Raw genomic sequence first — 72,089 nt, 5'->3', positions numbered from 1 at the left:
TTAGCTCCATTACTACAAGTGCTCTTATGATTGTTTCGAATAAAGAGTCATTTTTTATAGATTATGTGTCCTAATTTCTATTTATGAAATATATTAAAAATACTATAAAATTTTATTAGAAAAAACTTACAAAACATTGATTGATAGATTTTAATTGTCTCATAAATAAATATTTGAATTATTTTTTTGTGATTGGTAATACATTAGTTTGTAATTTCAATATAGTAAATTTTATAGTACTCTAACTTTTAGATAATTTAGAACATATAGTTTAAGATGATGAATTTAATTTAAATGATTGATTAACTCTCAAAAAAATTTAAATGATTGATTAATTATCCTTAATTTGGAAAAATTAATTAATTATTCAAGAATCTATAAATCATGCATCTCCACATTATTTGACCATAAAATGGCTAAGATTTCAATTCAAAAACCTTATTAGAAAAGCATTAAAATTGGGGAAAAATTAATCATGTATAAAGTGCACATTGCTGGCCAATTTTGGCATAGTAAATGACTAAGGCTGTGTTTGATTCTATGTAAAATGTTTTTCAAGTGTAAAATATTTTCAGGTGAAAATATTTTTCAAAAAAGAAAATATTTTCAAGTGTTTGGTGGTATTTTAAAAAATACTTCGAAAAATATTTTTTAGTGTTTGGTTGTGTTCTTGAAAATACTATAGAAAACACATTTTCTACTTGTTGCTCACATTTTCTCACATTTTCTCAGCTCTCAAACAAATATATAATATCATTTCTCAGTTCACAAACACAAAAGAAACAAAACCCCAAAAAAAAAAAAAAAAATTCATCAAATCTGGTGTGATCTTTGCTTGATCGGCGCGGTGCTGCGATTGACGAAACCGGTGCAATCTTTGCTTGATCGGTGCAGTGCAATCGGCACTGTGCTGCGATCGACGAGACCGGTGCGATCTGGTGTATCAGCGCGGTGCTGCGATTAGTGAGACCGGTGCGATCTTTGCTTGATCAACGTGGTGCGATTGGCGCTGTGTTGCGATTGACGAGACCGGTGCGATCTGGTGCAATTGGCGCAGTGCTACAATCGACGAGACCAGTGAGACTGATGCGATCTGGTGCAATCGGCGCGGTCTCTCCTTGTTGTTTCTCTCTCTCTCTCTCTCTCTCTCTCTCTCTCTACGCATCTGAGTCCGAAAATGGTTTGAAGTGAAAATAGAAACGTAAAATAATTTCTGGGTCAAAGCCTTTATTTTTACAGTCAAATGAAATGCATTTCTGGAAATTCTAATTTTCCATGCGCAACCAAACACACAGTTTTACGGAAAATGATTTCTTGAAATGGTTTGAAGCCAAAACAAACAGATCCTAAAATGTTAGAATTTGGAATAGGCTGTTTCTATCATATCTCATTTTAAATTGTCTTTCAAATGACGTTGATTTCAACTTAACCCATTTTTTGAGTAGAGAGTAATTGCCAAAACATTGACACATGTTCAAACGTGCAAAATTCATCTATTTAATTCAATTTTAAAATTATTATTCAATCAAAAGTTTTTTAGATAAAAATCCAAATTTATAAACTTGGAGAGTCCTATACTCTTTCAAAGCTTTTATCAAAGGCCCTCCCCTCCATCTGTAAATGGAGAGGGGATTCACAATTCAAAGCACTACATTTCTCTAAAATAATTATTAGTTCAAACTTGACTTATAATGGTAATAAAATTAAATGAACGATATTAAACTTTTAGTAATACTTGGCTCATTTATAACTTTAGATAAAATTATTTATAAAAATTTCTCTTGCCCATATTTTGGTCCAATGGGCAGTTTTGTTCAATTGAACAGGACTGATTTCCCTCTCTAGTTTTCCTAACTTAGTAGCTCAGGCGTTAGACATATATGGTGACATGCCCTCTCTCCTTTTGCAATCCTGTCTTTGTTTCAATAAAATGGTTATTCAGCAAAAAAAAAATATATATATATATATATATTATTATAAAAAAAATCTTAATATTCATAATTACACCAACACTTTTTGCCTACCACCTTAACCACACATCCAAACATATATATAGTTGAGTTCAAGTTATACCTAGTATGATTTGAAGTGATATTACACTACTTAATAACTTATTATTAGATGCAAATTTCGACAAATTTTCCGTTGAATTACATTATATTCATATACTCTATATGCTTGTAAAATTTCACGATGATGAAAAATCAATAGTCATGTTATCAATCAATTGTTTAAATTCAAGTTTTTGTCGTTTAAAATAATTCATAAAAGATGAGTTTATAGATCACATGGTAAATAATATTTGATTGACATGAAAATTGATCTGCATATTAAGCACATATAGAACATGTAATTCAATGGTGGGATTCTTAAAATATGAATTTAATAACAAATTATTAAGTGGTGTAACATTACTTAGAGTTAAAAACCAGGATGACAACAAATCTCACCTTAGCCCCACGAGAAGGCTAGTACCCTTAGGCTAGCTGCAAAAGGGAATTCCTATGTTCTGCCCATTAGGGTTCGAACATGGGACACACCAAAACCACTAGACCACCCTTCTCGAGGGTCAAACATATATTTTGATATTCATATATAAACAACAAACATAAATATTTATGCTCACACCAACCGAAATATATCTATATCTACATCAACAAATAAATTTACCTGATAAAACAAACCCTAAACATTATTAATTCAATTACACTATTAGAGAAAATCAAAACCCCCCAAAAATTTCTTGACTTCGTTGAAAATTGCTGATTAACACTAATTCGATATGCATACAGTGGATTGAATGCTACCCTTTTTGTCTTTTCCTTCCCTTCGAATGACCAATATCGCATAGCTACCCCTAAATATTGAAATCCCCTATATTTCTTCAACCAAAATCATATAGGTGATGTGTTTGACAATGACCCATTTCACAATGTGTGTTTTCATATTTTTCCCATCATCATCATTATCATCCTCATCCTAATCCATTTCACAACGTGTGTTTTTGTATTTGTCCCATCATCATCATTATCATCCTCATCCTAATCCATTTCTTCTTCTTCTTCTTCTCCTCCTCCTTCTTCTTGAGTCTACAACCACCAACCAACTTGGTTGTAGACTCATAAATAATAATAATAATAATAATAATGAGGATGAGGAGGAGAATGAAGATGATAATAATGATGATGGGACAAATACAAAAACATACATGTGTGTTTGGCAATAAGATTAGTTGTAGACTAATGCTATAATTTCACTCAATATTTTTTTATTAAATGTGAATTTTGACAAATTCACTATTGAATTACATTTTCTTATTCTCTCTTCTATATTTGCCAAATTTCAAGAAGATCAAAAATCATAACTATATCATCAATCAAATGTTTAAATTTCAAGTTTTTGTAAGTTTATGGATCAAATAGTAAATAACATCTGATTGACATGAATTTTGACATGTGTTTTAAGAATATAAAGAACATGCAATTCAACGATTAAATTTTCAAAATATGTAATTATGTTAATTTTTTTTAATAAGAGTTGTAGCCTTAGGGCCGGTTTTGTTGGAGAGATGGAAAAATGGGAGAATAGAAAATGGTAAGAGGATAGAAAAGTGAAAGGATATAAAAGATTAATTTTTCCTCATGAATGATTGGTTAGAGGGATAGAAAAGTCTTTTGCTATAGAAAATGTAGTTTATGTAAATCTACTCTTATACTCTTATTACATAATATGTAAGAAATAATTTATATTATACTAATTAAATAATAAAAAATAATTACTTATTATTTATTAAAATTATTAAAATAAAATTTTATAAAAATTTACACATCATACATGTTATATTATATTATTTTTACTAGTTATTTTATATATATATATATATGTGGGACCCGGCCCAAAATAATGGGCTAAGTAAACTACGGGCCCGTCCGAGAAGAATCCTGTCCGAGGAGAAGTCATAGCCCAAACATTGTTTAAGCCCAGTTGCGGTAAAAGAAACCTGTCTGAGGAGTAACTCCTCCTCGGACATTACGAAGTCCGGATCAAAAGCTCGCCCCAACCATTGCAGCTCACCCTCCAAGCATATAAAAAAGAATAAAACCCAAAATATCTCATGGAAAGCTGCCACCACCACATTAAATGTATCACAACCACTCTCTTGGCCGCATTAATGAGAAAAAGACCCCTGAACAGTGCTACCTTGGCCATTGCAACTCACAGAGGAGTGATAAAAGTGTTTGATAGGACAGGTGCTCAAGTGAGGACCTAGATGATCAACAAGTGTAAGGTTCAGATAAGAATGAGAGGCCTATATAATGTAGTGGAGTCCCTCAAAGAGGAGGACGAAAATTGTATTATCTGTACCCAGGAAATAGAATCTTCTGTTAGATATCCATTCTTGTGTTTTTGTTTCTGCAATAACATTGTCCATGCATCAGACCGACTAAGTTCACTGAGGCTAAGTTCTTTGACCCATCCTCTACAAAGATTTATTGTGTGTTGCGCCTTGGGCCAAGGCCTCATCAGTAGGATTTGGACCAGGAAAATCGTGCAACTACAATATATATATAAAATTAAGAAAAAAAATCTAAGAGAGAAAAAGACAAAAAAAAGGGGAAAAAAACCAACAAAATAGGAAGATTTGGCTAGAGAGAGTTGTGGAATATTGGAACATAGTTGAGAGAGAGAAAAAAAGAAAAAGAAAGAAGATGCATGGTGGGGCACTATGATGTAGTTGCTGTTTAAAGAGGGGTAGAAGGGTAAAAGTATGGTTGAAGCAACATTTTATAGAATCAACTCAGTTTTCTTCCCAATTTGGAGAAAAACATTTTGGTGGGCTCGGGTGTCCCTAAGCACCACCAATTTTTTTCCATAAATCCACACAGTGAGTGCCGCCAAGGGTGCCGCCAAAATTTAATGATGGCGCGCTCTGGACGCTGAAACGTCAGGAGCGTGTCTTGAGCAGGTAAAAAGATATGTAGGAGGTCAGGAATACAGAATAGGACCATAAACAAGATGGGTTGAGGACGTCAAAATCATCCTTTCCTCTCGAGGAGTCGAAAAACAAGATTTTGAAGGGCTATTGTGGGGGCCAGTTAATCAGAAGGTACTGTTAAGGCTGTACTAACTGGGCCTATGGCCCAATCTGAGGACATTAGCTAATCTGAGGATGTCCAGATAAGATTATAAGGGGGAAGGGAATAAAGAGAAAAGTAGAGATAATATGAGATAAGCCCAATGAATGTCCGAGGAGAAAAGCCATCTCGGCAACAAGGGTCCGAGGTCAGTAAGAGTGTCGTATTATCACAAACTTTCTTCGAAGTTACATCACAACTGAGAGTTGGACGTTGGACAAGGGGTAAGAAAGGAGAAGGGCAACAAATATCTTCAAAAAGCTGCTATCTCCGCATTAAATGCCTCTCAACTAACTCTCTGGCCGCATTAATGTAGAGGTGATGCCTGAACAGTGGTCAAACAGCCTTATAGCTACTAGTTGATAGTTCTAGGAGGTGTTAGATGGGAGAGGAAGGAGTTCCCAGAGTCTAACATACACGTGTATGGTAGTGATAGTACCAAGATTGTAGTATATAGCATGGGAAGATGTACTAAAAAAGGGGATGGGAGAAGAAATCAAACACTTTTTACAATAAGATTGTGAACTCTTGTAACTTTGTTAATCAACAAGACAATATAATATAAGCTTCTTAGGCCACTCCGAGGACAGATTTTCTCATCTTACTTGAATTTAATAGCCTTAAATTAGCAAATTTTATCGTTTTTCTTCTGGAGTAGATCTAGTTCTTTCGTCCACACTCTACAAATTTATTGTTTGGGTTTCTTGGGCTAAAACCCAATCCTATATTGGGTCCAATCCAATTTCAGTCATTACATAACATTATAATTTTTTTAAGTAAACGAGATCTAATGGCCCCTTTAATTGAATTAAGTGAACGACATTATCATTGTTTACATCTAAAAGTTCTTTAACAATTGGTTACTACAATAAACACAATTTACTATTTTTAGTTTGTCAAATGCTCTAAATGCTAAAACCTTTTTCAATTAGTTCAGAAAATGAATAACCCAATTTTTAGTTAAAAATCTTGTAAAAATTATATCACTAAAATTCTAATTCCAATGAAAATACCAAACATATATTATATTATTGTTATTAATGGAATAACTAATGTGTTGATTTTCTCAAACCTCAAAAAAAGAGTGTCATTCCTTCTTCCAAACCTTAAGGAAGGTTTATATAATTTACCCTACAATTTTCTTTCATATGAGGACTAACATATAATATTATTGGACTAGCATCATTTTTATTTAGGCATTTGTTGACATCCCTTTTATTATGCACTAATTAATCACAACAAATAATATAAAAAATTATATTTAAATATTGTAAAATATTGTGTTGACACTCTTTATGTTTTTTTTTTTTGGTGGAAAAAATACAAATAACATCCTTTAAGTTTGGTCAATTGTCATTTTGATCATATAAATTTCATTTATGTTATTTTGTAAGTTCGCATTTGCTTCTAGCATTACTTCCATCCATAAGTCCTGTTAACTATTAAAAAAATAATTTTATAAAAAAATTAAATCTCTTTTTTTTAAATTGAAATAAATGCAAATTACTCCCCTTAAGTTTGGTTAATTGTCATTTTGTTCTTGTAATTTCATTTTTTTCTCATTTTGGTCCTATAAGTTTACATATGCTATCATCGTTAGTCCTTTATGATAACTTTTTAATGGAATGGAGAAAGGACTAACAGTGACTATAAATATGATCTTAAAGGATCAAAATGAAAAAAAAAAAAAATTTCATGACCATAATGACAATTGATCAAACTTAAGGAATTCACATTTCTGCCATTTTTTAGGGAATATACAACACCAGGAATTGTAGGTATGATGTATGAAAGCCATGATGAGAACAAATCTGAGCAATGCTATATATACAAACAATTTTATAACATTTTTTATAATAATTGAATTGACAAATTTTTATAGATTTTTATTTGGGCGCAACACTAACGTCATTTTTTTAATATACCACTTACAATCTGTGATATCTACAGATGTGAAAAGTTATCTTTTTGTGTGTGTGTCTCTAAAGAATTTCTAGGATGAACCTAAGCAATTATTGACAAAACAGGAAGAAGTAATATAATGATATGTCTCATTTAACATAATGGCTTGATGAGTAATACTATAATTACAAACTATTTTATAATATTTTTACAAATTGTTGTTGTGGCCAATTTTTTACTAATTGTCATCTAGAATCACTAATAACATCATTTTTTTATTTACCAATAATCACTCACCATATTACCAATTTGTAAAAAAATTTATACCTCTAGTAGTTTTCTATTGATTGCGTAATATCCCAATTGCACATGTAGAAACTAGGAAGTAATATAATATTAAGTGATCTTTGACTAAAGCTTAAAAGGTACTTTGTTGCCACGTACACTTTGTGAGCCCGTGACTCTTGTTTGTTATTTCTTCTATTTTTGGGAAGCAAGCCAGAGTTCTTTGTTAATGTAAATGTACAAGACATGCTTTGAGGAAATCAGTTTAAGAATATGATATTTTTCGTGGGTTTTAGTTAGTTAAGTTAATAAAGCTTATGATAGTTGAATAAGAGACCTGAAATTTAATTTCCACTTACACAAAAAATCGATTGGTGTCTTGGTCTGATGATAAAAAACTATCATTTGGAGCAGATGTTATAGGTTAAAACTCTCTCAAAAATGAAAAGAAAAAGAAAATGATATTTTTCACCTTATTGACATAGTTTCTTGTAATTGCCACATAATCAAAGTGGTATCCTGATCAAATGCTCTAATTACAACAAATTTTATCACTAATTGTGAAAAGTATTGTGTGCATAGTATTAGCCTCGTTCTTTTACCTCAAAAGTACAAGAGTTTAATAAGTCTAAAAACACAACTTGTTAATAATGTTTAACAAGACTTATCAATATATATATATTGGTCGCTAACCTGTGCGATACAGGAAAGCTATTGAGTATGACTTATTATTTTATATGAATGTTTTACAAATATAACTTCTGTAACCTCTTTGGTCACATATTAAGATTCCAATCTTAAAAATTCGATATGAAACATTAAATTACTAACTTTCTTTTTGTTTTAACATTAACATTTTCTTAGAAAATATCAATCAAACAAAAAATTAAAAATAAAAATTAGTATTCAATAATCCAATAAATGTTGCGATGTAAGTTTTTTTTTTTTTTTTTTTTTTTAATACCAAGTATTTTTACATACACACAGGAAGAGAGGAAGAGGTCTTAAAGCAATTACAGTGGTGTATATTTAAAATGGCTTAACTCTTGGATATACATCATAATAGTCATATATCCAAAGTCATATATATTACTTATATATGACTATTATTAAGCCAAATGATATAGTTTAATGAATTTTATTTATTAAAATATTTCAAAAAAGAAAATCATAATAAAGTGATCAGAATGGTTATTGAGGAAAAAATAATTCACATTTTGGGTTTTCTTGTAAATAAACAAATATATTGGTATATTTATAATTTTATAAATCATGAAACATCTCCACTCCCAAGTCTAGCAACCTACCCACATGATACCACATTCTAATGCTTTTGCCTTTTTATATTTCCAAGTCTCATTTAGTCATCTCACTATACCAGTTTGAAAACTCTACAGACTTACAATGTATAGATGCAAGCCTTCAAGAACCAAGAGGAATGCTTCTTCGTCCATCCCAACCCATGGCTGAATTCTTTCTTCTACTTGTTTTTTCCTCACAAATCATTTAGTAGCAAATCTAAAGTTTTATGTTTGATCATTGATGTGAGGGAGAATAAACACGGAACAAAATTAAGAACATTGATTTGAAAACATGGAGTGTTTCGCTACTGCCACTACGACATCAAGGTAGAGTTGAGGAAGAAGGAGATGATAGAGTTTGTGGAGCAAAGGAGTTGGACTTTCTTTTTAAAACAAATTGGAGGAAGCTGATGTAGAGAATCGCGTTTGAAGGAAAAGAAGGGTAGAGAAGAGAGAGTAGAGAAGATTTTCAGAATTGAGGAAAAAATTTCGAGTTTTAGCTTTTTTTTTTTTTTTTTTTTTTTTTTTTTTTTTTTTTAAACTGAAATTTTTGGGTTAGAAATAGTTTTTTTTATGTGGGTATGGTGGGTATGGTAGGTTTTGATCCTTGGAGATCTCTGTTGGTTTGTGGGTTTGGTGGGTTTTGATTGAGAAATTTGTGGGCATGGTGTCTTTGCCATGGGCTTGAGGAAGGAGATCTGCCTTGGGTCTAAACATTGGTGGAGTTGGTAGAGGAGGAGCATTGGGTTAGGGGAGCTGGTAAAAGGAGCTTAAGGTCTGCATTTTGGAGAAAGAGAAGGCAGAGTGTATATCGGGGTTGGGTTTATGTTTTTTTTTTTACCCGTGCGATGTACGGGAAAGCTATTAATAACTTCCCTAATATGAGAAAAAAAAATCAATATCATGGTATAAATTATATATCAAACCAATAAAATCTATCACATACAATGAGATATCATGATAACCAAGAGCTTGAGATCATATTTAGAAAATATATAACTGATATAAGTACACTCCAATACAATTAATTACACAAATATAGTTAATTCCATACTCATTCAATCAAATATCTTTCATAAATTACATTAATTGTTCTTGATGTCCAAGATGTATCTAAATTCTAACATTGCTAGTAAACAAAGATGCTAGACCTCAATGGGATTGAAAAGGCAACATAATGCCAATTTACCCAATTTCTGAAATCATTATTTCTGCTACTATCACAGAGAGAGAGAGAGAGAGAGAGAGAGAGAGAGAGAGAGAGGTGGATGTTGTGTTGCATCTCTTAAGAAGAATCTACCCTGTACATTTTTTTTGTTTTTTTGATATGTAATCGACAAATAACAAATAGATGTACCACATTTAGAGTATGCACATTTGGGAGATTAAAAGTAAAGGAAAATAAGAAAATGAACCCACCTAAAGTTTATTGCTCTCCCTCTTGATGTTGACTTTTCCAACATCTTCCAAAATCAAATTTATGTACTCCTTAAAGCCCTGTAAGGCATAAAAATTAACATTTGACCAAATTTATATGTATTCACTTAAAATTGTGAAAGATGCTAAAAATTAGGTTGATATCAATCTTTTAACCAAAATTCAACATTTTAATGATTGCACAGCAATCAGCAATTTTGTCATTGTTACTTGCAACATATATCTTTTTATTTGTGAAAAATATGGTGCAATTTTGGCCATAAAATTTTACTCAAAAGCCAAGATTAGACAACCTCCATCCTACATTACTCTAAGAAATCTATAGAATTACCCTAAAATAAAAAAGAACATGCCATAGCCGCATGGATAGGAGGTAGAACAAAAAAAAAAAAGTATATGTTCACAAAGATTTCAAAGTTCTCAAGATGTAAATTTGACAATATCACCCCTAAAATTGCGTAATATACATAACATATAGCAAAAATACTCATCATAAATGTGATTAAAAAACTCAAGCATTAAATTACAACCCTTTGCATAATATATGTATATATATATATATATATATATATATTTAAAAAGAAAAGAAAAGAAAAGACTATCCTTAACATTTTATCTTCAAAGCATTATAACAAGGAATGCTACAAAAATTTGGAATGATTTACCTATTTATAGCTTAACCATACTTGCTACCCCATATAATTCAAATCAAGACGTTTGAATTTCCCCCTCATCACTCAAACAGATTATCAACTAAAATTTTAAGAATAGCATTATATGCAAAACCCAGAAAAGCCTAACATTTTAAAGGACGAAATCAATAATTAAAAGTCTCTAAAAAAACATTACCACTATCATGCAATATCCAATATAGCCACTTGTAATAAGCACTATGAGAAGCAAATATACAACAAAATACCATTAAATAGAATAAAACATCATCAAGAATATACCTTCTTTTCTTTTTAAAACTGCACCATCTAGCATTGGTGTGGACGCAAGAACTTCTTACACAAATGCAAACGCAAATGCAAGTTATAAGTTGAAGGAGACAAAAAGGTTAATAACTATGTAGGTTGTCAAACATGATCACTTGAAAGCATTAGAATATATGTTTTAAGGGTAACAATTCCTTAAATTCAATTTGTTCAAGGAACCTACAGAATCAAGACAAGTCCTACAAATTATAAAGAAAATAAAAATAAAATACATTGCGATAGCAAATTATGTCCGCCTCAAGCAATGTGTTCGAAGTTTGAATCTTGAAATCAGTAAATATCTACCACATCAGTAGCATTAATCATATATAAAAATATGGAATGATATTCTTATCAAATGAGATAATATCTCCATGATGGACTTCGGCTTTGACCCTATTCTTCCTCAACCTCTCCCAATTGAGATATGACATTTTCCCTACAGTAAAAAATATAGGTTATATAAACAGAAGTTAAGGAGAGACAAAAGCATTAAGAGAACAGAATAAGCAACCTTGTATTATTGAGGAAGACCAAAATATCTTGCAATGAAAAGGAAGCATACCTGTACCAAAACCACTACAATGGTGGAAGTTATGACTTTTGTGTGTACCAGTAAACTACAACATCTTGCTACAAAGAGTTTAAATTGTCTGTTAGGTGGATATTCTTCCTAGTAATATCAGGCTTTACAATTTTGTCACATTTTGTCAACAAAATTCACATATATTTATATATAGAGATATATATCACTTATCAAACAACAGCTTTTGAGTGTGACTTTTTCCAAAAAAAAGGAATTGATATATAGGGGAAAAAAATTTAGAACCCAAATGGCATTGATTTAAATAGAAAAAAAAAATTTCCCAAAATCAAAGCTAATCAACAAAAATTTGTAAAACCAAATCAAACACAAAGTCAATAATTTATCTAAGACTTTTTAATCTAGCCAAAGAATTAGACAAAGATGTAACACATCCTCAGAAGCATAGACAATTGAGAGAGAAATCATCACTTTAGAATCAAGTTCAATCCTAAACAATGAAAAGAACATAAGACCTAAGATTAAGATGTAAAACCCATTTTCTTTTTCCCTTAGTCCCAATATCAACAAATCTATATTAATCATTAAAACATTAACTAATGCAAAGTTAATCAAAATTAAATAACCCGATAAAATATTTTTACAAAAAAACTAAAGGAAGATGTAATACCTGAAGGTCAGACGTCATTTCCAAACTTTTCAAGGGCTTCATACTCCTTCATCTCCACCTCTACCTCTACCTCTTCTTTTTCCACCACTTCTACACCTTCTAAAACACCAAAATAACCAAACCTCCTAAATGAAGTTGTTTAATGCAATCCTTTTTTAAATTAAGTCATTAAAATAACAACAAATGACTAACAACAAGATCCTTTTGAAAACAAATTCCAAATAGTTCAAGGCTACCAAAATTTGAGACTTTCAAGTTTCTTCTAGATTAGATAACTCTAAGTTGGGCTAAGTATGCTAAACCCGTGCAACGTACAGGAACTTACCTATTTATAATAGATTAAAATAATTTTATAAAATTTTAAATTGATTATGAAATTATACTATTGCGTGAATTGCTCTATCTTTTTGAGTTACAATTTGATGAATAATCCATTGCTTGAACATGCAACGGGTTGCAAAAAATCTAGCTAACAAATTTTGATATTGTAAAAAAATAACTAAAAAATTATAATGTTAAAACTTCTGAAAGGAAAAAGAAAATCAGAAAATTCACTAGCACTGCCTAGAAATTATTGAAACAAAACAAAATATATATGACTACCAAATAGAGAAATATGAGAGAAAGATAAGTTACCTTCAAGAGAATAATCCATAGTTATAACAGTTGAAATTTGCCAAATAGTTTTAGATATTGCAAAACATTGAACCTAAAAATTCAGATGGTCAAACTTTTAAAAGACAATAAAATTAAAAATCTAAAGATTCAGAACCTACAAATTATAAAAACAAAACAAAAAAAATAGTCATTATTATGAGACAATTTTAGTAAGGATGGAAAGGTTTTTTAAGTTTTTTTTTTTTTTAATCCAATTCTTCCTAATTGATGAAAAATTTGGTTCAAACATTGTCGAACACTTTGAAGGTGCAAATAATATAGGCTTCCAACGTAATCTTTAATAAATAAACAAAGAACCATGACACCATAAGAGAAAACATAAGATAACATATAGTGCATAGACCTTACTCCATAGTTGTGAAAAAATATCCACACAAAAGGAATTGAAAACTTGTACAACAAATGCAATAAGCTACTTCTGATGTGAGACAACCTAATGTACGTCTCCATAATGTAAAGCTTAAGGTTATAATCTAAAATAACATAGAATATAGCATCTTTGAACCACACAAAAAGTTAGCAAACTTACTGCAATACTTGTAGTTATACTATATAATGTAAAGTACTACTCCATTGCCAATGAAAGTCATGTAAAATCTCATGGGGCCACTACAAAAAAGATTGCTATTAGCAATGGCTAGAGTTCGTCACAACAACACAAAAAGCCGTCACAGATTAGTAGTGTCGATGGCAAAAGGCCGTCGACTTCCGTCGGTAATACTCATTTTCGACCGACAAGGCCGTCGCTAACACTCATTTTCGACCATAAAAAGCCGTCGTAAGAACCTGTTATTTTCCGTCAAAAATACTTCTTCATATGAGGAAGTTGGACGACCAAATACATTTTGTGATGAGCTAAGGTCGTTGTTAATGTATTTTTTCAACGACTAAAAGTCATCATAAATACTTGATTTGTCATAAAAAATACAACTTCATTCTAAGAAGTTGGACGACCAAATATGTTTTGCGACGAACTAAGGCCATCGTTAATGTATTTTTTCGATGACTAAAAGTCATCATAAATACTTGATTTGCCGTCAAAAATACTATTTCAAATGATGAAGTTGAATGACCAAATACATTTTGCGACGAACTATAGCCATCGTTAATGTATTTTTTTCAACGACTAAAAGCCATTGTAAATACTTAGCTTTTTGTCAAAAATACAAAATCTTAGTGACCATTTACTTTTTATCAACGAACTTTGACCATTATTAAAAATTAGTTACCACGTCACTAATACATTATTTGTAACAAAATAGCTTTGTCGAAAAAAAAAAAAAAAAAAAGCCATTTATAGTACTTTAATTGCAACAAAACAATTATGTCGAAAAAGAAACACATGAATTACTTGAAAGTAAATAAATAATATATAAATTAAAAACATACATCTCATAAAAAATTCTCCATTCAAATAACAAGTACAAATCGATAATTGTTCAAAACTAATAAGTGAATAATGCAATAAAAATGAAAATATCAAAAGGTCTACGAAATAGCGTGATGTTCAATTATACATGAAAGCTATATTAATCATATCTTTCATGAAACTTGAAAGCATAAGTATTGGAAGATCAGTCATCGTCTTAGTCAGTTCCCTCAATCTGAGAGTCACCTTCCTCCTTAAAGTCATCTTTTGTCATTATTCACACTATGATTTCCTCCCTAACATTGTTCTGCAATATTTCAAATTAAACTAAATAAATATACAAAAATTATAACTAAGCAAAATTTTATATTTACAGTAAATAATAAAGAATTAACTAAAATATATTCATTTAAAAACATTAACACAATCACCACGATAAATGACAAAACATCAAAAATAAATCCTTACTACCTGCACAAACATTGCATTTATCATAAATCCTTACTACTGATAAAAACCTTGTAGTTCTCTTGTGAATAAGAACTTACAAGGATACATCTGCCACAAATAATCACATTAATAGTACATCCCCATCACTCTTAACAATATATCCATCACCACAAGTCACATAAAATTATATATGCACCAAGAATAGCAATTAATTGAAAACTATAATGAGCAAATTTGTCACTTATTTCAAAAACCTCAATAAAATAGAAAAAAAAATTAATGTTGATTATACTGAAAAAAAAGAAAAAAAAGAAAAGAAAAAAGAAGAAGGTGTAGTAGGTGCTTGCATATAATTAAGACTAATCAATAGATTGGATGGGGCCACCAATACACGTAAACATTACACTATTTACTAGTACCAAACTGTCAAGAACTTTGGCTACAATATGAGATTATATATTATGAAAGAGAGATATATCTAAGCCAATCCCAAAATTTAAATGAAGGAAATAAACCAACAAATCCATTTATACTACAAAAAAGATTGCTATTTGCGATGAAACTTTTTTGACGACTACAAAAAGCTGTTGGAAAAACTAGCTTTTTCGATGGCAAGTCTCTTTCGTCGACAATTACTCGTCGAATATTAAAACATTTGTGACGGCAAAATGAGTTCGTCAAAAATGCCTATTATTTTTGTCGAAAATATGATTTATTTTGGAGGGAAATGTTCCCGCCTTACCTTTTACGACGGCATAAAAACTATTCATTGCTAATAAAGTATTATTTACGACAACTGAATAAAAACCATCAGAATTACTAACACTTGTGACGACTTTTGTGCATCAAAAATACAAAAAATATTTTTTTTATGGTGCTATTATTTGCGACAAACATTCTTCCATCGTAAATATGAAAGAGGGTATTATTTACAATGACTGAAGAAAAATAGTCGGAACTATTAACACTTGTGACGGCTTTTGTGCGTCAAAAATACAAAAAATATATATCTTTATGGTGTTATTATTTGCAACAAACATTCTTCTATCGTAAATATAAAAGAGGGTATTATTTACAACGACTGAGAAGAAAAAAAAAAAACCCGTCAGAACTATTAACACTTGTGATGGCTTTTGTGTATCAAAAATACAAAATATATATCTTTTATGGTGTTATTATTTGTGACAAACATTCTTCCATCATAAATATAAAAGAGGGTATTAGCGATAGCCATGAAGCCATAAAAAATGGTAAAATATTTTGGAGGAAAAATTCCCTCCTTTCTTTTCACATTTGTGATGACATTTATCCATTGCAATTATTTTTAAAATTTTTCTAATTGGGTTTGCATTTGCGATGATCATGCTGATTGTCGCAAATAGTTAATTTTCTTGAAAAGAAAGAATGTATTAGTGGTGGAATTGGATCCCTCCCAATAAATAATTGTGGGGACCGGCCCAAAATAATAGGCTGGCTGGGCCCTAGGCCCGTCCGAGGAGACATCGTGGCCCAAACAATCCTTATTTAGGCCCACTGGGGCAAAGAGAACATGTTCGAGGAGTAATTTCTCCTCAGACACTGCAAAATCCGGATCAAAGGCGCGTCCAAGCCACTACAGTCCATCTTCCAAATACGTAAAAAGGAAGGAAATCCGAGATATCTCAGCAAAGGCTGCCACCACCACATTAAATGCATTACAACTACTCTCCTAGCCGTATTAATGAAGAGAAGACCCTTGAACAGTACTACCTTGGCTACCGCAACTCACAAAGAATTGATAGGGGTGTCTGATGGGACAGGTGCTCAAGTAGGGGTTTGGATGATCAACAAGTGTAAAGCCCAAATGATATGAGAGGGCCTATATAATATGTAAGAAGTCCCCCAAGAGAGGGGACGGAGAAAAAGGAGGAGAGAATACTGTAGAGAAATCTTACTGCATTAATCTGTGTCCATTAATCAAGTTTTAGGCCGTATCATTTGTGAGGGACCTCTCTTTACGGTGGCATTTTTCGTTCTTATTTCTGTATTCCCTTAACCCATGCAACAAACCGTTTAAGCTAACTGAAACTAAGTTCTTTAGCCTATCCTCTACAAAAAATTCATTATGTGGGACTTCTTGGGCCAAGACTTGACCAACAAGGCTTCAGGGAATACTGCAACAAGTTTGGCATCACAAACCGATATTTCACTCCTGCCTACCCCCAAGGAAATGGGCAAGTCGAGGCCGTGAACAAAGTCATAGTGAGCGGTCTGAAAAAGAGATTGGATGATGCAAAGGGGAGATGGGTGGAAAAGCTCCTGCATGTTTTATGGACCTATCGAATGATGCCGCGACGGTCAACGGGCGAAACTCCCTTTTCAATGACTTATGGGGCCGAAGCCGTACTCCCAATCGAGAACAACTTCCCCATATTGAGGTCTAGCACTTTTACCCCAGAAAACAATGATGAGTTACTGGGGAGAAGTCTAGACTTAGCTGAGGAAAAAAGGGAAAAAACGATGATCCATATGGCCTATTATCATTAGAAGCTAAGGCAAGGATATGATGCTAATGTAAAGCTGCGACCTTTAAGTCCAGGCGACCTCTTGATGAGAAAGATTCTCGGCAGTGCTAAGAACCCTTCCTGGGGCAAGCTAGGACCCAACTGGGAAGGACCGTATCGCATCACATCTGTGGCCGGAATAGGTGCTTATTACCTAGAAGACTTAGATGAAAAAACTGTATCTCGCTCGTGGAATGAAAATAATCTAAGAAAATATTATTATTAATGAAAACAGCTCTGCCTATGTTTTGTTCCATGACCATCGCATACCCATTGGTCCATTTCCATCTATACAAGTTTTAAACTGAACCTAAATTCTGCATGGCTCCTCGGACCACAGACTTAGGGGAAATTAATAATTTGAGGCATCTATCCAAGTTTTAAACAGAACCTAAGTCCTGCATGGCTCTTCGAACCACAGACTTAGGGAAAATTAATAACTTGAGGCATCTATCCAAGTTTTAAATAGAACCTGAGTCCTGCATGGCTCTTGGGACCACAGACTTAGGGGAAATTAATAACTTATGGCATCTATCCAAGTTTTAAATAGAACCTAAGTCCTGCATGGCTCCTCGGACCACAGACTTAGGGGAAATTAATAACTTGAGGCATCTATCCAAGTTTTAAACAGAACCTAAGTCCTGCATGGCTCTTCGGACCACAGACTTAGGGGAAATTAATAACTTGAGACATCTATCCAAGTTTTAAACAGAACCTAAGTCCTGCATGACTCCTTGGACCACAGATTTAGGGGGAATTAATAACTTATGGCGTCTATACAAGTTTTAAACAGAACCTAAGTCCTGCATGGCTCCTCAGACCACAGACTTAGTGGAAATTTATAACTTGAGACATCTATCCAAGTTTTAAACAGAACCTAAGTTCTGCATGACTCTTCGGACCATAGACTTAGGGGAAATTAATAACTTGAGGCATCTATCCAAGTTTTAAACAGAACCTAAGTCCTGCATGGCTCTTCGAACCACAGACTTAGGGAAAATTAATAACTTGACGCATCTATCTAAGTTTTAAACAGAACCTAAGTCTTGCATGGCTCTTCAGACCACAGACTTAGGGAAAATTAATAACTTGAGGCATCTATCCAAGTTTTAAACAGAACCTAAGTCTTGCATGGCTTCTCGGACCACAGATTTAGGAGAAATTAATAACTTATGGCGTCTATACAAGTTTTAAATAGAACCTAAGTCCTGCATGGCTCCTCGGACCACAGACTTAGTGGAAATTAATAACTTGAGGCATCTATCCAAGTTTTAAACAGAACCTAAGTTCTGCACGGCTCTTCGGACCACGACTTAGGGGAAATTAATAACTTGAGGCATCTATCCAAGTTTTAAACAGAACCTAAGTCCTGCATGGCTCTTCGGACCACAGACTTAGGGAAAATTAATAACTTGAGGCATCTATCTAAGTTTTAAACAGAACCTAAGTCATGCATGGCTCATCGGACCACAGACTTAGGGGAAATTAATAACTTGAGGCATCTATCTAAGTTTTAAACAGAACCTAAGTCCTACATGGCTCCTCGGACCACAGACTTAGGGGAAATTAATAACTTGAGGCATCTATACAAGTTTTAAACATAACTAAAGTCCAGCATGGCTCCTAGGATCACAGACTTACGGGAAATTAACAACTTAGAACTCTTGTGCGATTTTAAGGTACGTGCGTAGTTTAGTATAATGGCATCTATCGTTCTAAGTTCGCCGCACAACATTGCCTTTTCTCATTCGTTTATATTTGTTTATATTGTTGCAAACATTAAATAGAGGATCTGTATTAGCTTTGAACAAAATAATGGAATTATATCAACATCAATCATAAGTACCAAAAGAGAATGGAAAAAAAGAAGAAGAACATTCTATATTAATAAGCCAAGGTCAATACAAAGAGAGGTCTTTACAAAAGAACAAAAAATAAGACAACTCCCGTCCTAAAAAAAAAAAAAATGAAATGAAATACAGTAATTAAAAACCCTACAAGCTAAGCCTCAGCAGGAGGATTCTCTTTCTGCTTTAGTTGAGGAGGAGGAACCACTTTGGCTTGGGAATCTGCCCCAAGACCCTCGGAGACGGACTCCTTGGTAGGATCCTTGGCATTATCAAGCAAAGAGATGGCATCAGGAATAACCAGGGCCTGCTCGGAAGCTTCAGGGGCGCCTTCAGGGATCTCTCGGATCTCAGGAGCTAAGAAGACCTTCTCGGGCAACCTCAATGCCGAGTCTGTAGGAACCCCTGCAGCATCAAGGGCATGAGCCCATGAGATGCTGCAGTAATCCCTGCATACCTCTGGAAGCTCCTCAGAGAGCCTAGCTTTAGTCTCCTCAGCCCCAAGCTAATAAGAGGCCTTCTTTTCAGCCTCGGCTGCTTCCCGAACTAGCTGAACCTCTTCTCTAGCTAGCCGGACCTGCTTTTTCGCTTTCTGTAATGTCGCCTTGAGATCCAACATTGTTTGCCTTTCAGTGGCAAGGCTGGTCTCAGTCACGAACAATTTCTGGCGCTCGTCCTTGGCTTGGGTTTCAGCTTTCTTCAGGCCAGCCTCGGTGCTCCGGCGGTTTTTCTCCGACTCTTTGAACTTCTCCGAGAGTTCAAAATTCTCCTACTTGAGGGACCCTACAGATATCTCAACCTCGGCACGAGATTGAGCCTCAGCTTCAGCTAAGTTGCGGTTGTTGCGGCAGTACTCCTCGGCCACAAACATCTGCTGAGTGATCTGCCCACAAAACAACAAGACAATGTGTTAGAATGCAACAAAGTCTAATGATTTAATGGAAGGATAGAAGAGTCACTTACCATTGCAAGGTTCTTCTTGAGGGATAGAAAGAGATCAGGCTGGGAGAATCGCCTGTAGGCCTCTATGTCCCGAGGAAGGAGCACTGGTTACTCCAGGGCCTCAGCTATGTATCCTGCTCGGCCCCTGTTGTATTCTCGGACCGAGGCAGTATAGGGAATAGCGACCCCGTCTACCTCCAGCTTCGGGCTTCAAGTGCGTGGACTAACACGCACTTCGACCCGGTTCTCTTCCTTCCGGCTTTCTACGGAGGAAGCACGTTTATTCTTCTGCCCTCGGGTGGTTTTTTGCTGCTTGACCGGGCGGGGGACCACCTCGCCTTCCTCAGGGGTGTCAACCGGCCTTTTCTTCATTAGGTCCGGGTTAACCTTAAGGCCGAGATCAGACGGGAGCTGAGGAGCGACCGGAGGAAGAACGGGGGTCTGCGACTGAGCTGGTGCCTTGGATGATTGACCCTTGCCTCGGGTGGCCATCAACTCTCTAAGGTTTTTTCCTTTGCCGGAGGCCATATTATCTACCTCTTCAGAGTCGTCCGACCACTGAATTTCGGTCCTGCTCTTCCTCGGGATCAGAAAGCTCAATCAGAAGAGCTTTGGGAATATCTTCTTCGAAGTAGAACTCGTCTATCTTCTCTTCTAGAGAAAGACGAGATGATTCAGCTTCTTCTTCAGGTTGTGTGGCAACCTCGAAATTATCTGGTGGAGGATTTTGAACGCGGGGCAAAATAACTGGCTTGAGATCGTGGTGCGCTAAAAATTTGGGCTTGGACATGTCAATCCTAGCTAGCCTCGGATTACTAGCTCTTATGGTATGGCCAATGTCTTGAAAGGCGCGTGACAAGGGTTGATAGCCCAGAACCAGATGAGCCGCGCGTAGTTGCCCGTCCTTGTTCACGTAGATTTCTGACCTCAAGAGATAGTTCAAGGCCTGAACGTTTACGTGGCTCAGCCGAGGAGCAACGTGAGCTTTATCTGCAAGATAGCCGAGGACTAGATTAGGGTTAAGATGGAAGATTTTTAATTCTTAAGCGAGAAAGAGCGAATCTAAAGAACTAAACCCCCTCCCTAAAGGATCGGCCCTAAAGGTACCGCACCTAGAATTCCTGCCCGAGTTGGACAATGGAAACCATCATTCCATTCTCCTGAGGCAATGAGGAAATCATCCTTCATCGTTTTATTGGATACAGGGAGGCAGGAGATTAGCCTAACGACCTCGGACCGATATTTAAGGTAATACCCTCCCTTCCCGACGTAGTGGCACTCGTACAGATGAACCACATCATGCCAGGTAAGGCCTAGACCCATCCGCTCGTTCAGGACATCTATGCAGCCTAATACCCTGAACATGTTCAGAGCGCACTGATACGGTGTTAGCCTATGGTGGAACAAGTAGTCCCGGGTAATCCTACGCATGGGGAGTGTCATTCCTCCTTCTATAAAGGCAATCATAGGAATAACGACTTCACCCACATCTCTATTTGTCAATACTCCTTCTGGGGGGCAGTATTGCAAAACCACCCCCTGTAGGATGTGATATTTCGCCCTAAAGGCCTCCATGGCAGCCGGAGTGTCTACTAGATCCTGGAATCTACCCATCTAAGTTGAACTGGAGGGACAGGAAGAAAAACCGAAGTGAAAACTGAAATCCGAGGAGAAATTCGAAGCAACGAAATGAGCGGAACTTACGAGTATCTTCACAAACGATCAGCAAGATGCTTGGAAATCTTTTCAAGGAAGGATGCTTTGCAGAAATGGCTACAGAAATTTGGAGGTCGGAAGTGTTCGTAAATCTCTGGGCGCTGGAGCTCTCTGGAGTTCTCTAGACTTCTAATATGCTAATAAAAAAGAAAAATGAGCCTTTCTAGGGCTTTATATAGCTAGGGGGAAAAAAAGGAAATCACTCCCGCTCAAGAATTCAGGGAAGAATGTCAGCCGTTAGATCTACGCCTCGTCGTTGGATAAGGAAGACATAAAGCTACCTGGAGTAAATAGCCGCACCTCGTAAATTGTAGTGCGTCAAAAGTAGCTGCCCCCACACGCGTGAACCAGGATCTAATTAATTCCATCCTTTGTAATGTCAAAACCTCGCTTTTCTCCTCAGAAGGAGATCAAAAACCGGAGTTTTGAGGGGCTATTGTGGGGACTGGCCCAAAATAATAGGCTGGCTGGGCCGTAGGCCCGTTCAGGAACAAAGCTCGTCCGAGGAGACATCGTGGCCCAAGCAATCCTTATTTAGGCCCATTGGGGCAAAGAGAACATGTCCGAGGAGTAATTTCTTCTCGGACACTGAAAATCTAGATCAAAGGCGCGTCCAAACCACTACAGTCCATCTTCCAAATACGTAAAAAGGAAGGAAACCCGAGATATCTCAGCAAAGGCTGCCACCACCACATTAAATGCATTACAACTACTCTCCTGACCGCATTAATGAAGAGAAGACCCCTGAACAGTACTACCTTGACTACCGCAACTCACAAAGAATTGATAGGAGTGTTTGATGGGACAGGTGCTCAAGTAGGGGTTTAGATGATCAACAAGTGTAAAACCCAAATGATATGAGAGGGCCTATATAATATGTAAGAAGTCCCCCAAGAGAGGGAACAGAGAAAAAGGAGGAGAGAATACTGTAGAGAAATCTTACTGCATTAATCTGTGTCCATTAATCAAGTTTTAGGCCTTATCATTTTGTGAGGGACCTCTCTTTACAGTGGCATTTTTCGTTCTTATTTCTGTATTCCCTTAACCCATGCAACAAACCGTTTAAGCTAACTGAAACTAAGTTCTTTAGCGCATCCTCTACAAAAAATTCATTGTGTGGGACTTCTTGGGCCAAGACTTGACCGACAAGGATTGGATCACTAAAATTGTGTCTCTACAATAATATTTGCTATGGACCTAAGCCGTCGACAATGGTAATTTTTTTAAAGGGGGGGGGGAATTCATGCCCATGTTTTTCATGTGTTTGATAGTTGTTTTCCATCACTATATATTGCATTCTTATTTGCGACGGACATTTTGGTTGTCCTTAATAATTAAAATTTTCTTAAGAAACGATGGTATTAGCGATGATAAAGTAAATTTGTCACAATAAAGGTGATTTCTAACATGCATATGACCGTAAAAAATTACTATTTTCTTTGAATGGTAAATTTTCCACAATTTTGTCTTAAAACTCTAGAATTTTTTATTTTTTAATTTTAAAAATTTCAAAAAAACATCTTTCAAGACCATCCAAGTACTTGAGGGCCATTTTGGTCATTTTAGAAGTAAAAGGTATTTTGATCATTTTGAAGCTTTTAGGGACACTTTTGTCACTTTAGAAGTTTAAGGGTATTTTGGTCATTTCCTAGCTTTGATGGTGTATTCAACCATTTTGAATGGTCGGATTGTGTCAACGGGGTTAAACAAAGTTTCCTAGTGGGTGGTGTAAGCGACTAAATCTCTCGTTTCGAAATAAAGTCGAACAAGTGAAAATAGTTTCACAAATGCGAATTTGTATTGATGATTGTGTGGTACAATTCTCTGTGATTACAAAAGAGTTATCCTCTGATTCGATCTCCTTAAAAGATTTGTTGATTGGATTTGTGATGATGTGATTTTGTTTTGAACACAAGATATCCTTCAATTTGGTTGAGGAATGGATCGAAGATCTTTGGAACAGGATTACAATGAATCTCTGGCTATGAGCTTGTTAGAAATTCTTTGTTCTTCGTGTTCTTTATGTTCTTCGTGTTCTTCGTGTGTTCTTCGGGCGTTCGTCGTTTTCGAAGGTTTGTTGTGGAAGTTCTCCGGGGCTTTAGAGGCTTGAATCCGTGGAGCTTCACTGATTTGTGGTTGTTTGAGGTTTCTGGAGGCTTTTGAGCTTGATTCCAGTGAACTTTGAGATCTAGGCAGATAGTTTGGATGATTCTGCTTCGAATGTTCTTTGTGTTTGAAGATTTGTGGTGGAAGTTCTTCGGGGCTTTGGAGGCTTGAATCCGTAGAGCTTCACTGATTTATGATTTGTTGATGATTTCAGACCTTTGAGCTTGATTCCCGCAAACTTTAGGATCTAGGCAGATGATCTGGATGATTCTGCTTCGAATGTTCTCCAATTTTGGGGTTGAAGTTCTTGAAGTTCTTGAAGGCTTTGAGGCTTGATCTTCACAGAGCTTTCTCCCTTCTGAATCCTGGTCCCCCTATTGTCTCAGGAAGGCTTCTATTTATAGGAGTTTTGGGGTGGGTGAGCGACACATGGCGGAACTTGATTGGTGACACATGTCACAGCCTGATTGGTTCGCTTGTGTCATCGCTTACACGTGCTGGATTGCTTGAATCATCGCTTACACGTGCGAAGCTGCTTGAGTCATCGCTTACACGTGCGAGGGTGCTTGAGTCATCGCTTACATGTGCGCTGATGCGTGATTGGTTCTTACATGACACTTGGCAAATTTCTGTTGGCTTCTGAATAGTAATAGCAAAACCTAGCAGCAATACATGGTGCTCTGTAATTGGCTGTATTTTGTGGACTTGGTAATGTGACGTGTCAGCTTGTGATAGGTCGGGAATTTTCCCTCTCTACAGGTGGGTACAACAACATATGTCCATCATGCAACCAGATGGAGAACCAAAATCTGACCGTTGGATTGGTAGAATGTGGTAAAATATTTGTGTTTGTAAATTACAGTAACAATCAGACGGTCAGATTGTGAGAACAGAGCAGTCAAATCCTACAAAACTTCGTTAAAGTCTATTAAATTTGTTCAATCTTTGGTCAAATTCTTCAAAGTTGGTTCTAGGACCACTGGATTTTATCAAATTAGGTTGATCAGAGAGGTTTTAAGTGGGTTTTGGGTATTGGTCAGTATTTTAAGGTTTTTTTTGGTTATCATGCTTTTATCAGCTTCTAGTTTTAAAATGGCAAAGTCAAAGGTCATATGTAAATCCATTAGGGTCATTTTCTAGGTTTTTGGTTGTATTTTGTAAGTAATTTTCTCGATTCTTAGTAATATTTATATAGCGTATAACTCTCTTGGAAGAGTATTGGATATTTTTAGTGATTGAAGTTTCATGATAGGTAGATGCAACGACATGCATCCATCTTGTACCAGAGTCAGATTTAAAATTTGACCATTGGATTAAAATTGTGGGATAAAATATTGGTTTTGATGAATTTTGAGCTCAATCAAATGGTTGGATTAGTAGAACGTGACTAATCAAAATTTCTTGGTGTGTTGGTATAACAACACATGTCCATAATGCTTTAGACTCAAATCCAAAATCCAACCGTTGTATTTGAAGAATGTGATGAGATATTGGTGTTGGCAAAGTATGACAACAATTAGACGGTCAGATTATGAGAAATGAGTAGTCAAAGTTTGCAAAACTTGATCAATATTTGGTCAAACATGGTCAACCATTGAAGTTGGGTCTATGACCACTCGATAGGATCAAATTAGGTTGAATAGGGAGGTTTTGAGTGGGTTTTGGGTATTGGTTTGTATTTTAGGGTTTTCTCCACTTTTATGCTTTTCTATAAAATTTTCTTTGCTAAAGTTTAACGTTGAATAGTACATACAATACTGAAAATTTTAGAATAATAATGCAAAATTTATCAAGCACCAAAATACTTGCAACGTCAATTCTCTCCACAACTCGTTGAAAATCTTTTAAAAAAATGGCATACTAAATATTTTAAAATACTCTTTAATTAAAAATTGAAATCAATGAATCTTAATTATGAAATAAGATAATTTTGGAAATTTGCGGGTAGTTAAATACACAACATTTTTAATATCAATTTAACAAAATTTGGTTAATAGGATGTCAAGTGGAAAATGTTTTTTCCCTTCAAATGGGGTGGTTTCGCCAAATAAAATAAACAAAGTTTTTTTTTTTTAATAAAAATATTGAGGTTATATTTCCATAAAAGAAATCCACCTACACAATATTGAGGTTATATTTCCCTGACTTTTTTAAAAGAACACTTGCTATACAAAAATTGCAAGAAGTGAGATTTCATAGTGTTTCTATCTTTTTCTTTTCTTTTCTTTTTTTGAGAAAATAGTGTTTCTATCTTTTATTAATAATAATTAAAAAAAGTGATATTTCCAAGTGACCAAAAAAAAAAAAAAAAGTGACGTGGTCCTCATAAACAAAATACATAATTTTATAAAAAAAAAAAAGAAAAGAAAAGAAAAGAAGTCACGTTGCTGTAAAGTCCTTGTTTTTAGAAAAAAAAAACACACACACAAACCATTTTAACACTAAAAAAAAAAAAAAAAAAAGTCCCTTTCAAAAAAAAAAAAAAAAAAAAACACTAAAAAAAAGAAAAAAAGAAAAGAAAAAGAAAAGTCAAAACCCTACCTCCTAGTTCCCTCCCTCTCCCTCTCACTAAAAACAGACGCCCCCCTTTTTCTTTTTTTGATCCTACGCCTCCCTTTCCCTCTCAATAAAATACTAACACTCTATTTCACTAAAGAAAAGAAAAAAGGAAAAAAAAAAAAAAAAAAGCTCTCACCTCTATGCTCTATAGCTCACATATTTTTCAATATCCCTCCACCGTTCACTCTTTCTTTCTCTTTCTGCCAATCACAATCAAACCCAAAAGGTCAGTTTTCTTAAATCCTTATATTTTGATTTATTTTGTTAATGTAGTGGATTAGTACTAGAAGAATAGACAGTCGCAAGATCACCTCCACCAGACACAAAACAAAAGCAAAAAAAAAACTTATTCACAAAAAAGAGAAAAAGCAAGAGCAAGTGTACCAAAGAAATTGAAGTTTAGGATTTTCTCTCTTAGTAGAGACAGACAGAGGAGGCTGCTTTAGGGTTTTCAAAGATTTTGTGACGCCTAGAAGGAAAATCAAAGGGAATTCCTGTTAGGACTCCTGTTATTACTTTTATATATATATATATATATATATATATATATAAGAAACTCTTGTTAAGACTCTCTCACTATTTAGCTTAAAAAATTAAAATTTTTTATAAATTCAAATAATAATGTAAAATTGTGGGAGTTTCAGAGATTTTGGTTTTATATATTAACAAAAGCAAAAAAAACTTATTCACAAAAAAGAGAAAAAGCAAGAGCAAGCGTACCAAAGAAATTGTTGTCCACCATCCACTCTTGCAAATCTTTCAACCCCTTCCTTGATAGCTCTTTGTAGTCTAGTTCTTTACGTTTCACTACAGGCTATTTGACACAAGCTTGCACCTCTTCTTTAGTCAACTATAATATGCAGTCAACAACCCACAAAGTAGTTACCTCTGTTGAAACTTTAGCCCAAAAAATAATGTTAACTGTGTATTGCTTTATCATGTCTTAATGCATTGAATTTATCAAAACTACGAGATACATTATGATCGGAATTCAAGAGTTGCCTCAAGTCACTATATGATGCCAAAAGACTGCATTATATGAGATTGCAGATGGTTGTGATTGGTAGTATTGCAAGTTAGGGATTGACCATTATGATTATAACTAAAGTCCATTCACCTTTTTCCCAATTCAAGAAATGAATTGCAACTACTTCTTCAATTAGAATTGCTTAATATTTCAGTGAGATTCATCAAGTACATGCTGCATTACTACAATTTTTCATTGACATACAATTTTTCATTGACATACAATTTTTCATTGACATAACATTTTATTGTTGGCTCCTTAAAAAGGAAGCAAAATCTTTTCTTAGAAGTTGAAAAGGGTCAGCACTATTTGCCATTGAGCAAAAACAGAAAGATAAAAAAAAGAGTTGGAATTAGGAAAGTACTAACTGCATATGCTGCTTGTGATCTATTTCTGGTGTTTAAGATCATAAAACTCCACCACAGGCGATTTATCCGTACAAAAACAAAAGAAGAAAAATCAAATGAGAATAAAACTGAGGCCTAGTGTTCTCCAATACCCAGCTCAAATTTGTGAGTAATTCTAAATTATTTCAATTAGCCAAGGAAAGTAGGGAAAGAAATAATATAGAGCACAAAAATTATTTGCTTAACTGTCAAAGAAACCAAATAGAGAATTTTTTTTCTTATAAAAGAATTTACGATAGAAATTAACATTCCTTTTAGAAAAGGAAACCAAGAGACTGCAGAAGAAACTATGGAGGAGTTTCACAAGCCAAAGAAAACGGATATAGAAAAAGAAAACAAATTGAACAACATCGACATGCAAAGCTATCATTTATTGAGAGAAACTCTATCATTTCAAAAACCAATGAGCGCCAAAATCTCTTAATCTTCAGCCTTAATCGCTTTAACTGATCACTAAATTGAGACTGCAAACTGTTTTTTTGGAAGGAGGTGAACAGTTTTATGTATTGATTCAAAGACAGCATGTATTAAGAGAGAGAAAACAATTTTTTTTGCTAAAGAGAGAAAACAATTTATGTGTAGATTTTAAGACAATGTTCGTCATGAGAGAGAACTTCAAAGTCAGTAGTGTTGTTATCTGTAAGGTACCTGCACTATACCAAAATAAGTCTATTACATCAAGTGTTAATATAACAAAATTAGTATAGTGGTATTAGACATAATATCACATCTAAAAATTAAAAGTTGTTGCAATAGTAACTTAAAAATAGTAAATTATTACATTAATAATAATTAGTTGTAATAATTTATAATTTTCAGTTGCAATAGAGATTTTAATACTAAATTGAATTTAGAAATTTTTTTGCAATAGCTTAAATTGAAGAAATCAATTTTTTTTAATAAATTAAATTGAAGAAATCAATTTTTTTTAATAACTTAAATTGAAGAAACCATTGTAATAACTTGATACCAATTATATATTTTGCGATATATTATAATAGATCGAAATTTCAAAGAGATAACTTATTGCAACAAATTTAACATTGCAATAACTAAAATATCAATTATTTTACAATCTATTGCAATGACAAATATGAAGCTGCAATGAATATATTATTACAATGATCTAATTCCAATTATTTTACAATCTATTGTAAGAAAAAAATATGAAAAATTTAACTATTACAATAAATATACCGTTGCAATAATTTGAACCCAAAATATTTTTGTCAATTCTTTACAATCTATTGTAATAAAATTTATGAAATAATAGCCTATTGCTACAAGATATTCGAAGTAATAAATTGTTTATTGCAATAGCAAATATATTATTACATCAAAATTTTCATTAAAATATTTAAGATTTATTGCAACAAAATTGTTTTGTAGCACAAACTTATTACCTCAAATTTTATTACAACACTTCGCATAAACTATTGCAATGACTTCGATGTTATTGCAACAATTTTTTTTGTTGCAATAAACATTTTTTGTTGTAGTGCTGGGGTTTATTGTAGGAGTTATTATTTACTACTATTATTTATTAGAGTTTGGTTAGGGTTAATGTAAGTTATTAAAATGGGCTTGGGCTTGCTATCAACTTTAGTATTGGACAAGACCTTTTGTTTATTTTAGACGTCAGCCCATATTGGACAAAATCACTCTATTAAAGCGTCATTTGGTAAAACCTCATGCATGAGGTCTCTACTTTTATATATATATATATATATATATATATATATATATATATATATATTAATATTGATTTGAATTTATCACTTAAATTACTTTTGCCCATTTATAATAGTCATTAATTAACAATCTGTCACCTTAAATTTATTGTAAAAATGTTGTGAACACAACATTTCTATTTCCATACATAGTCTTCTACTCTTCCAATCTAAGTTATCATAATTTTATTCAGATAAAAAATAATAATAATAATCTAGTGAACATATTTTTTGTGTATAAGTTTTGCTTTATAGCAATTAGCAAGAGGCAAAATCTGAAAACATGGCATTGAAGATTTAAAGGCAGAAGAAAAAACTGATCAACCAATTGAATCCTTGGATTTTTATTTCTAAACATATTGTAAGGTTGAATTTATTCAACCATCTAATTGGCTTTATTCCGTGCCAAATTTGCTTGTAATTCAGCATTGAGTAACCCTGTATTTAGGTGGGTTTGATGTAAGGGTAGTGAGTGAGATAGAGTGAAGATTGCTCAAGAGTGTGCAAGAAAACAGAGACTCGCGGCTGGGACTCGCGGGTGACTCACGGCTGCAAGCCGCTAGACGCAGTACACGTGCCAAGCATGCTGGAAGATGAACAGTCATGCAAGCTGGAACACTACAGGACAAAATATGACAACTGGCCATACGGTTATCTCGCGACTGGATCTCGCGACTTAGTCAAGTCGCGAGGTCAAGCCGCGAGCCACCCCTGTTTTGTAAAACCTGACGTTTTACATTCCTCTCCCACTCCAGTATAAATACCCCTTTTACCCACGATTGTGAGAGAGCTTCCAGAGAGAATTTTGAGAGAGAAACCCTAAAGAAAAACAAGATTGATTCACCCACAATCTATACCTTAGAGTCTCTTCAAATTCCTCATCTCTTTTCCTCTCCATTGTCAAATCCTTGAGAGACATTATACCAAACCTGGTTCTCACCATCATCATCACTGTGGGACAGCTGTTTGGATTTCTGGGAAGCAGTTAGGAAGGAACCAATCTTCATTGGTTGATGCTACGGTCTAGTAGCGGAATCCGGGAAGGTAGAAAAGAAAAAGGTTCGGCGCAACCTCGTTGGAGCAAGAAGCTTGGAGGGGTTAGGTGCACTGGGTAGATTAGGCTTGGAGGGTCTATTGCTGTCCATGTATCCCAACTGTATTTTCTAGTGGATTGTTTACCGCTTGGAGGGCGGCGGAGAGGTTTTACGCCGAGGGCTTCGGTTTCCTCTTCGATAACATATCGCGTGTTGTTTTTGTGTTTGCATCTTCCTTCCTCTCTATCTTTGCCTTTTTATTATCTGCTGTGGATTATGTTTTGTTTTGGCTTAGATAGTTTTTAACCAATTTCATATTATAGCATATGTTAAGTTTCCGGACATTAGTTGTTTGACATATTGCTTGAATTGGTTAAGTTGTAATTTGGGGGTCTAAACATTCAAAGGTGTTTATACACGTTTTTGAACTTTCACATATTAATATCGAGAATGTGAGTTCTCAATAGGCAAGTACAAGAGCCAGCTCAAGCACCCCTACAACTCATCTTGGGGTGGCTCAAGCAGGCAAAGAACCCAGAAAAACACAGTAAATAGAGCCTTACTTAACTTATTTTAAGGCATAGCACACACCCAAAACAGACCACTCATAGTAACACCTAATTAATATCCAAAGCCAAAAACTTGGCATGGTACAAAGCATAGAGCTGAAGTTATAACTTATCAAGTGCTTCCAATTAGCTCTAGAGCTTTTTAATCATAAGATCATAATGAAATTTCAACTAATGTAGTACATTGGATCAGGCACTTTAAATGTCCGATTGCCAACATTTGTACCAAACAAATCGCTCCATTGATCTCCCATGTTGCCAAGGATCCTGTACCCTTCAGCTACGAGCTCGGCTCTTTTGGTTGATTTGTACACTAATGCTGTGGTACCCTTTTCAGAGGTTGGCCTGCCACCAAATTAACATAATCATGAATGGCTCAACAGTCAAAATCATGATGATATTCTTTTTGGATGCATGTTACCAGATCTCTATGTTAAGAAAAAGATACCAATTAACTTATAAATATTTACCATGTAATAAGATGTTCTTCATTTCACAGTTGAAAATTTTAATTTATGGAGTCAAACAATATACAAAATGTTTTACTAAATGGATCCTGTATACAATGATGGTGTAAAATTTTAGGTGGTGATGATTTTCACATGGGAATTGCATAACAAGTTCTTTTCATAAAAGAAAATTATCAAGACAATGTCCAAAATACAAATGAGATATATATCCTTGATGCTTACTTTAGTATGAGCTTCTCCCAAGTGGTGTAACCAACATTCTTCAGGTTCTCTGCTGTAGCATTTCTTTTGGTTTCAGACCTTCCTGTAAGAAAGACAATCTTAAACCCAAGATTTACTAATTTTTTGTAGAGATCAAGATTTGCAGGCACAGCTGGTGCTATGGCTTTTGCTTCCCATTCGTTAAAGGCTGTTGAGTTATATGCAACTGCCCTGAGAGAGAGAGAGAGAGAGAGAGAGAGAGAGAAGTCATGCATAAGAAAAGATAACATATATTAGATCAGATATATATTTACTACAAAACTATTAAGCAAGAAACAAATTCAATATGTATAAAAATTTTGTCTTAATCAAGGGGATTTTGTTGTCCTTTGGAAAGAGCATACTTCAATAACCATATATATGACCTCTTCTAATTAACCCTGAAAATATCTCAGCTCTCAAGTCTAATTAAGTATATGCATGAGCTGCACCAAAAAAAATGTAGCGGTGAAACTCCCAGGGCAATGTGTCATAGCCTATGTTTTGTTCCCAGCAGAACACATTGAATAATCCTAGATTCCAGGTATACTTAGAAGCACAAACCACTTAATTTCTTAAATGGTTCTTATGCAGATCAATAATCATCCTTCGTCTATCAATATTATCACACTCATACTTGTTTATCCTCCACTAGTATACCAAGTTCTTCTTATTGGTAAATTTTATATGTACTTGATGGATCTTAAAGTCATGATCTTCCTCTCCACCTTCATTTTAGAGGTCCGACTGAGCTAAAGCTTCTTGGCACAAATGTAACTTTTTATTATAATAATGCAATATGCCCATTACGATTTTTTTTTTCCTAGTTAGAGACATTTATGTCGGTGGCACCTACTCTTTTATTTGTCTCATGGTAAATATAAATATATCAAAGTTTTAAACAGGCTAATCATCACTTATCAATTATCATAAAATGTAGTATATATTATTTTACTTACCCAAATGCAACTTCAGGTTGAGCATAGTAAGGCAAATTAGACAGTGTAGTTTCATCAATGTCAAACACCCAAATATCCAAGCCATCATCACCGAGTGTGAGGTTCTTGGCATAGGCATAAGCATTATCGGCCACAACTTGACAATCCTCACGGTATTGTTTGCCAAGCATGTAGTTTCCAACATAGCTTTCACAGTCTTCTGGAACTGTTGACCAGCTACGGATGTTGTCAGTTTCCACGGCTAGACGCCAACTTAGGCAGTCAATGCCTTCAACATTGTGACCAGCAAGGCCAGAATGTGGCCGGAGAAGGTGAAGGTTATTAGGAATGACTTGAGTAGTTTCTAAAATGGTGGCAAGGTATAGAAATGGTAGAGCTCTCATGGTGTAGCTAGGGGGGGAAGAAAGAGCTATCACTTCTTTGTGGAAAATGTTGATACACTGCCTTGCATATGGCTCTTTAAATTAGCCCAAACTTGTCAAAGTCACCTCACTTTGGGGTGTAATTTACTCAACAACCACCAAAGATGCTTCAAACTTTTTCTTCTTGTATTTTTGTTGTACATTATTTAAATAAGTCATATGATTTATGCATGCGGTTAAAACTATATATAAATATATTATCTCTTAAACTGTACTAACTTCACTTTTATATGAATTATTATAAATATCACTTTTATTACAAACTCTACACAACAAGTAATATCACTTGACAAGCCTTTTATTATTTATTTTAATGGGCTTTGGCTTTGCTCACATGCACTTTCTATTTGTACACTGTCATTACACATTATTGATGTGTTAAATCGGACAATTTTTTGTTATTTTTTTTGTTTGTTAATGATGTCCCTCAGGGTGTTGGTACATCTATTCCTGGTGTAGTATGTTTTTTTTTTTGGTACTTGTGGGTCCATTCATCTACTAGACTATTACAAAACCAGAAATAGTACGTATGAAAGTAAAGACGATTCGTGAAAATTTTAAATTTTAAGAAAAAGGGCATGATGATTGATGAGGATGGCAAACGCCACTTCTCTGAACACACACTCTCTCTTTTTCTTCTACGATTTTTCACCTTCAGCATCTTCTTTCTTTCTTCTTTTTCTTTTGCTATTCTTTCTTTCTTTCTTTCTTTTTCTTCTTTTTTATTTCTAAAAAAAAAAAAAATTCTCTCTTTCTCCCCCAATCTTTCTCTATCAAATTGGTGCTCTCTTCAAATTTGAAAAAAAAAAATCTCTCTACCAAGCCACCATGGCTTAATACACTCACACACTCTCTCTCTCATGGCGGTGGCAAGCTTGGGTTTTGAGTTGATTTGTATGTCGCCAAATAGGTTTTCTATTGTGTTTTATTTTGAGTTGATTTTGCTTTGAGTTAATTTTAAGTTGGGTTTGTGATGATTTTCATTAATTTTGGGTTGATTGTGTTTGGATTAAATTGATGTTGTAATGGGTTGGTTGTGGTGGTGGTTGGTTAGTTGTGATGGTGGATGGATGTTGGTGGTCGGCTTCGGCGTCCTTTTCTTCTTCTTGGCATTGAAGGGTGGGTGAGATAATATGAAAAATACTAAAATTACTATAGGTTTTACAAGAAAAAACTTACAAATTGATGTGTCAAAGAATTAATTGGTGGACTTCAATTGCCTCGTAAATAAATATTTGAATAGTCTCTTTGTAATTGGTAATACATTAGTTTGTAATCTCAATGTAGCAAAATTTATAATACCCTAACTTTTAGATAGTTTAGAACATATAGCTTAAGATGATGAATTTAATTAAAATGATTGATTAACTCTAAAAAAATTTAAATGATTGATTAATTATCCTTAATTTGGGAAAATTAATTAATTATTCAAGAATGTATAAATCATGCATCTTCACTTTATTTGGCTATAAATAATAAAATGGCTAATTTCTAGGTCAAAAATCAGATTTCAATTCAAAAACCTTATTAGAAAAGCATTAAAATTGCGGAAAAATTAATCATGTATAATTTTAAAATTGTTGTTTGTATAGGCTGTTTAATTATAATTTTGAGATTGCTGTTTAATTATAATTTTGAGAAAGGAATAGGCTGTTTGTATTATAATACAAACATTTCTGTATACTCTCACTTTAATACATTTTCTATAATACAAACAGCCTATCGCGTCAATTTAAAGGAATAGGCTTGTTTTGATACTAATGAATTCGCGGGATTGATGACCTTAAATTCACTTGGTAGGGTTTTGCCTTGATGGTTTTCCCCATTCGTAAACAAATTATCCACGTCAAATTTAATTTCTGTTGCATTTACTTATTTGCATGTTAAATTCACTTAATTAATTCACTTGGCTAATTAATTGGTTAATTTACCCAAGGGGTTGATACATTCTTGGCGTATCATTTTTTTACCCCCCCAAAAAAAGGTTGAAAAATTCATCAAATTTTCTCATACTTCACTCATATAGCTTTTGAAATACTGCTCGATTAGACCCACCATAATCCAAAAAACACAACTTGGTGCAAAAATCTGCCTAGGTCCCATCACAGCAAAACGACAAATGTCATAGTGTGAAACATGAAAAATTATTAAATGTTTTCGGAACACATGTTTACTCTTCTTACATTTATAATAGATCTGTCATGAATTTAATTAGTGGGGTACATGAGAAATACAAAAAGAAGTGGTCCTATTCGGATTTGTTATGAGGAAGAATGTGATCAAAAGGAACAAATCATTTCATTTTCATGGCTAATGTTGAGAGGCGTGGGAGAATAAACAAAAGTAATTCAATTTTTTTTTTTTTTAATGTTTATATTGCATGAATTACATTTATTATCACATCAGTTTATTAGCTTTTTTTTTAATTTTTAATTTTTATTTTTTTATAGTAAAATTAGTAGTAATTTTAGCATTTTCTATCCCCTTTCTATCCTAAATTTATATAACTAAATTATTGGAAAATTAATCATAATAACGATCTTTAAATTTCCTAGGTGATTGACAGAGGTATAGAACCCAATCATAGTCTAGGCTAAAGCCCAATCATTGACGTGCAAGTCAAGAATACTACTTGTATTACAAGCCAATTAACTATGGTCTATTGTATGGTTGTTTTGGGTTTAACCTCTTATAAATATGTCATACTAGGTTCATTATAATTGAAGAATTGGGTTTATAATGAATATATAGGAGTTAAAGCTTTCCTCCATAGACATAGACCGTTAGGCTGAACTGAATAAACCTTGCATATTCTCTTTTTTATCTTCACTCTCTTTCTTTATTTATTCGTAAAATCTAATTGTGATAGTCAATTTCTTCATACCTATATTTTCCATGAAAAGTTTTTTTTACCCATGTCATTTGTCAATCGTTAAAAGTTTGGTTAGAAAAGGTAATCTCTTAAAGTTGGTATTCTTATTAGTCGTTCAAACTTTCGCTTGGATTCTATATTTTTTAATGTTTCTTTAGTGCTGTGGAATGCTCTTGTATCATTTGACACCCCTGAAAAGTGGAACCTACATTGATTCCTATTGCTATGCCTATTGCTATATATCATGTTCTTTGCCAATTCTTACCGTGCAGTAAAAAACCTAAAATTTGTCCATTTTTGACGTGCGTACTTGATTCACCTTTGACATTATTTATTGCTCTATTTTTTTAATATATTTTTTTTTATAGAGTTTCAACTTATGACGTCCTCTTTTGATGATTGTGCTCTTTACCATCAAGCTAAAGCACCAATAAATTTTTGGTGTAGGTGGAGAATGAATCCTAAATCGCTTATTCAACCACAAGAAACTTTATCAAGTTAATTGGAAGTCACATCGTTCCATTTTTTTAATATAATATGATGCCACCATATGTATCTAATATCTTTATCAATCCTTTGTAGTATAATAAGCTTAATTAATGCTACAACAAATATTCTCAATTTTTCATAACATAACATATTGTGATTAATAATTTAATACAGTAAAAATGATGCCATTGATGGTTTCATGCATAAATAAAATTGCATTAATTACAATCTGCAACCTTTATAAGTTGTGAAAAAATAGTAAAATTTGTTGTCTATAATATTGTGGTAGTTCATATTAGCCCTTTTTTTGTACATTGATAGTTGGGAAGTAGGAGATTTGAACCCAAAATATCTCTATTACAAACATCAGAAAGTGTTACCAGTTGAATTATAAGGCTTTTGGCATATATTAACATGTTGTAAGTAGACCTTTGGACCTTCTGTCACCTCATGTTTAACAATAAGTCTAATGACATGATAAAAATTTCATCTTTTTTCATTGCTAATAAGGTGGTGGATTGGTATATAAGTGGTAGTCCTATATGGAAAATGATATCATACTCAGCACATTTTAGCACTTTAACAAATGATAATGAAATTTGTGAAAATGGGTTCTATTCTTCCTTCTTGCTTTTGTCTTTCTTTCTTCTAAGGACTACTGTTTATGGTGAGTTTAGTTCAACTTTTTGATATTGTGCTTCTTGAAAAAGTGGCAGTTTCAAAAGGTGTGGTATGAAAATGGGCTTTTTTAAAAACCTAAGCATTTGGTAAAAACTATTAAAAAGTGTTTTTTAAAAAAGTTGAGTGTTTTGCTAACACTTACAAAAGTGACAGTTTGAATTGTAAATTACCAAAAAAGACAATGTATATATAAGGGAGTTTATTTCATACTTAAATCAACTACGTAATAATAATGATGATGATGATGATAGTAAATATATTATTGGTGTTATTTTAATAATGTTTGTGTTAGTTTTTCTTAGTGTAATAATTATTTGTTATTACTATTAATGACTTCTTATCAATATTAATTAAATCTCAAAATTTTTCATCATCATGGAGCACAAAATGATAATGCAAAAAGATGATAAAATACTTACCAACAATCCAAGTTTAAATTGTACTACATGATATTATAAAAAATAATACTAATTATTATCCCCAAATAGAATTAGCAATGGAATGATATGCATGAATTGTGAATGATTTCCTTCATTAAATTACTAAAAGAAAAAAAAAAAAGTACTAATTAGTTTAAACCATTTTCAAATAAACAAACGATAAAAGTGGAAAGTGGAAACTACTTTTTTTAAATTTAAATATGACATAAAATATTTTCTTAAAAAAAGGACATAAAATAGTAGAACATTAAAAACAACAAGCTGTGAACCACAAATTAAAATATAATAATAATAATAAGTACAATTTGGAACTGTGGTACACTTCGTGGCATCATACCATCCTCTAAACTATTACTTCATCAAAGGGGAGAGAGTGAGAAAGATCAAAATGAAAAATAGAGAGATCTCGATAAACCCAAAAAAAAAAAAAACAGAGAGAGAGAGAGAGAGAGAGAGAGAGGTGGTTGTCGGTCATTGACTGAAGATTGGATTGGAGCAGAGCAAACGAAAGGGAGATACTACATAAGGGAAGATTTCGCTATATTTCAATTTTTTTTTTTTGTTTTGCATTTTGAGGAATCCTGATTTGTAAGGGATTGATTTTTTTTTTTTTTTTCCTTAGTTGATTTGGGAATTTGTTAAAGATTTTTTTTGTGTTTGGCTTTCGAAATTTGTTATTGAATTGAACCTAGGCTGGACTCTATTTTTTTGTGGTCTTTGTAGTAATTAATTCATCAAAGGGTTCTGGGATGAGACTACAAATGGTGATTTGCCTTGATTTATCAAATGGTAAAATTGAGTTTTTAAGAAAACATAGTGGGCAATTTGGGAAATAGATGGTGGCTTTCCAACAGTAATGTTAAAACGCAGCTATGATTTTTGCAAAAGTTGGGGCTGGCCAAGGTTAAGGAAACGTGCAATCCTTTGAATTTCAAACATAGCTTTCTTCCAAACGCTATCATACAAACGTTACCAAACGCTCATTTTAAAAATTCAGTTTCAAAAAGTGCATTTTGGCTCAAGAAAGTGGAAACAAATGCACACTTAAGTATGACTAACTAGTGGGCTCCACAATTTTGAGTTAAAGTTGCCTTTTAATTTTGACAACTAAAGTCAAGTTCTGATAACAAACACAATAGAAAGTGATTTTAGAGAAAATAGAGAATCAATATATAAGATATGAGAACTGGAATGCAAGTGAATGGTGAGCCAAACAAGGTCTTATCGTCTCTATATTCTTTGTAGCTTATTGTCGTTCACTCGTTTGTAATTGGATGTGGACGAAAAGACAACTCATTCAAGAATCACAGCCTTTACTTTTGTCACTGAGAGCTCGAAAATGTATTAAAAATACAAGAGCTATTTAGACCCTCAAATAAAAGTTACGACTTGATAGATTTTACACTAATTTAATACTAAGTGCGGAATAGTGTAAATACAAGCGAATAAACAAACAAACTACTCTAATCCATAATCAAGACAACACAGCAGTAAAATGGAATGTAAAAGAGTAGGGAAGAGAGAATGCAAATACAAGATAACACGCCAATGTTTTATCAAAGAAGAAACCGAAGTACTCGGCGTAAAACCTCTCTGCCACCCTCCAAGCGGTAATTGATCCACTAGACAATCAGTTGGGATACATGGGTTAGCAAGAGACCCTCCAAGCCTAATCTACCCGATGTACCTAAGCCCTCCAAACTCTTAATCCAACAAGGTTTCTCGAAACTGTGTCTTGTCTAGCTTTTCGGATCCCGCAATACGCCCGATTGCATCAGCCAAGCCTCACCGGCTTCTTTCGACAATTCCCCAAAACTTCCTAAGCTCCAAAACACTTTCTACACTCTGAAAATGTATGGATTGTGTTTGGGTACAAATTTCCTCTCAAAGTATGACAATGTGAGAGGCAAGGAGAAGAGGCTACAAGGATTTCTCACTAAGGATGAGTAGCTCTCTCTCTAAAAGATGGGTGTGTATTGTAGAAAACCTATCTAGGGTTTTTCTCTTTGAATGGTCTCCTTTACATTTATGGGTAATGGGGGTATATATAGTATGAGTGAAGAGTAAGAAAGACACACTTAAAAATCCTCCAGGCAGAATGTTTCGCGATTGTCTTGCGGAAAGGTCTTACCCACGAGACACTCACGAAAATGACAGTCTGGTGTGACTCTTCAGCTTCCATTCATGTGCTCCTCACGTGGCTCTTAGGTGGCTTAGCTTCTCGCGAGCTTCTTGTGAAATCAACTGATTCTTCATTGAAGCTTGAGTCTTCACCAACTTAATACTAAACTCAATACAATAAAATCCCACAAAATATAAGGAGCAAAATTAAAGCAATTACAATACTTTTTGTCATGGAATAAAATCAACATAAAACATAGTTATAGATCACACATTTACAGTCGCCGTAATTATTTTCCTTTTTTATGGGTCACACACTACATGTTGGGCGCAAGCACTGTGTGGGTCCAACCCACATGCTTAGGTCAAAGCTCATTAAATGAGCTTACTTCCTCAAGCTTCCAAAGTCAGCATGCCATTCCTTGGGCAATGACTTAGGCGTGTGAGACATGTTGGAATTGAAAAGAAGAAAACAAAGAAAACAAAGGCCATTCGGCCTTGAGTGAAGAGCTGAAGCACACAGAGCAATTCGGTCATTTTTGTATGAGTTCCAGAAAGAGCAAAACACAAAAAATAGAGAGCTTCAGCTAAGAGGTGCAGTCCAAAAAGATAAGAGAGAAAAACAGTGAGATTGTGAGAGAGTGAAAAAGAAAAAGGATATATTTTTCTTTTCTTAAGTTACACACAAAGAAGATAAATTTATGGAGTTCTCATGGAATTTTTTGAATGCTACAACCATTGAAAGTTGGAGTATTCAGAAAAAGATTTTGCTATTAACTTTGTAGTGAGATTGTATTTACTCCTTGAGATTTATTTTATTGTATATCCAAATTATTGTGGACTCAAGTTTAATGTAAACTTGATAGTTGTAATTTTTATTTCATAATGGATATTTTTCAGAGCTGCTCTGTGGTTTTTCTCTCTACACTAGATGGTTTTCTACGTAAAATTTAGTGTTATTGTGTGGTTGTGTTTATATGATACTTGTTGAAATTTTAATTTTCATAATATTACTATTATTTGATAGTTATATATTTTAATTCATACATACACTTAGAGGATTAAGATTTTTTTTCCGACACTACACTGCCCTACAGTACACGTCAATCCAGCACGTTCAAAATGTTGAGACAATGGAGCTGTGAAGGGGCCCAGTGATTCTGGCTGGGCCTCTTGTCTTCTTCTTTCTGATCTTTCTTTTTTCCATCCTCAGATTGAAAGACGTACCTCATAACTCTTTGCTTTTTGATCCACAAAAAAAGAAAAAAAAAAAAGAAAAAAAAAGAAAAAGAGAGAGACAACAACAACAACAAATGGAGGGCCAGAGTTATTCAATGGTATAAAAAAATGATAATTAATTGTATTATAAAAATTTGTAATACAATTAATTGTATCACGTTTATAACATATAATAATACATATTTTTAATTATTTCTTTTGGTTTTGGGTGTTATAAATGACACATGAAATTATAAATTTTATGTAATATTTTTAACATCATCATTCAATTAAATAAATTTTGAGTTAAAGTTGCTTTTTTTAACTGAAAACTAAGTCAAGTTTTGATGCCAAGCACGATAGAAAGTACGTTAAGAAAAAATAGAGAATTAAGATATAAGATATGAGAACTGAAATGTGAGTGAATGGGAACCAAACAAGGTTTTATTGTCTCTATATTCTTTGCAGCATTGTCGTTTGTAATCGGCCGAGGAAGATAATAAAGGTAACCCATCCAACAATCACAGGCTCACAGCCTTTACTTTTTTTTACGGATGGACACACACTACACTGCAGAGCACGTCAATTGACAGCACGTTCAAAATGTTGAGATAATAGAGCTGTCAAGGGGTCCAGTAATCCTGGGTGGGCCTCTTGTCTTTTTCTTTCTGATCTTTCTTTCTTTATTCCAGATTCAACAGAAAAAAAACACATGGAGGGCCTGTCTATTAATTACTTTTTTTTTTTTTTTTTTTTTTGTTTTACATGGGAAAACGAGTGAAAGTTACTCGCAAATTTATAAGAATCTTTAAATTGACCTATCAAATATAAATGTGATTAGTGTGATCAGTGACCAGTGTTATTCAATAGCATAAAAAAAATGATAATTAATTGTATTATAAAAATTTGTATAATACAATTAATTGCATCACGTTTATAACATATACTTAATTTTAAAAAATTATTTCTTTTGGTTTTGGGTTTAAAAATTGGCGCATGAAATTATAAAATTTATTTAAATAAATTTATTAATTATATATAAATATATATATATATATTTTTTTTTTAAATTAACACATCAATTTAAAGTATTTTTAAGTGATAAAAGTTTTGTAACACTGTTAACAACTTTTAATAAATAAATACCATCTGAGCTTTAAGTGTGCTCAAACAAAGTTGACATTTTTTGGTTTCTTTTTTGTTTTTGTTTTTACCGTTGTTGACAAGAGTCAGATATTGAATAAGATACGACAAATATGCGGCAAATGGAAATATCATCGTCTCTAAGGTGGAAAATATTTTGTTGGTTTATGAATTACATATTAACATGTTGTAATGATGTAATAAAAATTTCATCTTTTTTCATTGCTAATAAGGTGGTGGATTGGTATATAAGTAGTAGTCACATATGAAAATGATATCATACTCAGCACATTTTAGCACTTTATCAAATGATAATGAAATTTGTGAAAATGGGTTCTATTCTTCCTTCTTGCTTTTGTCTTTCTTTCTTCTATGGACTACGGTTTATGGTGAGTTTAGTTCAGTTTTTTGATATTGTACTTTTTGAAAAAGTGGCGGTTTCAAAAAGTGTGATATGAAAATGGGTTTTTTTAAAAACCTGAACATTTGGTAAAAGTTATTAAAAAGTGCTTTTTGAAAAAGTTGAGTATTTGGCTAGAACTTATAAAAGTAGCGGTTTGAGTTGTAAATTACCAAAAATGACAAAGTATATATAAGAGAGTTTATTTCATACTTAAATCAACTATTTAATAATAATGATGATGATGATGATGATAGTAAATATATTATTGGTATTATTTTAATAATGTTTGTGTTAGTTTTTCTTAGTGTCATAATTATTTGTTATTACTATTAATGACTTCTTATCAATATTAATTAAATCTCAAAATTTTTCATCATCATGGAGCACAAAATGATAATGTAAAAAGATGATAAAATACTTACCAATAATCCAAGTTTGAATTGTACTACATGATATTATAAAAAATAATACTAATTATTATCCCCAAATAGAATTAGCAATGGAATGATATGCATGAATTGTGAATGATTTCCTTCATTAAATACTAAAAGAAAAAAAAAAGTACTTGTAAGGACGCGATTCGTGACGGACCGTAACAGTGTCGGGTTCGCACGTGAAAAGGCCCCTAACAATATCATTTGTAGAGCGTGGGTTTGGAAGGCTAGGCCTTGTTCGATAGGCGGTGGGTTTTTCGCGGTGTTCGTATGAACTTAAGCTTTCCTACACCCCTGGAGTCTTTCTCCTGGAGGTGGGCTGGGAGGCCCTGGTTTCTGGCCATTTTTCCCAACCCCCTTTTAGGTTACTTCTTTTTCCTTTTATATTCGCCTGCGTTCATTGTCCTTCGTCCACGTATAGGGTCAATCTTTCCAAAATTGATACTTGTCCCATCAGCCTATCCCCCAAAGTCGTTGGGGATGGTTGTAAAAGCCAAAGAATGCGGCTCTGTCAGGTTCAGAGCATTAAATGGCAATAACAGCAGCTTTCCCTGGATATTTTAGATCTTTTGTCCTGGTTTCGGTCCTATACCGTTTCTGCCCTCCTTTCAGAGGGGGAACTTTGGGTCTGCCGAGGACTGAGCCGTCCTCGGCGATGTCCATAGGCTATTTGGTCGAGTTTGGGCCATAGCCCTCCTCGGCTTGGGCCTTTGGATTTTCCCCAGGTAAATGGGCCCGGCCCGTAAATCGTTTGGGCCCCACAGTACTAATTATTTTAAACCATTTTCAAATAAACAAACGATCAAAGTGGAAAGTGGAAACTACTTTTATTAAATTTAAATATGACAAAATATTTTCTGAAAAAAAGGACATAAAATAGTAGAACATTAAAAACCGCAAGCTGTGAACCACAAATTAAAATATATATATATATATATATAATAAGTACAATTTGGAACTGTGGTCCACTTCGTGGCATCATACCATCCTCTAAATTATTACTTCATCAAAGGGGAGAGAGTGAGAAAGATCAAAATGAAAAATAGAGAGATCTTGATAAACCCAAAAAATAAAAATAAAAAAGAACAATAAAGAGAGAGAGGTGGTTGCTGGTCATTGACTGAAGATTGGATTGGAGCAGAGCAGACGAAAGGGAGATACTGCATAAGGGAAGATTTCACTATATTCCGATGTTTTTTTGTTTTGCATTTTGAGGAATCTTGATTTGCAAGGGATTGATTTTTTTTTTCTTTCCCCTTAGTTGATTTGGAAATTTGTTATAAATTTTTGTGTGTTTGGATTTGGAAATTTGTTATTGAATTGAACCTGGCCAGATGCTATTTTTTTGTGGTCTTTGTAGCAATTAATTCATCAAAAGGTTCTGGGATGGGACTGCAGATGGCGAACTGCCTTGATTTATCAAAGAGTAAAATTGAGTTTTTAAGAAAACACAGTAGGCAATTTGGGAAATAGACGGTGGGTTTCCAACGGTAATGTTAAAACACAGTGTGGCTTTTGCAAAAGTTAGGGCTGGCCAGGGTCAAGGAAACGCGCAATCCTTTGGATTTCAAAACATAACTTCTTCCAAATGCTACCATACATACGTTACCAAACGCTTATTTTAAAATTTCAGTTTCACAAAGCGCGTTTTGGCTCAAGAAAGTGGAAACAAACACACACTTAAGTGTGAGTCTCCACAATTTTGAGTTAAAGTTGCTTTTTTAAATTGACAACTAAAGTCAAGTTCTGATGCCAAACACGATAGAAAGTGAGTTAAGAGAAAATAGAGAATCAGAATATAAGATATGAGAACTGAAATGCAAGTGAGTGGTGAACCAAACAAGGTCTTATCGTCTTGTATTCTTTGTAGCTTAATGTCGTTTGTAATTGGATGAGGAAGAAAAGATAACTCATTCAAGAATCATAGCCTTTACTTTTGTCGGCATAATTGTTTTCCTTTTTTATGGGTCACATACTACACTACACTACAGTGCACGTCAATCCAGCACGTTCAAAATGTTGAGACAATGGAGCTGTGAAGGGGCCCAGTGATTCTGGCTAGGCCTCGTCTTTTTCTTTCTGATCTTTCTTTTTTCCCTCTTCAGATTGAAAGACGTACCTCATAACTCTTTGCTTTTTGATCCACAAAAAAAAAAAAAAAAAAAAAAAAAAAAAAAAAAAAGACAACAACAACAAATGGAGGGCCAGAGTTATTCAATAGTATAAAAAAATGATAATTAATTGTGTAGGGGCTGTTTTTGGGGCCCAAGCCCAGCAAGTAAGTGGTTCTGGCCCAAAAGACCCTAGACAATGAAATTGTAAAGAGCGGGTTACAGAACTAGGGCTGGACGAAGTGAACGTTACTTAGTTATATGCCATGCAACAGTCTGAACGTGAGAATATTTCATTTATGTTCACAGGATACTAGTCCGAGGAGACGTATGAGTGCACCTCTTGCTCTGATTAAAGATTACAGAATTCTTTAATCTCTCTCTCTTTTTTCCCTCTAAATTTTCCGATCCCCTCTTCATGGGGATTTCCTTCTCTTATATAGCCTCCTTAAATTGATAAGAGCCTTACACTTGTTAACTATCTGGACCTTCACTTGAGTACCTGTCCCATCGGACATCCACCTTATCTTTCTGTGAGTTGCACTAGCCAATGTAACACTGTTCGCCTATCTTCTCCACATTAATGCGGCTGAAAAGGTAGCTTCCTTGCATTTAATGCGGCAATTGTGGTTTCTTCCTGAACGTCTTACATTTTCCTCTTTCCTGCTGTGTGAGGCTCATCCTACTACCCACGTTTGTTTGGGATGGTTCTTCACTGTGGAGGGGGCGCACATTGGGCCCGTATTTGTGTGTCCAAGGAGACATTCCTCCTCGAACGTTTTTTTAAATAAACTGGGCTCAACAGGATTGGGCTGGAAGTCTTTTGGTCCCCCTTTCCCCTTTTGGTCATGGTTGGGCTCCGTGCGGGGCCCAAGGCCCAAGGCCCATTATTGTGGATTCCTGCTTCACCCGTGCGGAGATATGCTTCTCACGTGCCTCATTAATGATGGAGGCGTTTAATGACCCATGAAGCGCTAATTATTGCTTTTAGCAATTTTATATCTTTTCAATCCGACGGTTGGATGCTAGATCAATGGTTGATATCATTTCCATTTCTCTAGGCGGGAGTATGTCTGTCCAGCTTCTCCCGGATATATAAGATTTTTCAAAGGCATTTCCTCCCCATTTTTTTGAACAAGCACTCAAGCACTCAGAGCACTCCAGTACTTTCCCTTTCAAAGTGTTCAAGCCTTCGCAGTCGTCCCCTTGAAAATTTCCTGCAAGTTCCTCACCTGTAAGTGCACATTTCTTTTCCGTTGCCTTTTCCGACGTTATTCCTTAAGTAAATCGTCTTCGCGTCACCTAGGATTAGGGGGATGGGTAAGCTTGAGAAAATGGTAGATTCCCCGGCCGGTATGGAAGGCTTCAAGGCTAAGTATCGTATCCCGCCGGAAGTAGGTCTAGAGTATTGTTCTTTGGAGGAAGTCTTAATCAAGAGAAGGACGGGGCAGGTTGCCATTCTAGTGATAGCCTTTGTGGAAGGAAGAATGACCATTCCTATGGGGAGGATAACTAGGGATTATTTGCATGGTCATAGGTTGGCCCCTCACCAATGCGTCACAAATATGTTCCGAATTCTGGGTGCATAGATGCCTTGAACGATCAGATGAACCTCGGCCTTTCATGGCATGACGTGGTTCATCTATATGAATGCCATAGCATCGGCGACTCATATTACTTGAAGTCCAAGTCCGATGAGGTGAGGTTGATATCCTGTCTTCCCAAGTCCAACAAAGGCTTGAAGAACGACCTTTTGATCGTCTCCGGACCATGGCACGACGGTATTCACTGCCCGGTCAGGGCAGGAAAACCAGGTGGGGCACCATAGAGTTAGATCCCTTGGAAGGGATCTTAGTTTTGATCTTTCTTTTTCTTCGTTTCAATTTTGATTTCACTTGTTTGCCTCCTCGGACTAACGTAACCCTTTCTTTGGGCTTTGCAGACAAGGCGCATACGACTCCTCGGCTAAGTTTGGTCAATGTTCCAGCACTCAATTTCCTTCTAAGGTCTGAAATTTACGTGAGTGCAGACGGGCAATTACGGGCTGCACCTCTGATTTTGGACTACGAGCCCCTTTCACGTGCTCTAGTGGACGTCGGTCAAGCAATCAGGGCTGGCAGTCCGCGATTAGCACGAATCGATATCTCCATACCAAGATTTCTCGCTTCGAGCGATTTACCTCCCGTCCAGCTGCCTGCACAGCGTGCTCTTCCCGCAGCAGTCGTCCCAGGGGAAGAAGCCGGTTCCTCGCACTCATCTTTGGAAGATCAGATAGACCAGTTCCATTTTGCCAAGGAGGGAGAGGTGTTGGCCAGGCCAGTAGAGCTCTCGGACTTTGATTCAGATTTAGACCGTGCCTCAGCAGCCCCTGATCTTGGTTTAGTAATTGCACAAGTTGATACCAGCCAAGAGATCGAGGAAGAAGGAATGGATCTGAAACCAAGGTCTGGTCTCCGGGGCCTCATTTCCAACAGGAACAAGGGGCAGTCCTCTAAGGATGTCCCGAAGGAACAGCCTACCTCCAAGGCTCCTCCTCCTCTTCCTCCCACATTGGATGCGGCACTGCAGCCTATACCCAATTTGAGGCGAAAAAGGCCTGTGGAAGAATTGGAGGAGGGCGAGGTTGACCACGAAAAGGCCAAGCCTCAGAAGAAAGGCAAAGAGACCAAAGAGCCTAAGGAGAAGAGGACAAGGTCTGTTGATAGCCGAGACGAGGCGGCTATTCGGAGGGAACAGCGGATATGGTCGTCACGGCTCGAATTGGACGGCGCCCCAATTTCCTGGGATGCGACCCTATGGGAATCCCAACGAGGGCAAGCATCATTCTTGGCTGAGGCCCTGCAGCAGCCTCTTCTTTTGCCTCGCGATATGAAGGGTCTTCGGGATACTCGGCAACCAGACCTTTTCATGTCGCTAAAGAGGGACACGGCTATGGTAAGTGAAAACTTCTCCTGTCTCGTTTTCTTATTGCATATCTATTTATTCTTCATTCTATTTTAATTAGGCCTTTACTTTTCTGGCGCAGGTCACTCAACAAATCTTTGTTGCTGAGGAATGGGCCAAGAAGGCTCGTGAGGACCTTCACAGTGAGGCTCAGTCCCGTTGTGCTGCCAAGAAGACTGCTAGCGACCTCAGGTAGGAAAATGATCGCCTAAGCAGTGAAATAAAGGAGGCAAAAAAGGGTCATGCGAGCGCGGAGGTCGGCCTTAAAAACGCCACTAAGCAGGCTGAGGATCTACGCCAACAGCTCCGCCAGTCCGAGGAAAAACTCGTGACAGAGAAGCAGGCTGTTTCAGATCTCAAGGCCGAGCTTGCGAAGGTCAAGGAGGAGGCCCGCCTTGCCAGGGAGGCGGCCGAGAAAGAAGTGGCAACCTCTTATGATCGCGGAGTCAGGGACACTGAGATCAGGCTAACCGAGGAGGTGGCCGCTATATGCAGGGATTACATCACCATGTCTTGGGGTGTAGCCTTGGATCGGGCAGCAGTCCCAGCAGACTCTGATCTCCGGAAAGCTGAGAATATCTTTTTTCCGGAGGATATTCGTGAGATTCCCGACGTGGTTGCCCCTGAAGAGCCTCTCACAACGAAGGCCTTAGCCTCGGACTCCCCTATGCCTGAAGCTGAGGATGCGCAGCCGGCCGTGAAGGACAAGTTGCCCGAGGACAGTCTTTCAATCAGGGAGGTTGTTGCACAGGCTAAGGAGGCTGTTCCGGGACCCCATGCAACAGACGATCAACCCGGGCCTATTCAGAGTTCGGACTTAGGAAAGTAGTGTAGGATTTTATTTGTTTTACCCTTCATATTTTGTTCTGTTAATGTTTGTAAAAGGACCGCTTTTGGATTTTAATGAAAGGTGTCGTTTTCCTTTAAATCTTGTTGTTTTACTTTCTCTTCTGTTTTCATCATGAATGGATGTCTATTCTGCCATTAACTGTTGAAAACCAAGCATGAGTGAACGAATATGTAGAAAATGATAGTCGATAATTAGACAAAATGGCTGCGAGGTTAATTTCCCCCAAGTCTGTGGTCCGAGGAGCCAGGCAGGACTTGGATTTTGTTTAACACTTAGTGAAAATAGCTGCGAGGTTAATTTCCCCCAAGCTTGTGGTCCGAGGAGCCAGGCAGGACTTGGGTTCTGTTTAACACTTAGTGAAAATAGCTGCGAGGTTAATTTCCCCCGAGCTTGTGGTCCGAGGAGCCAGGCAGGACTTGGGTTCTGTTTAACACTTAGTGAAAATAGCTGCGAGGTTAATTTCCCCCAAGCCTGTGATCCGAGGAGCCAGGCAGGACTTGGGTTCTGTTTAACACTTAATGAAAATAGCTGCGAGGTTAATTTCTCCCAAGTCTGTGGTCCGAGGAGCCAGGCAGGACTTGGGTTCTATTTAACACTTAGCGAAAATAGCTACGAGGTTAATTTCCCCCAAGTCTGTGGTCCGAGGAGCCAGGCAGGACTTAGGTTCTGTTTAACACTTAGCGAAAATAGCTGCGAGGTTAATTTGCCCCAAGTCTGTGGTCCGAGGAGTCAGGTAGGACTTGGGTTCTGTTTAACACTTAGCGAAAATGGCTGCGAGGTTAATTTCCCCCAAGTCTGTGGTTCGAGGAGCCAGGCAGGATTTGGGTTCTATTTAACACTTAGTGAAAATAGCTGCGAGGTTAATTTCCCCCAAGTCTGTGGTCCAAGGAGTCAGGCAGGACTTGGGTTCTGTTTAACACTTAGCGAAAATGGCTGCGAGGTTAATTTCCCCCAAGCCTGTCATCCGAGGAGCCAGGCAAGACTTGGGTTCTGTTTAACACTTAGCGAAAATGGCTGTGAGGTTAATTTCCCCCAAGTCTGTGGTCCGAGGAGCCAGGCAGGACTTGGGTTCTGTTTAACACTTAGCGAAAATAGCTGCGAGGTTAATTTCCCCCAAGTCTGTGGTCCGAGAAGTTAGGCAGGACTTGGGTTCTGTTTAACACTTAGCGAAAATGGCTGCGAGGTTAATTTCCCCCAAGTCTGTGGTCCGAGGAGCCAGGCAGGACTTGGGTTCTGTTTAACACTTAGCCCAAGTAGCTGTATAGTAATGCGACGTCAAGAATTATGTCTTTCATTAATAACAGTACCTTTTCAGGTTATTTACATTCCAAGGGCGTAGCACTACATGTTCATCCAAATCTTCCAAAAAGTAGGCTCCTATGCCGGCTACGGAAGTGATACGGTATGGGCCTTCCCAGTTTGGTCCGAGTTTTCCCCATGCAGGGTTCCTCGCGGTGCCTAGGACCTTCCTCAGTACTAGATCCCCGGGAGCCAATGGCCTTGACTTCACCTTGGCGTCGTAACCCTGCTTGAACTTTTACTGATAGTATGCTAGGTGGACCATTGCACTTTCCCTTCTTTCCTCGATGAGGTCCAAGCTTTTTTCCAGAAGTTTGTTATTAGCAATGGGGCTGAAGGCAGTAGTCCTCTGTGTTGGGAAGTTTATCTTCAGTGGGATGACAGCCTCGGCTCCGTAGGTCATTGAAAAGGGGGTTTCTCCCGTGGACCTGCGATGTGTGGTGCGGTATGTCCACAAGACATGGGCTAACTCTTCAACCCACCTCCCTTTCGCGTCGTCCAACCTCTTTTTCATCCCATTCACTATGGTTTTATTGATGGCTTCCGCCTGTCCATTACCCTGTGGGTAAGCTGGTGTGGAGTATCGATTGATAATTCCCAGCTCATTACAGTATCTTCTGAAGGCTTTGCTATCAAACTGGAGGCCGTTGTCCGAGATCAGGGTGTGCGGGGTCCCGAACCTAGTGATAATATTTTTCCAAACAAACTTCTTGACATCGATGTCCCTAATGTTTGCCAGTGCCTCAGCTTCGACCCACTTTGTGAAGTAATTGGTGCCGACGAGAAGAAATTTCTTGTTCCCTGCCGCTTTGGGGAATGGTCCTAGTATGTCTAGGCCTCATTGTTCGAATGGCCAAGGGCTGGACAGCGAGTTAAGTTCTCCGCCTGGCTGGTGTATGTTCGGGGCGAACCTTTGGCACTGGTCGCACTTCTTCACATATTCCAGAGCCTCTTTATGCATGCTCGGCCACCAGTAACCCAGCGTTATGGCCTTATGGGACAGGGACCTACCTCCCGTATGACTTCCGCAAATTCCTTCATGTAACTCCTCCAGGATGAGTTCAGTAGTTTCTGGGTGCACACACAGCAGGTATGGCCCTTAGAACGAGCGTCTGTAAAGTTTGGAGTCCTCGGACAACCAGAATCGAGAAGCTTTCCTCCTGATTTTGTCGGCCTCAACCTTATCGTCTGGCAAGGTGTCGTGCTTTAAGAACAGCATTAGAGGATCCATCCAGCTAGGTTCTGCCCTGACGTTGTGTACCCGAATTCCGTTGGCCTTCTCTGTTGTTGGGCGGTAAAGATCTTCTACTAAAATAATCCGAGGAAGTGGCTGAGCCGAGGAGGTGGCCAGCATTGCGAGAGAATCAGCATGGGTGTTCCCGCTCCTGGGTACATGCGTTAAACGGAAGTGATAGAAATGGGTCTGCAGGTGCTTAGCCCGGACCAGGTACTCTTGCATTCTTTCATCCTTTGCCTCCAACTCCCCGTTTACTTGTCCCACGATGAGTCTCGAATCCGAGAACATGTTTACGAATTTTCCACCCAATTTTCGAATCATCGACATTCCCTCCAATAACGCCTCATACTCGGCTTCGTTATTCGTGGCTGAGAATCCGAGCCTCAACGACTTTTCTATGGTTATCCCTTCGGGAGAAACTAGAACGAGCCCCATCCCTGAGCCCCTTTGGTTCCCTGCACCGTCGATGTGTGCTTTTCACCAATTGTGTTCATGCTGAGAGACTATGCTGATTAGTTTCTCATCAACACTTAGTGATCCCGACACTTCCCTTCCTTCTAGTGTGGGCTCCGCAAATTCAGCTACTAGATCGGCGAGGACCTGACCTTTTACTGCGGTGCGAGGCATGTATCTAATGTCGAAGGCGCCCAAAATCGTTCCCCATTTTGCAATTCTGCCTGTGTAATCGGCGCTGCGGAGGACGGATTTCAACGGAAGTTGAGTTAGCATAACTACAGTATGTGCCTGAAAATAGTGGGGGAGCTTCCGCGTGGCTTATACGACGGCCAAGATAGCTTTTTCGAGGGGGAGATACCGGGTCTTTGCCTCCTGCAGTGATTTGCTCACGTAATAGACGGGTCGCTGCGTGCCATTGTCTTCTCGGATTAGCACTAAGCTCACCGCATGAGAGGCTACTGCGATGTAGGTGAACAACACCTCGTTGGCATCGGGACTGGGCATAATCAGCGGTCGGGCGAGGTATTCCTTGAGCTGTTGGAAAGCTAAAGCACACTCCTCAGTCCACTCGAAGCCCTTCCACTTGTGCAATAGGAGGAAGAAAGGCCTGCATCTGTCTGCTGAGTGGGAGATGAAACGGTTTAAAGCAGCTATCATGCCGATGAGCTTCTGGACCTCTTTGGGATTCCGAGGAGGCTACAGGCTATAAATGGCTCTTATTTGGTCAGGGTTAACTTCTATACCTCTGTGGGTCACTATATAGCCTAAGAATTTTCCTGATCCCACCCCAAATGAACATTTGGAAGCATTCAATCGTAGCTTGTACTTTCTCAGAATTTGAAAGACGTCGCCGAGGTCTCTGATGTGGTCGGCCACCAATTTGCTTTTTACCACCATGTCATCTATATACACTTCAACGCTCTTACGCATCTGCTGTTCAAACATCCTAGTCATCATCCTTTGATAGGTCGACCCGGCATTCTTCAAGCCGAAGGGCATCACCTTATAATGATAGTTTCCGACTGGGGTGACAAAAGCAGTTTTTTCTTGGTCTTCGGCAGCCAGGGATATCTGATGGTAGCCCTGGAAGGAATCCAAAAAACTCATTCGGGGGTGTCCGACAGTCAAATCTACCAATCGGTCTATCCGTGGTATGAGGAAAGGATCCTTCGGGCAGGCCTTGTTTAGGTCCGTGAAGTCTACGCAGACCCGCCATTTCCCGCTCTTCTTTTTTACCACGACTGTGTTGGCTAACCATTCGGGGTAGAATACTTCCTTGATAGCCCCTGCTTTCTTCAATTTTGCAACCTCTTCTCTTACAGCGTCTGCATGTTCTTTTGACGGTCGCCGAGGAGGTTGCTTCTTAGGCGTTATAGCCGGGTTAACATTAAAGTGGTGGCAAATGAGATCTGAGTCAACCCCGGGGGCCTCATAGGGATCCCAGGCGAATACGTCCACATTCCGTCGGAGAAAATCAATTAGTGTTGACTTCTCCTGGGGTGGTAATTCTGAGCCGATCTGAAAAAACCTCTCAGGGTCTGATCCGACGAGTACTTTCTCTAGATCCTCACAGCTCACCTCCGTGGTTGGTCCTCCACCACCCGCAGTTGGGACCGGGGTCATTAATTGCTATAAGCCGTTCTCGGCCGAAGTGGAAGGTTCACTATTTGGTCGTCGTGAGATTGCCGACACCATGCATTGCCTAGCCATTCCTTGGTTCCCTATTATTTCTTTGACTTGACCTCCTGACGGATACTTCACTTTTTGGTGCAAGGTTGATGGCACAGCCCCTAGTGCATGAAGCCATAGTCAGGCCACAATAGGTGTGTAGGGAAAGTACACGTCTACCACAATGAAGTTCACCTCCACCACGTCTAAGTCTGTTTGCACAGGCAACCTAATCATGCCTTTCGGGGTGACTGTTTTTCCTTCAAAGCTGACCAGAGGGGAATCATATGGCAACAGGTCTTCTAGCTTCAAGTTCAACCCCTTATACAAGTCAGGGTACATTACTTCCACGGCGCTGCCTTGATCAACTAACACCCTTTTCACGTCATAACCTTCAATTCTGAGCGTGACGACTAGGGCATCATCGTGGGGTTGAAGGGTTCCTTGTTTGTCCTCCTCTGAGAACCCGATGAAGGGCGTGGCAATCACTCTAGCTCTCTTGGATCCCCTGTCGTTCAGCTCAGTCGGGAACCTGCCCACTGACATTACTCTGAAAGGGCTGGAACCGGTCCTTCCAGGTGTGGTAAGAATGACATTTATTGTGCCAATGGGTGGCCTCAATGTACTTTGTCTGGTTTCGATATTCGACTGTTCCTGCCACCCTTCAGGGCGATGCAACAGATGCCTCAACTTCCCTTCTTGGACAAGCCGGTCCAAATGGTTTTTCAGATTCCTGCAATCATCAGTGGTGTGACCTGGTTCTTGGTGGTACGCGCAATACAGATTCTGATTACGTTTTGAGGGGTCACCTGCCATCCTGTTCGGCCATTGAAAGAAAGGTTCGCACTTCACCTTCTCTAGGATCTTGTGTAATGGTTCTCGGAACACGGCATGGACTGCCTGAGCCCCAGTGGATCCAGACTGTTCCGCGTAGTCTCTTCTCGGCCTGTTACTGTTGTTAAAGCGGTCCGACCTGAAGTCCCTCCTCTCCTGAGGGACAACCTTCGCTTTACCCTTCCCCATCTGCTGGTCCTCCTCGACCCTTTTGTACTTGTCAATTATGTCCATGAGTTGGCGAACGCTGGTGACTGGCTTCCCAGTGAGGGACTTTCTTAAGCCATGCTCTGTCGGCAGGCCCCTTTTGAACGTACTAATGGCGACGTCATCGTAATTTCCTTCTATCTCATTATACATTTCCCAGTACCTGTCTATGTAGGCCTTCAGTGTCTCCCCTTCCCGCATGGACAAGGATAGGAGGGAATCTAGGGACCGAGGGACTCTACTGCTGGTAATGAAGCGGGAACCAAAAGCCTGTGTCAGCATTTTAAAGGAATCTATGGAATTTAGCTTGAGGGCATCAAACCATCTCATCACCATAGATCCCAAGCTGGACGGAAACACCTTACACATTAACGCCTCATCCCTGGAATGGACGGCCATCCTCTGATTAAATTGGCTTACATGCTCTACTGGGTCAGTCCGACCATTGTATATGGCAAACGTTGGTTGATGGAACCGCCTAGGAAGCTCTGCCCTCTCTATTCTACGCGTGAAAGGCGACTGGGAGATGCGATCCAGGGCCTTGCTCATGGCATCGTTGGCCAAGCCTTGGTAAGATGGGCTTTTGTGGCCGCGTTTACAAGGCCGCTCGTCCTCGTAGGAAAAAGTCTCGCTCGGAGGGGTTCTTGATCTCCACCTGTATTCGTTATCCTCATCACTGCTAGTGTCCGAGCCGGGTGAAGGACGTTTTCGCTGCGCACGGCGCAGCTTCTTCTTCAAATCATCAATCTCTTACTGTAGAGCCTTTCGATCGTTTTGCTTATGGCATGCATGACCTTTCCCTTTCGAGCGGCTTCTACTCGTGTGAGAGGTGTTCACACTGCCCTCTCGTTGCTTATCTTGGTCTTTCTCTCGTTCGAGATTCAAAAAATTGTCCTGCCATTGGGAATCTGCACGACCGGTTTGGCGCGGACCTGATCCTTCCATTTCTTACAGTTTCACTTGTCGAGACACAAGTTCTCCCCATAGACGGCGCCAATTGTAGGGGCTGTTTTTGGGGCCCAGCCCCAGCAAGTAAGTGGTTCTGGCCCAAAAAACCCTAGACAATGAATTTGTAGAGAGCGGGTTACAGAACTAGGGCTGGACGAAGTGAACGTTAATTAGTTATATGCCATGCAACAGTATGAACGTGAGAATATTTCATTTATGTTCACAGGATACTGGTCCGAGGAGACGTATGAGTGCACCTCTTGCTCTGATTAAAGATTACAGAATTCTTTAATCTCTCTCTCTCTTTTTTCCCTCTAAATTTTCCGATCCCCTCTTCATGGGGATTTCCTTCTCTTATATAGCTTCTTTAAATTGATAAGAGCCTTACACTTGTTAACCATCTGGACCTTCACTTGAGTGCCTGTCCCATCGGACATCCACCTTATCTTTTTGTGAGTTGCACTGGTCAATGTAACACTGTTCGCCTGTCTTCTCCACATTAATGTGGCTGAAAAGGTAGCTTCCTTGCATTTAATGCGGCAGTTGTGGTTTCTCCCTGAACGTCTTACATTTTCGTCTTTCCTACTGTGTGAGGCTCATCCTACTACCCACATTTGTTTGGGATGGTTCTTCACTGTGGAGGGGGAGCACATTGGGCTTGTATTTGTGTGTCCGAGGAGACATTCCTCCTCGGACGTCTTTTTAAATAAACTGGGCTCAACAGGATTGGGTTGGAAGTCTTTTGGTCCCCCTTTCCCCTTTTGGTCATGGTTGGACTCCGTGCGAGGCCCAAGGCCCATTGTTGACTTTAGGAATTTTACCCCTACAAATTGTATTATAAAAATTTGTAATACAATTAATTGTATCACGTTTATAACATATAATAATATATATTTTTAATTATTTCTTTTGGTTTTGGGTGTTATAAAAATGACACATGAAATTATAAATTTTATGTAATATTTTTAACATCATCATTCAATTAAATAAATTTTGAGTTAAAGTTGCTTTTTTAAACTGACAACTAAGCCAAGTTTTGATGCCAAACACGATAGAAAGTGAGTTAAGAAAAAATAAAGAAATAGGATATAAGATATGAGAACTGAAATGTGAGTGAATGCTTCAGTGCCTCAGTGCTTGCTTCCTTAGTGAGATCCTTGGCCCTGAAGGAGGTTTTCTTTCCCTTACCCTTGCCTTTACCCTTCTCTTTCTCCACATCCTCAACCCGAACGGCGACCTGACCAAAGCCCCCGGTAATTTCAGCTAAGGGGATGGCATTAGGAACAGCCGTGGGCTACTCGAAAGCTTCAATGGTATCGGCAAGGATCTCCCAGATCTCTGGAAGGAAGAAGACATTCTCGGGCAATCTCAAGGCAGAGTCTGCAGGGACCCCTGCAGCATTAAGAGCCTGAACCCATGAAATACTGCAGTAATCCCTGCATACCTCTAGCAGCTCCTCAGAAAGCCTTGCCTCAGTCCCCTTCGCTCCAAGCTGGTAAGCAACCCTTTTTTCGGCCTTAGCTGCTTCCTTGACTAGCTGAGCTTCTTCCTTGGCAAGCTGGGCCTCTTCTTTGGCTTTCTGCAACGCGGCTTTGAGATCCAGTACGACTTGCTTTTCAGTAGCAAGGTTGGTCTCAGTCATGTACAGTTTTTAGCGTTGATCTTTAGCTTGTTTTTCAGCAGTCTTCAAGCCAGCCACAGCACTCTTACAGCCTAACTCAGCCTCCTTGAGCTTCTCAGATAGCTCGTAATGCTCCTGCTTGAGGGCTCCTAGAGCCTTCTCCACCTCAGCACGAGAGAGGGCTTCGACATCAGCTAACTTACGATTGTCGCGGCACCACTCCTCGGCCACAAATACTTGTTGAGTGATCTGCCCAAGAAGTGACAAGATGACAAGTTAAAATATGACATGATCCAATGATCTTACCGATGAGAGGATGAATTGTCTTACCATTGCAAGATCTCTCTTCAGGGATAGGAAGAGTTCAGGCTGTGAAAATTGCCTGTAAGCCTCCATATCCCTGGGAAGGAGAACGGGCTGCTCCAGGGCTTCAGCAATGTACCCTGCTCGGCCCCTATTATACTCTCGGATTGAAGCATTATAGGGAATGACTGCTCCGTCCACTTCAAGTTGGGGGCTCCAAGTGCACGGAGGCATGCACATTTCAGCCCGTTCCATCTCTTCTCGGCTCTCCACAGATGGAGCCCTTTTGTCCCGATGCTCCCGAGTCATTTTTTGTTATTTACCGCCCTGGCAAGGACCCACCTCGCCTTCCTCGAGGGACTCAATCGGCCTTTTCTTCTTTAGGTCAGGATTAACTTTCAAGCCGAGATCGGCAGGGATTTATGGAGCAGCAGGAGAAAGAACAGAGGTTTGGGACTTGGCAAGCACCTTCGATGATTGCCCCTTGCCTCGGGCAGCCATCAGCTCTCGCAAACTTTTTCCTTTGTTGGAGGCCATGTTGTCCACTTCTTCGTCTGAAGAGTCGTCTGAGCAGGCAATAATAAGAGGGGTGCCGATCACAGAGTTTCTATCCTATTCTCCCTCAACATCTGAAAGCTCGATCAGTGGAGCTTTTGGAATATCCTCCTCAAAGTAGAACTCGTCTATCTCCTCCTCAAGAGAAAGACGGGATGATTCAGTCTCTTCTTCAACACGCGCTGCAACTTCAGGATTATCTTGTGGAAGTGGTTGTGTAGCTGGCTGAGGATTTTGAATGCCAGGAAAAACAACTGGCCTAAGATCGTCTCAAGCCAAAAACCTCGGCTTCGACAAGTCGATCCTGGCCAACCTTGGACTACAGGCTCTTATGGATTGGCCGACGTCTAGGAAATCGCGGGACAAGGGTTCGTAACCCAAAATCAGATGGGCCGCACGTAATTATCCGTCCTCGTTAACGTAGATCTCTGACCTCAAAAGATAGTTCAAGGCTTGAACGCTTACGTGGCTTAGCTGAGGAGCGACGTGTGCTCTATCTGCAAAACAGCCGAGAAGGAAATTGTAGTTAAGTTACAAAAATTTTGAATCTTCAATCAAAGGAAAATAAAACTAAAGGGTTAAACCCCCTTCCCAGGGGATTGATCCTAAAGGCACCGTACCTGGATCTCCTGCCCAAGTTGGACAATGAAGACCATCGCTCCACTCTCCCGAGGCAATAAGGAAGTCATCCTTCATACTCTTATTGGATTTAAGAAGACAGGAGATCAGCCTAATGATCTCGGACCGAGATTTAAGATAGTACCCTGCTTTGTCAAGATGGTGGCACTCGTACATGTGAACTACATCATGCCATGTAAGACCTAAACCCATCCGTTTGTTCAGAACATCTATGCTGCCTAAGACCCTAAACAGGTTGGGAGCGCACTGATGCGGTGTCAATCTATAGTTAAGCAAATAGTCCCGGGTAATCCTACGCATGGGAAGCGTCATTCCTCCTTCTATAAAAGCGATCATGGGAATGACAACTTGACCCACTTCCCTATCGATCAGCACTCGTTCTGGAGGACAGTACTTCAAAATCACCCTCTGCGGGATGCAGTACTTTGCCCTAAAGGCCTCCATGGCGGCCAGAGTATCTACTAGACACTTGAATCTACCCATCTAGTTGAACCGGTGGGCCGAGGAGGAAGGCCAAGGTGAAAATTGGGGTAACGAAGAGGAAGTAGAACTTACAAGTATCCTTACAACAATCTCTGAAGCTCTCAGAGATTTCCTCAGGGAAAGGTTTCTCACTAAAGTAGTCACGGAAATTCGAAGGCCTGGAACGTTAATGAAGAACTGGGCGCTGGGATTCTCTGGCGAACTTGAGTATTAGTAGAAAAGAAAAGCAAAAAGAGCTTCCCCAGGGCCTTATATAGCAAGGGAGAAAAGGGAAGGTCACTCCCGCTCAAAATTCTAGGAAGAATGCCAGCCGTTAGATCTGCGTTTCGCCACTGGATGGGGGAGACATAAAGCTACCTAGAGTAATAAGCCGTGCCTCGTAACTTGCAACGCGTCAGAAGCAATTGTCCCCACACGTGCGAACCGGAAACTAATTGATCTTATCCCTTAAAAAGTCAAAACCCTGCTTTTCTCCTCAGAAGGAGATAAAAACCAGAGTTTTGAGGGGCTATTGTGGGGACTATGACCCAAAGTAACGAGTTGGGCCTTGGGCCCATTCGAGGACACAACCTGTCCGAGGAGGCAATGTGGCTTAGGAGATCCACGTTAAGCCTTATCACGGGAAACAAAGAAAAAAGGTCCGAGGAGGAATTCCTCCTCGGACACTGAAAATTCGGAGCGGAAGTATGTCCAAGCCACTGAAGCACATCCCCTAAATACGTGAAAAGGAAGAAAACACAAAATATCTAAGCAAAAGCTGCCACCACCACATTGAATGCACTACAGCTACTTTCCTAGTCGCATTAATGTGGAGAAGACCCCTGAACAGCATTACCTTGGCTACCACAACTCACAAAGGACTGAAAGAGGTGTCTGATAGGATATGTGCTCAAGTGGAGGCTTGGATGATCAACAAGTGTAAAGCCCAATGATAAGGAAGGGTCTATATAATGTATAGAAGCCCCCATAAGGGACAAAAAAAAAAAAAAAAAAAAGGAGAATACTGTAGCATGCAAACGAACCCTAATGTACTGGTCTGTATACACAAATTAAGTTTTTAGTCTCCTCAGACCGTGAGATCTTTCAACGCAATGGCTTTTGTTCTTGTCCATGTGTTCCTTTATCCCATGCAAGCCTCTGTTTAACTTATCTAAACCTAGTTCTTTGACCCATACTCTATAAAATTCATTGTATTGAGTTTTTTTGGACCAAGACTTCACAAGATAGGAGTTTGGACTCCAAACTGTGTCCCACAATGATATTTCCATTTGCCGCATATTCACCGTATCTTATTTAATATCCGAATCTTGTCAACAACGGTAAAAACAAAAACAAAAAAGAAACCAAAAAATGTGAACTTTGGTTGAGCACACTAAAGCTCAGATAGTATTTATTTATTGAAAGTGTGATGTTAACAGTGTTACGAAACTTTTATCACTTAAAAATACTATAAATTGATGTGTTAATTTAAAAAATATATATAATTAATAAATTTTATAATTTCATGCGTCAATTTTTACACCCAAAACCAAAAGAAATAATTTTTTAAAATTAAGTATATGTTATAAACGTGATGCAATTAATTATATTATACAAATTTTTATAATACAATTAATTATCAATTTTTTTATACTATTGAATAACACGGGTCACTGATCACACTAATCACGTTTATATTTGATAGGTCAATTTAAAGATTCTTACAAATTTGCGAGTAACTTTCACTCGTATTCCCATGTAATTTAGAAGAAAGAAAGAAAGAAAGATCAGAAAGAAAAAGACAAGAGGCCCAGCCAGGATTACTGGACCCCTTGACAGCTCCATTATCTCATCATTTTGAACGTGCTGTCGATTGACGTGCTCTGTAGTGTAGTGTGTGGGTGTGACCATCCATAAAAAACAGTAAATAAAGGCTGTGAGCCTGTGATTGTTGGATGTGTTACCTTTATTATCTTCCTCGTACAATTACAAACGACAATAATAATAATAGTAATAATAATAATAAAACTAGCTGGTAGCTCATGTATATACATAAATGTATTTAAAAATAAAAATATTTTTTTACCATAAAAATATATGTAATTATTAGAAAAAATAAATGTAATTAGATGTATGTTTAAACTCTAGCCTAAGTTTAACACTACTTATGTATTATGATAATTTTTTATAAGATAGGAGGTTTGGTGATTTTTATTAAGTATATATATGATTAGTTTTTTCTTAATAGTTTATTAATATTTTGGACTTTATTATTTTGTACTCATTAACTTACTTAATTAACACAAAGACTAAGAAACTTAAGTGGACACATACATGACACAAAATTATCCCATAAGTAAAATCTAATTGAATTTTTTCTCATCTTGGGCTTTATATATATATATATATATATATATATATATATATATAATATTCAGACTAAAATTTTATCCCTTCACAAAATTATGCTAATAATTAATAACTAAATTTTAATTGTAATTATATTATTTGAGTTAATTAGATAGAATGATTTTTTATGAACTTATAAAAATTAGATTTACCAACTTTTTCTATTGTTAAAATTTGTATAATTTTACTACAAAATGGACTATTTATATCCAGTGTATATAAGTATATACATATAAATTATTTAATTTTATCTGGTATTTTATGAATTTATTTACAAACTTATAAAAAATATTCACTAGTGTATTTAAGTATATTTCAAACATTTATTCATATAAACATGTAATGTCACTATAAAAAATTTTGGTTTTTTTCGAGGGTCAAAACTCTAGAAAAAAGTATGGAAAACCCATGAAAAATACTATTTTGAGAGTTCGAATGAACCTCAATGACCTTTGAAACATACATCTAAGAACCATCGGCAATGCTAAGAATTTAAAGATTTGTTTGGAATATTATTAGAAATGCTAAGAATTTAAAGCTAAGCCCAACATGTTTTCATTTAATTATGACTCTACACATCACGTGTTCACATTTAAAGCAAATACTATAAACCTATGTTTATCTCAGTGGCTCACCTGTCAAATATTAAACTTTTCTTTTGCTATCAAAATGATTTACATTAAAGAATGGGAAAAAGACAAAAGATGGGTTACACAAAAGGGAATTGGTCCATTGATGATCTGGAGAAAGGCCAGGATCAAATATTAAACTGATAGGTCCAGAGACCTGCATGTTACTCGTTTTTTTTGCTATATAAGAAATCTATCTTCATTCATCTATATCTATATATATCTAAAAACTATCTTCATTCATCTATATCTATATATATCTAAAAGCTAAAACGTAGAAGTTAATGTTGCTACTCTTTTATTGTGCCAAATTATCCACTTATTTTCAACTCTTACTCTCTCATTTTTAATTATTCTTCCCTTTATTAATTTCCCACTTTCTCCAACATTTCCTTCTAACCATGGATGGAGCCATTCATGGACCAAGGGGGGCAATGGCCCCCCCTAATTTTTTTAAAAAATAATATAATTATATAACTATATATTTAGGTACTAATTTTAGCAACTTTCTTCAATAAAATTACATTTTATCCCCCTTATTGATCATTATAGGAAAAATGTTATAGTTACAAACTTTTTTACAACATTTTTACAGACTATTGAAGTAGCAAATTCTTACTAGTTTGCATCTGGGTCCACCATTTATATCACATTTTTACTTACTAATAACCACTAATCACAAAAAAAATTTGTAAAAAAAATTTGTAGATCTAGTATTTTCCTCCTTTTAAAGTCCATAAAAAAATTTGTAGATCTAAAATCCAAAAAAAAAAATATATATATATATATATATATATATATATATACAAGCCCAAAATATTAGCCCAACAACAAAAATTACCAATAGGCAGTAGCAAAGCTAAAAAATAAAAAATAAAAATTGAGACTAATCAACCAATTTTACCAAAAACAAACAACTTAGCCCTTTAAAAAACTTTAAACAAAATAATTTTGTCCTTACTAACAAAAGAAACACTCTACACACACATAAATAATAATAATAATAATAACAAAAGAAAACCTTTGCCGGCTAAGCAATTTGTCCCCCTTATTGATCATTATAGGAAAAATGCTATAGTTACAAACTTTTTTACAACATTTTTACAGACTATAGAGGTAGCAAATTCTTACTGGTTTGCATCTGGATTCACCATTTATATCACTTTTTTACTTATTAATAACCACTAATCACAACAAAAATTTGTAAAAAAATTTGTAGATCTAGTATTTTCCTCCTTCTAAAGTCCATAAAAAAATTTATAGATCTAAAATAAATAAATAAATAAATATATATATATATATATATACACAAGCCCAAAATATTAGCCTAACAACAAAAATTACCAATAGGCAGTAGCAAAGCTAAAATAAAAAAATAAAAAAAATTGAGATTAATCAACCAATTTTACCAAAAACAAACAACTTAGCCCTTTAAAAAACTTTAAACAAAATAAATTTGTCCTTAGCAACAAAAGACACACTCTACACACACATAAAAAAAATAATAATAATAAAAGAAAATCTTTGCCGGCTAAGCAATGGAGCCAAAAGCCGAAACCACTGCATATAACTAACAATAAACCGCCCCCCCTAATTTTAAGTTCTGGCTCCGTCCCTGCTTTTAACTTTTATCTTTTGATCTTCCCACTCCTCTCTACCCTACCATTACTCTTTCTCTATCCATTCATCTTCCTCTTATTTTGACTCTTCTTATCCCATCTTCTTTACTATAATAAACTATTATCTCTCATTCAATCCATATTTCCCACACCAGAATATGATAACTCTCTCTCTCTCTCTCTCATAGTTTTTTTTTTTTTTTTTTGGTTTCCTTTTGGTGGGTCTCTTTTTGCGTCTCCATTGTAGGGTAATGAATCTCTCTCTCTCTCTCTCTCTCTCTCTCTCTCTCTCTCTCTCTCTCTCTCTCTCTCTCTCTCTCTCTCTCTCTCTCTCTCTCTCTCTCTCTCTGTGTGTTATGTATGTATGTGCCTGTGTGTATATTTTTTTGGTGTATTTTTAATTTAATCTTACATCTCTACTTTTAGTTGATCTAATTTGGTTGTGTTTTTAAGCTGTTAGCTTTTTTTTTTCTTTAATTGTTAGATGTGGTCCTATTTTATTATAAATATATTATATAATAATATTATATTAATCTATTACATAACATGGTTTTGATAATTTAGTGTTTACAACTATATCTTTTATTTTGAATATTCTTCTCATTATCTTTTATTCTATATTTGTTATTCTCTCCCCAAAAAAATGTGATATACTCTCTCTCTCTCTCTCTCTCTCTCTCTCTCTCTCTCTCTCTCTCTCTCTCTCTCTCTATATATATATATATATATATATATATGTATAATTCTTGGAACTCTTGATACATTTAGGTGTTGTGTTTTTTGAGTTCGCATCACAAGTCTTTTTACTCCCTCTTATAGTTTTGGGTTGATATTTATTTGAGTTAATCCTTAGTTAGTTTGGAAGTGAGAATTTGAGTTTATATCAAAACACAATCTACATGACTATCATGAATTTAAATGTGCCTATCAATTATTTGAATAATGTCAATTGTAATTATGTGATAATTTTTTATTATCATGATAATATCTTTGAGAGAATGAAAATTTTAAATAATAAATTTTAAATTTAAAAATTTTAGTTGTAATAAAAGAAATTAAGAAAATATAATTCATAATAAAAATATTTAGAAGAAAATGGACCCCTTCAATCAAAAGGATAATATCAAACAAAAACACCAAAAATGATAAATTTATATATTTGTAAAAATAGAGAGATAGCTAGAAATTATTTTTAGAAATTGTTTAATATTTTGGAAGAACAAATTATATACAATTAAGTTAAAGAGTAAGTTATATATTAGACTACATCTTAAAATAATCATATATTCTCATGCATAGCGTGGGTTTGCGACTAGTTAATATAATTTTCATTCAATCTGCATGCTACTCATTTTTTTGCTATATAAGAAACCTATCTTCATTCATTATTTCTCATTCAATTAGCACATCACCTTCTGATTCTTCCATACCCTTTCTCTCCTTTGTCAAACCACCAAAACATTTAAATTCCATATCTTGATCATGGGCAGCCTCACTTTCGATAAGGATCAAGAAAACAATTCCCACTTCGTCACTAACCCTCTAGACCCAAAGGAATTTAGGAGGCAAGGCCACATGATCATAGACTTCATTGCAGATTATTATGAAAACATAGAGAGATATCAAGTCCTTAGCCAAGTTGAGCCAAATTATCTTCGAAATCTCTTACCAGAATCTGCCCCTTACTCTCCTGAATCCATTGAAACCATCCTCCAAGATGTGCAGAAATATATTATACCTGGGATCACACACTGGCAGAGTCCTAACTACTTTGCCTACTTCCCTTCAAGTGGTAGCATTGCTGGTTTTCTTGGAGAAATGCTTAGCACTGGCTTTAATGTAGTGGGATTCAATTGGATGTCATCACCTGCTGCAACTGAACTAGAGTGTATTGTCATGGATTGGTTTGGTGAAATGCTTAAACTACCAAAGTCTTTCCTCTTTTCTGGCAATGGTGGAGGTGTATTGCAAGGGACTACTTGTGAGGCCATTTTGTGTACATTAACTGCAGCGAGGGATCAAATGCTAAGCCAAGTTGGAAGAGAGAAGATGGAAAAGTTGGTGGTTTATGGGTCTGACCAAACGCATAGTGCAATACAAAAGGCAGCCAAAATTGCTGGAATCAACCCAATGAACTTCCGAGCTGTCAAGACAACAAAGTCAACGTCTTTTGGGTTATGCCCAAAGTCATTACGTGATGCAGTTCAAGCAGATGTTCAAGCTGGACTAGTCCCATTCTTTCTTTGTGCCACAGTTGGGACAACTTCAACAAATGCCATTGATCCAATAGGGCCATTATGCGAAGTAGCCAAAGATTATAGCATATGGGTCCATGTTGATGCCGCATATGCTGGAAGTGCTTGCATTTGCCCAGAGTTTCGGCATTTCATTGATGGCATTGAGGGTGCAGATTCATTCACTTTGAATGCACATAAGTGGTTCTTTACTACTTTGGATTGTTGCTGCCTTTGGGTGAAGGATCCAAGTGCCTTGATAAAATCACTCTCAACAAATCCTGCGTATTTGAGAAATAAGGCCACTGATTCAAAGCAAGTGGTGGACTACAAAGACTGGCAAATAACCTTAAGTCGAAGATTCCGAGCCATGAAATTGTGGCTTGTGCTCAGAAGCTACGGCGTGGCGAACCTCAGGTGCTTTTTAAGAAGCCATGTTAAAATGGCAAAGCTTTTTGAAGAACTTGTAAGGCTTGATAATACGTTTGAGGTTGTGGCCCCTAGAAATTTTGCTTTGGTCTGCTTTAGGGTTTTGCCTAAGCCAAATTTTAAAAAAGTTTATGAGAATGGTGTGGCTAACCATGATGAGAAGGCCTTAGATTTGGAACGTGTAAATGAACTAAACCAGAAGCTGTTGGACTCAATCAATAGGTCAGGCCATATCTACATGAGTCCTACTGTGGTCGATGGAGTATACATAATTCGGTGTGCTATAGGTGCGACCCTGACAGAGGAACGACATGTGATCATGGCTTGGAAGGTTGTTCAAGAACATGCAGATGCTTTGCTCAGCAGATATTGAACATATCAACTATATGGGAATTATCTCATATATTTACTATATGTATTATCATTTCCATAATATGTGATACACATTTTAAAAGGAATTATGGATATATTTGATGTAATACATTTTCACTACGTTGAGTTTGCTTCAATATCTACTAAAAGTATTAATGGGTGATTTTCATTCAAACATGCATTTAAAAAATAAGTGTGCATGGGAAGTGGTAATATGATTACATGCACAATCTTACTCTTATATTGAAGTCTTAATATGATATGCAAGTGATGTAAAATGGATATCACAAACTTTTCTTGAATTGAGAGACTGTCAGAAATCTATATTCAAGAGGTTCAAGAAGTAGCAAAATACTAGTAGAAATTTTCAGTGCCAACAATAGAATCACGCTAAATAAGATGACCTTTGTAAGGATCAAAACTCACCGCCTTACAGTCATGAACTACTTTGTTTTTTGGGCAAATTCCTTCATTAGGCATATAATCAAGGTACATGAGGGAACTGAGATTGCAAATCAAGGAAGGGTTGTGTCCAGTTAAATTATTCCTTGGGACTGAAAAGTAATAGAATGAATCCTTCCCCACATCGAATAACCAGGTTGGAATATTGCCTTTGACATGGTTGTTGGAAAGGTCTAAGTATTGTATATACTTTGCGGTTCGTAAAAACTGTGGAATTTCAGTTATGTTAGAAGAAGACAATTTTAATGAGTAAATTTTGGGAAAAATATTGGTGGCAGAGGTGATAAATGATTGAGGCTCATCAATTTAGAGGTTGACAATGGAAGGGGACCATGTAGGTTGTTATTGTTCAACCAAAGAGCAACCAATGAGTTATGCTGGAAATCGCCAATATGCCCAGTGAATTGGTTATAATCAAGATGTAATTCAAGCAAAGATGGTATTATATACACCCAAGATGGTATTGTCCCATTCAATAAGTTACTAGATAAGATGAGATATTCTAGATTGGAAGGAATCTTGTTGACTAGTTGACTATTAGAAGAATTTTTTGAAGAGAAAATTTGGGTCAAGTTTGTCAGAACTTCCGGAAGCTGCCCTATGAAATTGTTGTATAAGAGGTCTAAGTAAGTAAGAACTTCAAAGTTTAGGAGGGACCGTGGAAACTGACCACCAAAGTTATTATATGAGAGATCCAAATAAGTGATTTGTGTGAGATTAGGAAGAAATGTTGTAGGGACCGTGGAAATGTTGCATCCACTGAGGTACAATTTTTTTAAGGACTTGAGATTGCTGATTAAATTAGGTAAGTCAATTGGAAATTCGGTTCCAAAGAGATCCAAGGACTTGAGAGGAGTACTCCAGTTATACGTTGGAAGGGAATCGGTGAGATTGTAGTTGTAACTTACATCGAGCAGCTGGAGGTTTGGAAGGTGGAATATATTATTTGGGAATCTCCCTTTCTCAATGACAGTGTGGTGTATATGGCAAGAGGGCTACACTTTTCTCAATGACAGCGTGGTGTGTATGGCAGCAGTGGAACTAGGTGCATAATCAGCAGCCCCATCAGTCCATTGATTAGGTGCCCCGAGTTGCTGCAGAATGTCTAGGTGAGTTCAACGCTACCCATCCAATAACTCAGACATGGACTCCACAAGCTAGACTCATAAAGTGAAAACCTCCCCCACCAGGTTACTTCAAAATTAATTACAATGGGGCTCTATACTCAAGCTCAAACTGTTTAGCTATTGGCATTGTGATTAGAGATCATGAAGGGCTGGTTATCACATCACTTGCTCAAAGTGTAAAACAAGCATATAAACCAGTGGAGATTAAAGCTATGGCTCAAAGTGTCTCTTCCCATTTGTGGAAGTTGGGTAATTTGTGGTTTCTGTAACATCTTCACTCCATATATCATACCCCGCAACGGATGTCATACCCATCAATTCTTCCCATGTCATCATAAATCACTCAGGTAGGTCATAAATCAACTCAGACGGGTCCTCTTCATTTTCCTCTTCAGTCATTAAGCAATTAATTCTTGGCCATCTCCCAAAATTGTGATTGGGTAAGAGATTATTAGTAATGCTAGGCCTTGTAGGTAGTGCAATCACCTTATTGTCTATTAAGTCCTGAATTACATGACAAAGGCCAAAACACTTGTCAGTATCATGGCCAGGGCTTTGGTGGTAGGCACATCTCTTAGTCACATCAAATCTTACAGGCAATGGGTTTGGGATTGGTCTTGGGTCTAAGGGTTTTAGTAGCCCATTTGTTTTTAGTTTTTCAAACACTTGACTCTCGGGCATGTATAACTCATGAAATTCCCTTCTAGGCCTTGGAGGTGGCCCTTGTGATATTGGCACGAGGGCAATGGGAGCAATAAGTTGGCAAGGATCATTTTTGTATATATTAGAAACTTTTGTAGTTTTAGAACTAGATCCTAAATTCTTTTTGAACCTTGGTGGGTCCTCATTCTTTATAGTGTCATTATTTATTGCATCCTCAATTTGGGTTCTAGTATCAATCAAAACTTTAAAATTAGGAAAATACTAGGCAAACAAATATTTATGGCATACAGGCAATAAGTTTTTTACAACCATGGTTAATTGCTCTTCTTCACTTGGCCTATTCATCATCTGTGCCGCTTTGGACCTCCACTTGGTAATGAAGGTAGAGAAAGATTCTTTCAGCTCTTGCTTCGTGGTCTCCAAATCTCTCCTTGTCATATCCACCTCTATGTTGTACTTGTATTGATTGTGAAACTCACAACAGATGTCCTCCTAACTCCTTACTCTAGCATCATCTAGGTTGAGGAACCACCCAAGAGCAGCGCCAGTTAGGGTGTTTTGGAACATTTGAGCAAGTAGTTCTTCAGTTGCTCCTAGGGGTTGCATGGCCCTTATATACATCTTCAAATGGGACTTTGGGAAGCCAGTCCCGTCGAACTTATCCAAGGTTGGCATCTTGAACTTGGGATGCAATCTCATATCAGGGAAAAGTAAGAGTGATTGGTAGTCTATGAGGTCTTCCATCTTGCGAGCTCTCTTGATCATCTCTTCCATCTTGTTTATCCTTTCGTTCATCTTCTTCTCATTCTCCATGGTTGGAAGATTATGGTCAGTCTTGTTCTCCTCTTGGCCACTTTTCAGGTTCTAAAACTGTTGTACCATAAGGCTCATGTCCTCCCTCAACTGGATTTGACTTGCTACCATGGTGTTTAGTTGCTCTTGGGTGTTCATGGGTTCTTCAGTGTTCGGATGTTCTCCCCCTTCCGCCATAGTGATGGAGTCTTCAGACTTCTTGTGGCTTGAACTGTCTTGTAGGTCGAATACTGGATTGTGATGTTGCAACAGTGGAGTGTCTTTTATGCTTACGGGCTTCAGTACCGTGATTTGAAATTGGAACTACTAGCTTCAGTGTCGGTCTTGGGTTCTCTTTGGAATCTTCCTTCTGATCTTAACCAAATTCTCCCTTAAGAAAAGGCTTGGTTGGGTCAATCAAAACTAGGTCCTCATCTACATCAATCAATCATCCTAACAAACACACATAACATGCAATGCAATTTTAACATAGATCGGCCTAAGGGTAGGTTCTAAGTCATTATATTATAGGGTGGGTTTTTTGTTTCATTGTTTCCCATAGTTAGGACGTTACACCTCTCAACTTGTAATGTAATGAACATTACATTGGTCCAAATGATATGGTCTATCCTTAATGGTCAACAAGAAGTGATCTAGTGACTTTGGGCTATGAGTTGGTGAGTTCACCACTAGGTACCCGAATCTAATGAAGACCGATGATCCATTGTTACAACCACCATATGTTTGAGATGGGTGCATACATATTTGTTGTTTTGATGGCACGCATTATGACAGTTAGGGAAAGCTCTTAACAATCAACATGGCAACATAAATAACAACATAAATATCATACAGACATCTCACGACATAAATAAACAAACAATCAACAATATCATGCAAAATCATGCAAAAGACAATGGTATATAATTGGTCACTTAAAGTCTAACACGAAGCTTAGCCCTTAACATCCCCAATGGAGTCGCCATAGTGAGAGACCGAAAAATTGGGTGCTCTCAAAAAAGAGATTTGAGTGCTTTTAAGGGCATCTCTCAAATCTCTTTTTTGGGTAAGTGGTATGGAGTTGGCACTTATTTTTTTTATACAAAAAAAAATAAGAAAAAATAAATACAAATTACATGATCAAAATACTTCATTGTCATTGATTGAATAAAGAAAAGTACAACTTTGGTAAATTAACCTTATAAGGCTTTGAGTCCTAGTTACAATCTCCCAAAATTAAAAGACAAAACACTAATCTACCTATCCAAAAATCCTAGGCTTGGGGGCTAGGTTACGGAATGGGAAGGTGTTAAGCACCCATTCCGCCTAGACAGAGTCTGGTCTTCTAGACTCTAATGACCAAGATACCATTTTTTGCATGATGTTGAATGATATGTTGAACACATATGACAGACACTTGAAAAAAATTAATTTAAATCAATTTGCCTTATGAATGATGTCCTCTTTTTCAAAAAAATTTAGATCTGTTTAATTCAGGTATATGAATTTGCATATAAATATAATTGACATATAATTGGATTATAATTGGAATGATATTTGACATGAAATTTGAGTATATTTAAAATCCAAAAATACTTGGCATTAATAATAGGACATTTAAAATAGAAAAATGATATGTTCACAACATTTCCAAAATACTTTCACAACAAATCATAAATGGTAGGCGTTCTCTCTCTCTCTCTCTCTCTCTCTCTCTCCACACACGCACTAATAATAATTTTTTATTTTTTTTTTAAATTTGGGTCATTGCTCCCATTGTCCAAGAGTGGCTCTGATGGTCACAAAGAAGAATATGAGGAAATGAACAAGTTTTTGAATTTGAATTTAAATGTATAAGAAATTCGAATTTAGTATTTTATATTTTACAAATTCAAATATATCAATTTGTATGTAAATATAATTGACATATAATTGGAGTATAATTGGAATGATATCTAAAATGAAATTTGAGTATATTTAAAATCTAAAAATACTTGGCATTAATAATAGGATTTTTAAAATAGAAAAATAATATGTCCACAACATTTTCAAAATACTTTCACAACAAATCATAAATAGCAAGTCGTTATGAATTGTTAT

The 72,089-nt window shown here is 36.6% G+C and overlaps 3 protein-coding genes across 3 annotated transcripts; 1 reads left to right on the top strand and 2 right to left on the bottom strand.

Annotated features, from left to right (window-relative positions):
- Positions 1 to 31,053: 31,053 nt before the first annotated feature.
- On the bottom strand, positions 31,054 to 33,404 carry LOC115989254 (acid phosphatase 1-like). Its single transcript, XM_031112924.1, has 3 exons — positions 32,898 to 33,404; positions 31,921 to 32,130; positions 31,054 to 31,573 (listed from the first exon to the last, which is right to left on the bottom strand). Exons 1-3 carry the CDS (start codon positions 33,278 to 33,280, stop codon positions 31,396 to 31,398), a joined length of 771 nt encoding a protein of 256 aa, XP_030968784.1. The 5' UTR covers positions 33,281 to 33,404; the 3' UTR covers positions 31,054 to 31,395.
- A 20,421-nt stretch (positions 33,405 to 53,825) lies between these two features.
- On the bottom strand, positions 53,826 to 54,500 carry LOC115990117. The gene has a single exon (XM_031113977.1). It carries the CDS (start codon positions 54,498 to 54,500, stop codon positions 53,826 to 53,828), a length of 675 nt encoding a protein of 224 aa, XP_030969837.1.
- A 10,824-nt stretch (positions 54,501 to 65,324) lies between these two features.
- LOC115992571 (tyrosine/DOPA decarboxylase 2-like) lies at positions 65,325 to 67,099 on the top strand. Its single transcript, XM_031116788.1, has one exon. It carries the CDS (start codon positions 65,393 to 65,395, stop codon positions 66,944 to 66,946), a length of 1,554 nt encoding a protein of 517 aa, XP_030972648.1. The 5' UTR covers positions 65,325 to 65,392; the 3' UTR covers positions 66,947 to 67,099.
- The last annotated feature ends 4,990 nt before the right edge of the window (positions 67,100 to 72,089 follow it).

The sequence above is a fragment of the Quercus lobata genome, chromosome 5, assembly GCF_001633185.2.
Source record: "Quercus lobata isolate SW786 chromosome 5, ValleyOak3.0 Primary Assembly, whole genome shotgun sequence".
Lineage (NCBI taxonomy): Eukaryota > Viridiplantae > Streptophyta > Magnoliopsida > Fagales > Fagaceae > Quercus > Quercus lobata.
Note: the sequence above shows the minus strand (reverse complement) of the source record. Positions and strands in the feature narration are given on the sequence as shown.

Bases quoted from the DNA above. Each gene is read 5' to 3' on its own strand.
- LOC115989254 (XM_031112924.1), bottom strand. From the start codon at position 33,280: ATGAGAGCTCTACCATTTCTATACCTTGCCACCATTTTAGAAACTACT. The intron at 32,131-32,897 runs GTAAGTAAAATA...TCTCTCTCTCAG, and splicing joins CAACCTGAAGTTGCATTTGG to GGCAGTTGCATATAACTCAA. The intron at 31,574-31,920 runs GTAAGCATCAAG...ATTTGGTGGCAG, and splicing joins TGGGAGAAGCTCATACTAAA to GCCAACCTCTGAAAAGGGTA.
- LOC115990117 (XM_031113977.1), bottom strand. From the start codon at position 54,500: ATGGCAGGTGACCCCTCAAAACGTAATCAGAATCTGTATTGCGCGTAC.
- LOC115992571 (XM_031116788.1), top strand. From the start codon at position 65,393: ATGGGCAGCCTCACTTTCGATAAGGATCAAGAAAACAATTCCCACTTC.